The 72,089-nt window shown below is 37.5% G+C and overlaps 2 protein-coding genes across 2 annotated transcripts; one reads left to right on the forward strand and one right to left on the reverse strand.

Moving 5' to 3' along the window:
* Positions 1 to 5,242: 5,242 nt before the first annotated feature.
* LOC114528330 lies at positions 5,243 to 5,941 on the forward strand. Its single transcript, XM_028549958.1, has one exon. The coding sequence runs from the start codon at positions 5,243 to 5,245 to the stop codon at positions 5,939 to 5,941; it is 699 nt and encodes a 232-aa protein (XP_028405759.1).
* A 13,030-nt stretch (positions 5,942 to 18,971) lies between these two features.
* Positions 18,972 to 21,512, reverse strand: LOC114528332. Its single transcript, XM_028549959.1, has one exon. It carries the CDS (start codon positions 21,510 to 21,512, stop codon positions 18,972 to 18,974), a length of 2,541 nt encoding a protein of 846 aa, XP_028405760.1.
* Between the last annotated feature and the right edge of the window lie 50,577 nt (positions 21,513 to 72,089).

Genomic DNA, 72,089 nt, shown 5'->3' on the forward strand with positions numbered 1-72,089 from the left:
TTTGCATCAACTAAGTATTTTGAGATGTTAACTTAGCATTTTTAAAACTTAAGTCCATATTTTGAGATATTAACGAGGTAGGTATTTTTCGAGTTAAGCCCTTTGAGTTTAGCCCTTTTCGAGTTATGCCCCGACCACGCTCATACCACACCCTTTTTGCCAAGTACTGGGGGCTTAACTCGAAGTCACAACGATTTTAGTGTTCGAGTTAAACCCTGGCGTTTAAAAGATGCTAACAAATTATGCGCGTAAAATTTGTGAATATAGGGACGTAAAATGGATAAATTACTTAACCGATAAATTTGAGTAAAGAAAGTTTTCAAAAAATGTATAACCTCCGGTCAAAATAATTCCACTAACATTTCTATTCAGGAACTAGTGCGATAATTGTGGGGTTCTACATTTTTTGAAAACTTTCTTTACTCAAATTTATTATAGGTACTCTACTATTGTAGGTAACATCAATCAGGGTTTATTATATTTATTCAATTAGTCACAATTTTTTATTTACTGGGGATTTTACTGTATGTATAAATTAAATGTTCATTTGGTATTGCTGAGGTGTAATCAACTATTTTACATCAACGATGTGTGTGATTAAATATTTCGCTTGAGTCGAAATTCATCCATTTTACATCCCTTTATTCACGAATGTTTACGCACATAATTTCTTTGCATCTTTCAAAAGTCAGGGCTTAACTCGAACACTAAAATGGTTAAATGACTTCGAGTCAAGCCCCTGGCAAAAAAGAGCGTAGCAAGGGCGTGGTCGGGGCTTAAATTGAAAAGGGCTTATCGAGGGGCTTAAAAAATGGCAATATATATTTTTATTTCCTCATTTGAAAAAAGGTTGAAAACTATATATGATTCTCTTTTACCGTTTTTTAATATCTTGCTTACTTTTACAAATATTTTGATCAAAAGGAATGCAATATCCGCCATCTTGGAATTCTGTAGATATGCATGTCACAACACGTTAATTGGTTTATGCCAGTGATGGTTTATTCTATTGTTTCATTGTTCTATTGTATTGTCCCCCTATAATTTGTGAATATATGCATACGTTTTTCGTCGCTTTTCTTAGCAAACTAAAATCGCTGTAAAAGTACTATCAATGACAATGAGCATAGCTGAATGACTGTTGTGAAAGAAATACAATCCGCGAATTCTTTGCAGCCAGGAGGAAACTTGAAAGGGCTGAATAAAATAGTTGACAGGGCGTCTGGGGTTTTCGAAAATATAGCTCACGTATGAGGTTATAAGTTCTTTATTGACTTGTTATTATCTTCAGTGTGTTGCTTGAACCAGCTAAGGGTAAAGATCAACTGAAGGGTCGCGAAATTTAAATGGTTGGAACAGGAGTTGGTTAAATACTGGCATCATTAAGTTCATACACACTACTGCTCGAGCTAATCGGTTTTGTTCCTGTGTAATCTCTCATTTGATATTTTTCTGTTCATATGAGCATTTTGTGTTCATTGAAAAAATAGCACAACTTGTAGCTTGTTTGGTACACAAGCCGGTTTCAGTTGTCTGCTTTTAGTACTATAGCCCAGTTTACACTACATTCGATTTATTGGCACAGCACAGCTAAAATGGGTACCCGTCCCCATATCATCCGTGCCCGGCCTTTGTTTTGGTAGTCTGAGCACTAATAAAATTGGGCACGGGTACCCATTTTAGCCGTACCGTGCCAATAAATCGAGTGTAGTGTAAACGGGGCTTATATTAGCAAATTGCCGAAAACTCAAAGAGGTATACCGGCATGAATTAGCACACAACTCTGCCATGCAAAATTCTAGCTAATGTAAATACCAAAAAAAGGAAAAGCTTATATGACTTTGCTTATAAAAATCGGTTACTGAGAGACACAGTTACCTAAAAAGACAATATAGTCTAGATTATATTTGAAAACCGGAGTGAAATATAACAAAAAATTCTTAAAATAACCAAAAATGTTTAATCAACGTGAAAAATCCTTGAAAAGGATCCTAAACTTTTTCGTGGTCATACCCGTTGTAGAAATAGACTGAAAAATATTAAGTATTTAGTTAGGTGTGTCACGCTCGATCACTAATACAGAATGAAAAGTAAAAAGTATTGTGGGAAGGCTCGTAAATGGCAAAGCAAAGACAAATGATATTCTTTCAGACACTATGATATTCTCGTTGGTTAACAATGTAACTAATACTTTAGGACCGTTTACACGACAATCATTTTGGGCACGGCACACCTGATTTTTGTCGTGTAAATGGAGAACTAAAGGCTGACCAACACGCAGGTTTAGAATTTAGCTGTGCCATTTCCATTCAAAATTTTCATAAAAAAAAAATTAAATAAAAAACAAAATAAAATGAAAGAAATATAAATAAAATAAAACCCAGTTCATTTTAAAATTGAATACGATAGGCCCTCTAAAAATTAAAAATATTTAATTTTAGAATTTAAATAATCTTGCATTTGGCAACAATAGGCTCGCTAAAAGTCGTATTGAATTTTAAAATGAACTGGTTTTTATTTTATTTATATTTCTTTCATTTTATTTTGTTTTTTATTTAATTTTTGATTTTTTTAAAGGAAAATTTGAGTGGCAACGATAGGCCACCATAGTCGTGTAAACGCATCGACGGACCAAAAAGTGTTGTTCGCGTGCCAAACGTTAGGCGTGCCATGCCCAAAAATGACTGTTGTGTAAACGGGCCTTTATATTAACATGTATGACAATTGTGTTTAAATATTTCAGTTTTTATAATAATAAAAAAATATTTCAGTTTTAATAATAATAAGAATCGGTTCTCTCAACCCAATCCAATATATAGTAAAGTCATCTTCAGTCATAATTTGGCCAATTGTTCATGCAGTTTTTTAAGCAATTGTGTACTTCAGATACAACCCAGTATGTGTTACATATTTGAAGAATTCACATGAATTTCATTTTTTGACATTGTAAATTAATGGTGGGGTGTTACTCCCCTTCCACCTCCAGTCACCACTCACCACACAAAAAGAGGATTTACAATTTATACAAATGGAAGCACAGTACTGGAAATAACCCAATATGTGTTATAAATTTGAAGAATTCACTTGAATATTTTTTGGCAAAGCATTTTAACCATTTTTTGATATTGCAAATTATTAATGGGGTAGCAGTTATATCCCCCCGGTCACCACGTACGAAAAGAGGATATACCATTTATACAAATGGAAGCACAATCAACAATCACAATGGCAGCATCAGAGGAATATTTTGGTAAGTACTGTATATTATTGGCGTTTTATTTACGGTTAAAATTGTTATGCAAACTTTAAAAGTAGATATGGTTATGCAAATTATTGTATTTTCAGACCACAATAAAGTATTACGTGGAAAGTGTGGGAAATGCACTTGCATTCATTATGTCGTCAAACTTGGTAGCAATGTTTGTCGTGAATGTGGTCATCCTGCAGCAAGTCATGTAATATTGTGTCCATTATTTTTTTATTAAATTGTTTTATTTTCAATTTATCTAAACTGATTCACTATTTATCTAATATTGCCATGAAATCATTTTTTGCTTCAAGGAGGTTAAAAGTGGATGTAGCGGAGGTGGTAAATGCACATGTGCATGTAAAAAATATGTTCATGTGCATAATACTAATGACTGTTACACTTGTGGACATTTACCAAGTGAGCATGTTGGTCTTGGGTGCGTATCAATGTCAGAAGGTAGTCAAGGTACAACTAGAATTGACAGTACTGCATAGATAGGAGTACCATTCATTTTTATTTATCTGTTACTGCATGTATATTGCTTAAAGAAGTATAGTTTAATAGATGTGTATCTTTGTTTATATCTTATATTGCATTTTAGGTACTGATGACACAAAGAAAACAACAGTATACATGCCAAAAAGTGTGTACAGCAAAGTTTTATTTAACTGCTAACAAATTACCCTCATGCAGCAAGTATATCTAATGCTTTTGTAATCCTTTAGCCTATTCTGAAATGAAAGAATTCAATAAAAGGAAAAGAATGGAATTCATTGCAGGAACAGTTCCCAAAAAGAGCAGAAAACGTCCAAATACTGCAATGTTTAGAAGGGTCAGTATTGGAAAAATCCATCATTCCAACTTGCAATTAATATATTATGTATAGTTGAAAATTACTGTTGGGTTATTTTAGACAATTAAAGTACAGCTAAAACAGTTGCAGTTCACAAGCAATGGAAGCAAGAAGTATGTGTCTGTTGGAGACCAAAGACAGGTATAATGTTGAGTTAAAATTGTATATTAATAATGATAGAAGTAGTACTGAACATATATTATATGTATTGATACAGTAGTTGTAAGTATTTATATTTTTTAATTGCTTGTTTTTTGTAGATAACATTGAACAGTACCACCACTTGAAAACGTTTTAAAAGCTTGTGCAGAGGAGTTTTTGAATATCCCTAAAGACAAGTATGACGAGGAGGTGGAAGAAAAAAAATTGGACCTTTTTCTATTGGATGGAAAAGCTATTGTAAAAGATCATACTTATACATTCAACAGAACTAGTTTTCATTTTTTGTATGTTGAGGTAAATAATTAATTTTTTGAGAATTTATTAAGATCAGACAGTCCACAAAAACAAGCTGATCAGAAATATTCCTAAATATTTTTTCTTTCTTCTAGAAAAATGCATCTCTATCAGCAATGCAAAACAATAATTCAAGTAGCAGCAGTGAAACAAGCAATAGTCAGCAAATTTAATCTGTAGTGGGTACTCAACAAAAAGCATCTGGTAAAGTCAATGGTAAAATATTGTTTAAATAATGTTTTTTAAGAGATTCTAATAAACATGTGTATAAGTGAGGTCTTATATAATAACATTGTACTGTGCTGTTAAGAATAATACCTAGTACATCACCTTGCTGTTTCCTATCAATCTCATGTTGTTACAATGCCCAGTGTTGATGACCACTAAATTGACCACTGTTGTGAGATCATTATTGACATATATTGTAGTTATAGGCGAAACTAATATAAACTCATTATGCGAATTAAACAATTAAGTATTGTTATGTTAATCAAGCTAAAAAACCAAAAAGATTTGCTATATAAACTCGTGTAAATATTCTGTGTATGTAGTCGACGAATCTTCTTTAATATATATATCTCCTCACACCTGAGTTGTGTTCTGAGAAAGTGAGAGCATTACAAGAATGTGGAAAACCCAACTCAAAAGAAGGAGTAAGAAGTTTTCTGCAAATGGTGGGATATATGTCTCGTTTCATCTTTAACTTCGCCCAGATTGCTGCACCGTTGCGACAGTTGAAATCAACATCAACTTTTTCCTGGGGACCTAAAGAACAGGAAGCTTTCGAAAGTCTAAAGAACAGTTTGACGGAGCAAACAACCCTTGCCTATTTTGTTCCTGATAGACCAATGAGGATCTACGTCGATGCTGGAAAGAAGACAGAAAAATCTAGCAACGTTCCAGGGGGACTATGTGCCATTCTATGCCAACAAGACGATGAGGGACAATGGAAAATGTGTCATGTGGCCAACCGTGCTTTAACTGATGTTGAAACAAGATACGGACAAACCGAATTAGAAGCTGCTGCGATCAAATTTGTGTGTGCTGATGCCTTCTATAAGTATTTGGTTGGTGCGCCAAAGTTCAAGATTATCACGGATTGTAAACCACTTGTGCATCTCTTTAATAACCCAGCGTCGAAAGCACCGTTACGAATCGAGCGACAGATTCTTGCCATACAAGGTCTAGATTATGTGGTCAAGTACCAAAAGGGAGCTGAAAACATCGCTGATTATGGATCAAGACACCTGACGAAAAATCATAACGATGTTCCCACGGTGAAATCAGTGAACGAGATGGAGGAAGGATTACGAGCAGTAGTCTCTGAAGAAAACGTGTACCTTTCGAAAATCGCGAAAATGATAGCGACTACCAGTTCCTGAAAGAAGTGATTCAGAATAACCTTTGGAAAAGACATAGAAATGATGGAAGAATTGCAAGATTTCTCGGAGTAGCGTCCGACCTATCTGTTGTTGAAGAAATCATCCTGTATAAAGATAAAGTTATTCCCCCTCTCAGTTGTCAAAGAGAATTTGTCCAGAAAGCGCATAAGATTGGGCACTCAGGAGAAACCCGCACACTGAAGCTTCTTCAGGAGAAGATCTGGTTTCCTGGAATTGCCAAACTATGTAAAGAGATTGTACGAAATTGTCAAAGCTGTCAATTCACCCATCATCGCACCTACGACGAACCGCTCCAATCAACACCATTGCCGCCAGGTCCTTGGCATACGATTTCTGTGGATTTCAAGGGACCGTTTAAGGATGGAACTTATGCCCTGGTCGGGTATGATCTCTACAGCCATTATCCTGTTGTAAGTTACTGCAGATCCACATCGTTTTCATGTGTGAAACCAATCCTGGATTTGTGGTTTTCAACGTTTGGAACAGTGAAAGAATTGAAGTCAGATCGAGGACCTCCATTCAATTGACATGAATTCAGTGAATATGCTTGTGAGAAGGGATTCATACATAAACCTGTGAAACCTAGACATCCAAGAGGAAATGGTGAAGCAGAGAAATTTATGCAGAACCTGAAGAAGATGGAGCGGATTGCAAAAGTAGAGAAGAAGAAATACCGCAATCTAATTGAAGGAATGTTAAATGCATACCGTGCCACACCGCATCCTGCTACAGGGAGAAGTCCATTCGAGCTCATGTTTGGAAGAAAAATGAGACTTGGTGTATTGCCGGAAATATCAGATACATTCAAGCAGGAATATGATTGTGAAGTCAGAAAGAATGATGCTTCGTATAAACTCAAGTCCAAGAGATATCACGATAAGCGTAGAAATGTGAAAAAGTCCAGAATTGCTGTTGGAGACAGGGTTCTCATGAAGAACAGGCAAACAGATCCACTAAGTATTATTCCGGGTAGAGTAACCCAGATACATGGACACAGTGTAACAGCTCGATTTGATGGGAAATGCGAGACAAGTCACATTTCAAGATCGTACGTGAGACATCGCAGTTTGAGAAAGGAGAACTAGCAGAGACAAGAGACGATTGTGACAAAGTAGTAGATCAGTCGATCAATCCACAATGTGGCAGACAACCTGTTTATGTGACGCGCCGAGGACGTGAAGTTTTTGTGCCGGATCGATTCCAAAGTTGAGGGAAGAAAGGGATGTTGTGAGATCATTATTGACATATATTGTAGTTATAGGCGAAACTAATATAAACTCATTATGCGAATTAAACAATTAAGTATTGTTATGTTAATCAAGTAAAAAACCCAAAAAGATTTGCTATATAAACTCGTGTAAATATTCTGCTGTATGTAGTCGACGGAATCTTCTTTAATATATATATCTCCTCACACCTGAGTTGTGTTCTGAGTTTATAACAACCACTAAATTCAAAGTTAGAATAAGTTGGCTATTACAGTATTATGTATCTCACTGTGACATCATCTAATTTATCATTCAAGGCAAATGCCTCTTTGTTGAAGGAAGATGTACTTAGATGTGGTATATCTGTCCTCCCACACAAACTAGATGATATACTGAATACAGGTAACAAGATTGCAAGGACAGACATTCCAACCTTTAAACCCTCAAAACCGGGACAATCTGAATCCCCAATTTTCCTAAAGCCCGCCGCGCACGAGAGCTGTCAGCTGAGCTGACGACCTCGCGAGGCAGTTAACTCAGCCCGAAAAGCATCCGCACACGAGAAACTTGCCTCTGGAGCCAGTGGGCAAATTCCTCACCAAAACTATCCGCACACGACAGCTCTCGTGTGCGGCGGGCTTAAGGTAATAAAATACTTGTTGCAATGCACAAACGTAGCGTCATCCACAGGCATCTTTTATGTATTAAATTATAGCACAAACGTTAGACTTAGAAGTATAACAAAAAAGTTATATAACATCCCCTTATGTTCTTAACAAGTTGTTGGCGAAATAAACTGAAACTATTGTTCAATCAGTACCAATTAAGGTAACAGATTTGCAGTAAACTAATATATACTGCTAAATAAAAACGGTTATCACTGGTCGTTTGAACTGTGACTTTGGTTATAGACACGAGTTGCTGATTTGCACTTCTTTAACAATTCATGAGATGGTTCTTGGAACTGACATTTTTATACGCATTATGGCATTCAACGAGCCCCCTAACTGAAGACGCGATCGAAACTCTGTTTTGTTCTTCCGGATCATCGAAAAAACTCTCTCTTCACCTGCATTGCTGTGTGGTATCACGAGGAGAATGGATAATGCAATTTCGCTCAGTAGTGGGAGTTTCGATTTTAAGTACCCCCAAATGACATCCATGCGATATTGTTTATCATCAATATCTCCCATTTGTGCTGCATCCTAAACATTTCGAGGAATATCTGTTTCGCACATAGCTTGGTAGTCCAAAAACTGCTCTTCCACAGCATCTAACATCGTTGGATCTTCAAGTATTGCTTTGTGCACTCGCTTAAAACAACTGATGGTTTCCTCGACAAATGAGAAACTCATTTCGGCTCGCTTCTCAAAATCAACGAAAACACAGTTTTTCAAGAACCTATTGTCTAGTGGGAGCCACTGAATACAATACTCGTACGCTTGAACAAAGAAAGCTCTAACTGCATTGAAGAACTGATCAACTTTCACTTGGTCGACTTCCCCACCATCCAGCAGACGTTTAATGGTGTTTCTTGTAACGGGAACAATTCCTAAGCTCATATCATCTTTCTGGTTTTCAGTGGAGATATCTTCACACAATTTATGACATCATAAATGCGAACGGTTATGGGAAACATCTTTTCTAATCCATTATCGTTGCTAGAGTCTAACATTAGGCTATAAGGGAGGTTTTGCATATCTGTTACCAAATTTTCAAAGAAGTGGTCTCCAAGACAGTTGACAATGGCCGCTACCTTGGTTCTGCTACAACTAAATCTCTCTGCAATTTCGCTGCCCTTAAATTCGTTCCTGATGAGTGGACAAAGGTGATCTGCGATGTTAAAGAATGTGTTACGTTGGACAATCAACATTACTATTTTTGTCTCAGCGGCAATCGATGGTTCGATATCCTTATTCGTTGGCTATTTTCGGAAAAGCTGATCAACTCTCACGTTTCCTAAAAAAAATTGAAAATACTGCAATGATTAAATACAGTGCATTTTCAGTACATGTAAAAATTGCCAGTAAAATTAGTACTTCTTACTTTCACGTTGGCGATGGGCGGATATGTGTTTGTTCGTTGCGACGTGAATCTTTACATAATTTATTCCTCCATGAGCGCACGAGACATTAGCATTGCATGAGGTACAATGGAATTTGTACAGATGATCAGGCACGGACGAAGAGCACTTTTGAATAAAAGGGTACTCCTTTTGATATTCTGCAGAATATTTTGTTTGCCGTTTTGGTTTCTTTGCCGGCTGTGACATTATCTAATCTTCTGCTGCAAGAATACACTTGTATATGGAGATATAATTACATTTTAGTTAACGATGTAATTTACTTTTTAATTAATATTCACTAGTAAAGGAAGTATTTGTTGTGTGTAAGAAATTTGCAAATAATACGTCAAATTTGCACCAATTTCACTTAAAGAGCCCACAAATATTGTATTTGCTTTTTTCATGCCCTTTACTTCATGTAACACTAGTAAACTCGTTTTAATGTAAGAGAATGGAAACTAGCACAAAATACAGGCATTGCATGCCACGAAAACTAAATTGTTCGAAGATGATTGAATCGACAAATGATTTACTACAGACTAAAGCTTCCATTGGATTATTTGGATAAATTCGTTTTCAATACTACTGAAAACACAACAACCCTCAACATATTACGGAAAACGGGACAATTAGAGTAAAAGCGGGACAGCGGGACAACATAGTCTAAACCGGGACAGTCCCGGGTAAAACGGGACGGTTGGAATGTTTGCAAGGAACAAATATTTTCGGGCTCAATATGTATATATGTGTAGCTATATATTTGTAATTTTTATCACAAGGTGATATTTTTCAAATTTCGACGTTCTTTGTTGAATCAAAGTCATGGAAAATACTTGGTTCATGTGAATGGAAGTCAGTGAGGAAGAGTTTGGCAAAGGTGGCATGAGAATAGCCAGACAAGCAACTGCTTTAGAGGGTTTGCGTCACGACTTGTTAAATACTTTCACCAAAGGGACAAATGTTTTATTGAAAGAATATAATGACATTGTTGTAAATGCAGTGGAAGAAAAGAACAGATCTATTAAATCCATTGCAAAAAAGGCAAGTTAAGATTATTAAAAAAACCTGCTACATATCGGCAAAGTTTTACTCAAAACATAAATCCGCTTATTTCTAGTACATATCTGCAAAATATGGATTGTAAATGATGAAGCACAAGGTGTACCGTCATTGCCATTGGTTAGGAAGTGAACAATAAAATGAAGCATTGCTCATGAGCCCAATAGGTCCCAGGTGCATTGCACTATTTTTATAAAACACCATTTTCTACTTATTCTAAAATAATGCCCTCATAGATAAAATATAGACAGTTTTCAATGCGTATCATCGTGTACTTTTCGAATAGCCCAACAAATTATTAATATAGATGCATTTGGCAAATTTTGCATAAAACTTTGAAACTAGAAAAGATCAAAGTTACAGTACAGTGAAATGCATTATCTTAAAACCGATACAACATGTTGACTTTGTTTTAGGAAATTCAGACGCAAATGGTCTGCCGCTCATTGGTCGAGCAGTTTAGTCAAATGTACAAGGAACAATTGATCAATAGTCCAGAGTATGTGCATAAATTATCTGTGGTGCAATCCTGACTAACATTTGAGGACGAGCTAGGAGCCTGGTGTTTTGCAATCTTTATTTTTGTAGGGTTCTTCCTGCATTTTTAGCTATTGAAGAATCAAGTGGTGATGTCTATATGATGGAAGCTATTCTACCAGGCCGTTTTACAAAATATATGGGAAACGAGGGTAAAGAAAAAAACACATCTGAAGGGAGTGCTAGTGTTATCTGCATGGCATTAGTTCATTGGTCATTAATCTTCAGTAATGGGGACTTCATCATCACTGACTTACAAGGTATGTTACCAACTGTTAGAGATTAATGGCGGGTATTTTACCTGCATGCAAAAATTTTTAATAATAGTTTTAAATTCGCCTTTCAAAAGGTGTTAACTTAAAGCTGACAGACATTGAATTGGCAACCAAAGATAAAGGGTATTTACAAATGTTGATACATGCATGTACTGTACACGTTGCACCAAATACAAATATTTTATTAAAAATCCCCGTTAAAATTGGTAATTGTCAGTGTTGTGAAAATATGGAAAAGTTTACTTTTGTTTCACATGCGGAAAGCATACAAATTTTTTGCAAACTTGCAAGCACATATTTTCCAACATTTCGCAGCCAAATTCAATTTAACTAAAACATTGTTTTAGTTAACATTTAAATATACAGGTATATTTTCTGCAATTTACAACCTTCCGTAACGAAACATAACAATTTAACATAATTTAATTAAGATGCCATTTCTGGTTATGGTGAAAAGACGCGAATCGCGATGCTGTTAAAATCTTTACATTTGTAATTGGTACACATAAGGGGAGTTGTTCAGGTATTATGGAATTGGGAATGTTGGAAATGATGCTATTGAAACCTTCAAAAAAACACACAGTTGTGGATATACCTGCAAAGATTTAAACCTTCCTCCAATACTTCCAAATGGTATGTATACTATTGCTCTTACAAAAAAAATTGGCTTACTTGTTTATGACTCCGAATAACATACAATGCAAACTCGCATATAAAATAATTTATAACAATTGTTTGTTTTTTATTCCAACTATTGTACAGTATATCCTCTCACTTTAGTTTTTTTCCCTCAAAATATAGAAGAAAGTGATGAAGAAGCATTATCCAGAAGCTCGTTCAAGTTATAAATGGTTATCCAAATGGTATATATTATACATTATAAGTTACAGTGTTGCTTTAAGACATAATAGCTCACAATAAGCAAACGTCAGTTTTTGATATTTAAAATTGTACATTGGTTGATATTTATTCTGCAGTAAAGTCTAGGCCTAGGTCAAACGTCGCTCTTCTCATGCGCCAAACCTAATACAAATGAGCTGAAACAAAGACATTAATTCATTTTCATTAGGTTCGGCCCATGAAAAGAGCGAATTAAGTCCGACCTAGGCCTTAGTTTTATGTACGAGTCAATTCCAACTGCGACTTCCCCAGGCGAAACCCTGGCCCTGGGATTTTCACTTTTGCGGGGAAAATATGGTCAAATTCCTGACGGTGAGGACTAAGTCCATTGTCCGTAACTACCTTGTACGTTTACTGTCAGAAGCCTCATAACGGAAATACCAGCACACTTGCATGGCGGTAATTGTATGTATATAGACTTTATTACGTAGTAGATGCAGAACTACACAGAAATTAATATCAAGTATAGCCGAGTGTAAAATTAATACACAAACAATTTTTATGCTCGCAGGGTATACAGTAAACGAATTGCGCTGGTATTCACGTTTTGACTGTACTAACACGCGACTAGAACAAAGTCAGCCTCAACCAAAAAAACCACACATTTTCTGACCACCATGCCGGAAGTTGTATACTCATTTCATATCATGTTCATCTACACAAAGCATTTCCCCCGACTGCTGGTTAATTTTGCGCAAAATGATCTGTTAATTGAAAGGGTTAAATTCCCTACAGCGTAGAAATGTCGCTTCTAGTTCATGCCAATAAGGGAGAAACTTTGGTCAAGTCCAGGGGGTTCGCCTGGGAAGGCTCCCCGTCCTGATCGCTGTTGGAATTCTCATACTTTATGTTTATATTTCGTTTTATATAATGTTAGAGTTCTCATACTTTTTTATACATTATGTTTCTCATACTTCACCTATGTATTTGTTTCCATGAACTGAACAAGGCAGGTATAAACGTCTTTCGCATTAGTTATGGTGACAGGTTCATCCAAAAATTCATTTGATATTTCAACAAAATTTTCATCATCTATATAATGGCGGATTGGCAAATGAAGACCATTTTCTTCTTCAAGAAAAGATATATCTTCATTACTGGGTTGAAAACCAGCATTGCGAAAACCTAAAAGACAATACAGTCATCCTGTTATTTGCAATATATACATGTAAGATAACTAACAAATTTTAAGAAAATAACATTACCAAAATGGTTTGGAAAATTGTAAAGATCATCTGGTATGCCCTGTGGTGTTTTGCGATCTTTTTGTTTTCTTATTCGTTGACTATTATGCTCATCAACAAACCATTTCAATTCATTTTGGATAAGTGGCATGTAGACATAGCGGAGGCATAATCTATTGTATGAAAATACAATTGTATTTTGTTAAAAAACAAACAGGTTTTCTGTCATATTGCACTTCAGTTGGAATATAAGTTTGTTTCTCGATTTATATTGTGTTTACTAATTTTGTATTTAAGTGCTACATGCAAATATTGTCTCCCGTACAAAATGACCTAAATTTTGAAAAGTGTAAATCTTACAATCAGTTACAAGATAATCTCCTTACTTATGGAGCAAACAGTCTTGTAGAAACAGCCCATCTTGTTCCAAATCCTTAAAAATGGAAATCTGTTTAATTTATGTACAAGATAGATAATTAGTATTATTATTATTCAATTGTCACATAATACCAATTACCAAACAACCTTATAGTATTAATACCTCACCCCTTTTATTGTTATATATTTTATTTTACTATGTCTATGTGTAAGGCACCATCCCAGCATAGAACAAACAATGAAGTTGAGTGTAATCTTAATATCATAATTTCAAGCAATTAATAGTAATCTCATCTTCGTAAATGATTGAAACATTTTATCCAAAATACAGTTGGTGTAATAATCAGCATTGTGCAGTGCATGCTCTTACTACCAACCCTAAATTCTTTTTCCCAATATCCAGTGTGATATTCTCTCTGTTGTCTCCATAAGCGTTCAATTCTCTGGAATTATTAGCAATTCAATAAATTAATGAGTGGAAAATAGACGAAATTCAACAATACTCCTTTATACCTATTGATAATTGCACATGTACATTACATATGATTTATATTGAATCATTAATGCTTTTGATACAATGTGTATAGTTTCGTCAATGTAAAGAGTATGTATACAGTACATCCGTTACAGAATTGAGGAGTTAGATATTTATAGGGTAATATTGGATTTATTAAAATAAATTTTGAAAATGCTTCCATACAGGCACAGAGACCTTGTTTGAATGTCTAGTGACTTCACTCCTGGAACTACCTGATTTTGCATTGATGTGCCATACACATGACTTTTCTCTCCAGCTAAGTTATCAAAGCAATTTTGCCTTAGGTATGTTTGACAGGTTGCCAAAATTCCATTTTCTGTACCAGCATCAGATCTTGTCAAAGAAGGAACCACTATACAGGGTGTATAAAAAAAAAGTAGACAATTTTGAAATGTTTAGAAAACTATAAATTTATCAAAATATCTCATAGATTTGTGCTAGTATGGGTACTTTGGCATCTTCAGGTCATTCTAACACTAAAAACAAACAGAAAAATTAACTGCACGGCAACATTTCCCTATGTCAAATTGAGATGAATCGCATCCCTTCTTGATGGCTTTGACCAGCTGAATCAGTTCCAACTGATTTGCTGCCATACTTTTAAAGTCTCTTTTCAGTGAGACTACCTCATTTTTTAGTGATTTTATCTCTCTCAGTGCTTCTAACATTTGACAGAACAGTAAAATTATTCATACATGAGTGTCAGGGAAAATCCTTGTTAAGGGAAAACCCATGTTAAGGGAAAACCCATAACATAAATAAGAGGGAAAAACCCTGCAAAAAAGAGACAATGAAAAAGTATCCACATTCATGCAGATAAAATGAATTACCTTCACTACAGCTGCCAGAGGTGCTACTGATAGTACTGCTTGTCGGTTGGCTTACTATACGAAAAATCAAGTTTGAGCAATTATTTTTGTAAAAAATAAATAGCTTTGATATATGCTACAAAATAGTACTTGAATGTATTTGTTACCTTCAAACAGAGTATCTTCAGTAGGCAGTATAGCTCGAGGTACAGCTCTCCTGACACTGACAATCGACGGCCTAATGACCCCCCTATATATACATATATAAATATATACATATATATATACATATATATATACATATATACATATATACATATATACATATATACATATATACATATATACATATACACATATACACATATACACATATACACATATACACATATACACATATACACATATACACATATACACATATAAAACGGCAATCTGTTCTTAAACTTTGTTTTTCTTGAAAGGTCCAAATGCAGTCTCGTAACAGAAAAGCTTTCTTCTTTAACATTGATACTATTGTACTGAAATACGAGCAAAAGGCATTCGAAATTAGTAATGGTTCAGAGGTGTAGACAGAGTTGATGTTGAACATAGGGGAAGATAATGTAGTAGGATTGCTCGGATATAACTTTTTAATTGTGTTCCAGAAGCTGTCCAAATTGTTTGAAGTTTCGTTCAACAGATCTCTATAGTAAGCTTGTTTTGATTTATTCAGCAAAGAGTTAACTTGATTGCGTTTGGTCTTATAGGCAAGCATATCAGCCTCTGATTTAGTTTTCCTGAATTTGCGTAACAACATATCGCGGTTGTTCATTGCCTTTTTTATCTCATTTGTCAGCCATGGAGATGGTTTTCCACGGATGCGTTTCCTTATAACAGGAGCAACCTTATCAAAACATGTTAAAACAATATCTTTCATATAATCCCAGGCATAATTTACATCATCTGTTTCGTAAACAGGTGACCAATCATGCTTACGCAATTCGTCACACATCAGTTCCTTGTTATAATTTTTCGTGTTTCGACAGTTTATAACCTTTAACGCATATTTAGTATGATTTAGTTTCCTTACACAGCCAATTAAATCATGGTCACTGAATGCAATTGGAACAACATCCGTATGAGCAATAACTAAAGGGTTATTATTGATAATAACATCAATTAATGTGCTGGTATTTAGGGTTGTCCGGGTAGCTTTCTTCACGATTTGTTTAAATCCATTTACCGAGATAATTCGTTTTATTTCAGGATGATCTTCTCTTCTGAGATAATTGACATTCAAATCCCCTAGGACAATTACTTCTTTAGAGTCAACCACATGTAACATATTTGCAAATAAGGTATTAAAATTTGCATGGAGATAAGATGAACAGTCCGGAGGCCGATAAATAACACACATCAGAAAACTTTTCGACTTAATCGGAAATATCTCAAGCCATACAGACTCCAACTCAGTTTCCAGGTCATGTCTCCTTGTCCAGTTTATCCTATCCGAAATATAAATACCAACACCACCTCCCAAACCATTGCATCAAGATCGGCTAATAAATGAATAACCCCCAATAGAGTACAATTCTTCGGGTTCGTCTTGTATATGTGTTTCGGTAAGAGCGAGAAAATCAACCTCGTCGTAGGTCGTGAGAAGTTCCGTAACATGCAGTAAATTATTCCACAAACCTCGCACGTTTAAATGAAGACACTTCAAGCCACGCTGTCCGAGACGTATTCATTCTCTGGTCCAGGACAGAGTTCAATATCACCACCAAGCAATAACAACAATCGTAGATCAAGCTTCTTCCCAACATGATGGACATCACTGATCTGCTGATAGCACCATAACGATTGAGATACTAGCGATTGATTTGCATCAGTCATTTCTTCGCCATAAAAAGAGTAACAAATTGAGTTTGCCGTACTAAAACTAGGTTTCTTTAAGCAGAAAATTCAAAATAACTGCAGAGCAATTTTCAGCATGACCGGCATGACCGCCATGTTGAGTACCACTCGAGTTGTAATAAGATCACTCCTCTTGGTACTCCATCTGCTCCTTTTACGATACGAACAACCTTGCCTTTCATCCACTTTCCGCGATTTTTCTCTTCTCCAACGATTAGAACAATCTCCCCAATTTCTGGTGGCAGCGTCTTCTCTCGATTGATACGATGGCTTTCCATCAATCCATGTATATACTCCTTCCGTAATCGAGACCATACATGTTCTCTAGCCTTTACTAGTCGTCGTTGAAACTTTGTCAGTTCTTCATCTTCCAACTCGATCTCTTCTAAGGTATGCGATGATTGTCCCCACATGACCGAGTTTGGGGTCAGCGTCTTCTCATCACCTCCATTACTGTCAACATATGTTAGGGGGTCTATTGTTTAAATGTCTTTCGATATCCATTACGACCGCTTCTAGGTGTACAAACGAAAGATGCGACTTTCCTAAGGTTTTGTTCAACGTCTTCTTTATCTCTTTAATTATTCTTTCATACATGCCGCCCCACCACGGTGATTTGGCCAAGTTGAACTTCCAAACTAAGGGTGGCCAAATGATTCTGTAATTGTTCGCTTTTCCGGATCTTTCGAATCAAATTAGCGGTTGTTTTGAACACTGCGGCATTATCTGATATTATCAGTTTGGGTCTTGTTTTCCGCGTTATGAATGAATTCAACTTTCTTTGGAATTCCTCGGCAGATTGGAATTTGGTCACTTCTGAGTGGACTGCTCTGGTCACTGCACAAGTGAATATTATGATGTACGCCTTTGACTCTGTTTTGTCCTTCTTTCGGTATGTCAATGGACCAGCAAAGTCCACACCTGTTTGCTGGAAAGGCCGGATAGCTTCGAGACGGAAATGTGGTAATGACGCCGTAGTAGTTGGTTGTAATGGTTTCGCCGGAAACACGTTACAAACGTTACAATCTTTTATAAATCTCTTTACTAGCGAGCGAAGACGGGGAATCCACCACTTACTTCTTATGTCAGCCATAGTACTCGCAATCCCCAAGTGCATAATTTTCTCATGAGTATGTTTAATCAATTTTCTTGTGAAAAGCCCGTCCTCTAGGTAAATCGGTGAGTAATTTGGTATTCGTCCTTGACACTTCAATATCTTCGTTTCTGGATCTTCTACTAGAGACCAACCTGGAAGCTCGAGTTTCTGTGGAAGGTATGTCTGCTCTCGCTGTATCCAGCAGTTCTGTGCTTTTGAAATCTCAACTGTCGTTAGGGGACCGCTGCTTTTCTTTAACCGACACTTCTTAGCCCGAAGGTTGTCACAAATCTGATGATCCATGCCGTTATACGAATCGTGCTCCAATAAGTCTTACGAAGTAGAAGTTTATCTAACTCATCTTGTTGGCGTTCAGCTACATAGGATACAACCTCACTGATGGGTTTCTGTTCCAGTTTGCTTTCTGGCGATAATTTCAGGATTGGTTGTTCTGGTCAATGTTCCTCATCCAACAGCCACTGAGGTCAAGTATACCAGCCAGCCTTTTCCATTTTGTTAAGAGAAACCCCTCTACTTCCAAGATCTGCCAAATTACTTCCGGATGGACAATATTTCCACTGAATTCCGACTTCTTCTGTGATTTCCGCCAACTTCTTCACCCTGTTCGAAACGAATGTTTTCCACGATTTCCACGGATTAAGAATCCAATAGAGGGACACAAGACTGTCCATCCATATCACTACTAATCGGAGGGGCAACCTCTTTAATGCTTGGGTCAGGTTCCACGCTAAGTTCGCTCCCATGTGACCACTGACCAATTCCAGCCTGGGTATGGAGGTGTTGCGTTTCGAAAGTCGAGATTTAGACACTAAAAGTCCTTTCGACTTTGAAGATTCTTGCTCGATCACCGCGATTGCTACCGTTGAGCACGCCATTGCACTAGCGTCAGCAAATAAGTGGAGGTCGATAGCTTTGGTTGCTCCAACTGGGACCAGACTCCTTGGAATCTCAACATCATGCAATTGCTTTGTCCAATTGTTCCACTGTTTCGTAAGTTCAGAGGACACTTCCGTGTTCCAACTTTTACCTTTCTCGCACGCGTCTCAATATAAACGTTTCCCCTCGACCATTGTAGGTGAAATTATTCCTAACGGGTCATAAACTCTCCCCAAGTTACTAAGAATAGTTTTTTTCATTAATCTTGCATCCTCGTCTCGTTGCACCTGGATCTTGAGCGTGTCCTTAGTCTTATCCCAAACATGTTTTAATATCCTTCCCGGATTCGGCATGTTTTCACTCTCAAGGCTTGATATGTTGCTCTCCCATTTGTGCACTGGGAATTTCCCACTCTCTAACATTTCTGTGGCCTCTCTTTTGAATTTCTGAAGGTCTTGAATTTCCGCCCCAATCATCATCAGATTATCGACATATGTGTTTTCTCGGAGTCTGCTCACAGTATCACGAAATGTCTCAGGTTGCTGGTCGTAATGATGTTCTAAAGTCGCACCCAACATAAAGGGGCTTGTTTCGACTCCGAACGGTACTCGTGCGGACCGAAACAACTCATCCTTCCCATTGATGTTGAAGATAAAGCGAAAAGCATCCCGATCTTCCTCACTGAGACCAATTTGTAGGAATGCCTTCTCAACGTCTCCTATCAATAAATATGGTGACATCCGCGCTCGCACCAGTATGTCCCAAAGCAGGGGTTGTAAAGGGGGGCCTGGGTACATGCATTCGTTGATACTGTTTGATGTTGGCTGTGGTTTGGCGCTCGCGTCAAAAACCATCCGAGTTTTCGTCGTAGTGGCGTTTTGCTTAATGACGGGCTTGTGAGGCATATAATATACCCGTTCCCTGGTAGGTGTTGTCGGAGCCTTTTCTATAATACCAGCCATCACTTGGTCAACAATGATCTTCTCGTAATCCTTACGTAGGCCTGCATCACTTTCCAACTTCTTCTCTACTCGCCTTAACCGAGCTTTACTCTGGGCTTCGTTCGTCTCGTTTAAATGACTTCCAGGGATCCAAGGGACCTTCACTACGTATCTTCCATTCTCATTTTGCACAATGTTTTCCTTAAACTCCTTGTGTAAATCAAGTTGACTGTTCTCCCCCCGATCTTCTACCTCTAGTACATCTAAACTGTAGAGTTGGTGGCAGTCCTGAAACTCCCTAGAAAACCAACACCTGTCACTAGGAAACTCCCCACCATGGATTATCCAGCCGAACGTAGTACCCTCGACTATGGGGTCAGCTGGTTCGCCCTTGAAAACTTCTTCTGTTTTAATTCTACAGTACGTGGTATCTCCAATAATGACATGCATTTGATACTCATCTCCATGCTTCATATAAAATTTCTTATCGGTAATATGTTTGTATTTCGACTTTAGATCTACCAGGTTTGGCCGCTTAACTGTTGTAAAGTCAGGCATATTACTGCCAGTCAACTCGATTTTTTCATTTGCCTTCCCATCAAGTGATGTGATGGTTACTTCAAAAATTGGAAAGGCCTGTTTTGTAGTCCCGCTTAAGGTGACTATCTGACGTGTCTCATGCCGGACTGGGGTTAACTTTAACTTTCTAACTGTTTCACTCGAAATAAAATTGCGACTTGATCCAGAATCCAAATAGGCCCAAAGGGTCCCACCCTTTATATTAACAGGTATCATTGGTGGAAGTGTTTGACCTTCAACTGGTGATGTATATCCTGTGAATACTGAGTTACCAGCATCATCTTCTTTGTCACAGAGACTGGTATGATGCCTGGCTTTACATTTCACACAACCTCGACTGTGGCATTTATTGGCTCTATGCCCACGCCTGCCACAGTTGAAACACAGTTGATTGTCAACAAAAAACTTCTTTCTTGCTTCTAATGTTACAACCGTCTTACAATCACTTCCCCAGTGATCCTTCTTACAAAAGGTACATACAGGAGTAGTTGACTTACCTCCCTTTGATTCAAACCACATACCCTCTTTTCGGGTTTCTCCTGGATCCACCTTGTGTCTGCTCAACCATTTACGAATTTCATCAATAAGACCTCCCATGTCCCAGTTTTTCCACTCTTCATCCGTACGTACAAGATCTGGCTTCACTTGAGGTAACTTATTGATAGTCGTCATCACAAATCCTTTTAACATGTCACCTTCACCCAATGTCAACAACGCCTCATAGTTCCTACTCAGCGCTTCGTAAAACTCACGAATCTTTGTGTAATTGTATCCTTTTACCACAGGCAGACTAACAATTTCGTTTACGTGAGAGTTAACTACCAATTTCGTTTGTCCGTACTCCTTTTTAAGTCTGTCCCAAGCCATTTTGTAGCCCACTCCGCTGGGTTTTAAATTAGCAATCTTATCCCTGACTTTTTGACACACCATTTCTAATAGATACCCAAATTTCTCCTCGTCTGTTATCGGTTTTTCGTGCACTTGTGTCAAAAATATGTTCTCAAAACGTACCCAGTCCGTTGGTGTACCTTTAAACGGCGTTATCTTTAATTTCGGCAGTTTCGCAGTCGTTGCTCGGGCTGATTTCTCCATTTCCATTTTCTGTTGTGTCATACGTAGCTCAGCCTCGAGTTTCTCCTCCCATAGCTTTCTTTCGTGCTCGTCTTGCCTCTCGAGAAGTTCCACCATTCATCTTTTGTGTTGTTCTTGTCGTCTCTCTTCTACTTTGATTTGACAACGCTCGGATTCACGCTCTAAATTGTCGTTTCTCCCCTTAATCGCACGTGTTAATTTATCTTTTTCTTGAACTAAAGTTAAACACGAAGATCGAACCTCCTTTTTCCATTGTCTCACTGTACGAGGCGTTATTCCGTGATCGAGTTTCATCTCCTCTGTCTGGGCTATTACGTTTATCAATTTATTGATTATTTTCCCCGCTCTCTTTTCCAAAATTTCCATTTCGCCGTAGTCCTTACTTTCGATTAACTCATCTGCTTCTTTCAAAAAGTATTTTAATTTCAAGATTTCCTTTTTAATATCGTCTTCGAGCTTCTTTTCATCTTCGTTTACTTGCATCCCTTCGTCGGATTCGTCGCCCATGTTTTGTCGTTAGTTGTTTCGATATCTCACAAATTTCACAACGTATCGCATATTTTCTCAATATTCAATCGCATATCCTGGTCACGGCACCACAAATGTACCGAATTTTTCTATACATTCAATATATTTTTGTACTTCAACACTCACACTTTACAAATTCTCTTCAATTCTGAATTACTCTCTCTTTGCTCTCTCGTTAAACCCGAATTAATTAACAGAAAAGAAATTACTATTTATATATTTCTATAAATAGAGGTACTGTCCGAGCCGTCCGTACAGTCCTTCGGGAATTGACTACAAGACCGTGGTGACGTATGTTTTCCCTATGACAATAAAATCAATTAGATATATGTGAAAGCAGTGAAACTGAAACATTCTGACCTATAACATGTAAATTAACCTTTCGCTAGTTAGATTTCCAGATATGCAAAAGGAGAGTCTGCTGACAATATTCTAAGAAGTGAAATACAAACAACCCCCCCCTGATATGTTGAAAGATTTGTGAAAGAGTTTATAGACAATAAATAGCTCAGCCCGGGATTAGGAACATTATAGTGAGAAAGTATTTAAACAATAAATCGCTCAGCCTGTTATAAGTTCAAAGATATCATATTTATCATATTATTCATACACAAAGCCGAAGTATTATTGACCTCATTGGTTGAATTTCTTCAAACTTCTGTTCAGAAAGGCATTCAAGGGCGTTTAAGGACTATCAAAAGTATATACCATATTTTATTGATCTAGAGTATTCACCACCAAGAGTTTTCATGAGTGTTTAGGTTTTAGCTAAGTCTACTTCACTTGAATTAGAATGCTCCCCAAAGGAAAAATGAGTCTACAAGCTTTTCACAAAATAGTGCTGAGTTCTGCACTTTGAAAAAACATGTTGAGCAAGTGGATGAAAAGTTGAACACAATAGTGGATATCCTCAAGTCAAGCAGTTCATCGCCAGGCAGCTCTTCATCGCTTGCAAGTTGTTAATTTGAAAGCACTCCAGAGAGAAAGGTGATCAAACTACTTTTTTCATTAATGCGACTTAAGTGAATTAAAATAAGACAAAATGCAAGTTAGTCCACAGTATACTATAAGTTATGGACCCCAGGGTACTGTTATGGGAAACAAGTTATTAACCTTTCAGCCTCAGACTGCCGCAGTGAGCCTAACCTGAAATTCAGGCCCTATAAATAAATAGGGCCTGACACGTACAAAACATGTATAGACCATGGGATGCCCACATCTAATTTTAGACAAAATAAAACAAAACGAGTGACAATAACAATATGATTGAGAAGGTTGTATATTTCATTGTACATAGTAATAATATTTATTGCTGTTTTTTCAACATCATATGTTGAGATTCTGATTGTATGCTTTAATTCTAGTTGATGACGTGTGTGACTGAGAGAAAATATATTTTTCCAGCTGAAAAGTTCACAAGAAAAATTCTGTGAAGTTACTCATTTTCATTACGTGGAAGCAATTAACATGAAATAAGAAATAGTTGAAAATCACAACGTGATAATTTAATTTTGCAAAACAAAGTATACCAAGATGCTATGCGTTATAATCATTAGATGAGTGTGTGACACAAATAATGACGTGTGTGACACAAATAATGATGTGTGTGACTAGTGTGAAATCTAACATTGTTTTTCTTAATATTTAACAGAAAATGCGCTGCAAAGGCCACAGTTTTAAAACATTCGTAAAGTTTTAACAAATAAAACTGAAATTCAGTTTTTAACCAAGTGCTTCGAATGTTTTAGCATTCTGTAAATTTTACTCAATATTTTCAAGTATTAATTCCGGAAAGGAAAACTGTCCACGGTTTCCAGCGACTATAGGGGGGAAAGTCTCTGAACAACATTTTCGTAGCTGTAGAAAATGTTATCTTGAACAAGAAGCCACTTGTAATGTTTTCCAGATTTCTGCATCACATTCACTTGCAGATGTTTCTCGTCAGCATACTTCACTTCACCAGGATATGACTGGCCATCTCCGTCATAGGTCACCAAAACCCAATCACCAACAGAGATTCCCTGGACTTCTGCTTCATCTTCCTCATCACTTTGTGCTTTCGTCGCAGTTTCAAAACACACATCGATGGTCTCATCACTTAAGGCATTTTTTCGCAGCTTGATTTTAAATTCTTCAAGAAAATGGGTTGCCACATGACATTTAGTAATACCTGGTATTGCTGGGAGATTTTCCTTCCACAAATTTCTGGTTTCTTGTTCGCGCCGTATTTCTCTTTCTGGAATATAGAACACCATTGTATTTGGTATCAAGATTCTAGCTGTATCAGCAAAATCTTTCGGAGATTGGACTATTGTGGGCTCTGAAGATTTGCTCATCACTTTCTGTTGAACCAACGATTTTGCCCTGCCACCAATGCCATCGACAATGCCTTTTCCATGAGATGTGGCAGAGAACTTCCATGTGAACCTTTTCTTGAACGTGACAGACAATTGGTAAAGCAGCTTCATTGTGAATTTATTCTTAAATTCTGAGGTAGGACCATCACTCCATATAATCTCTTCATCAACTTCATCACTTGGAAAAAGATGACTTTCATACAAGGCAAAGAGAAATGCAGAGACAGTATCTTTATCTTTTTCTCTCATGTCTGAACATATCAGATAACTTTGGCATGAATCTTTGGTTATTGCGGCAGCAGCGAATAATGTGACGCTTGCTCTGCTCCATAAAGCGGATTTGTATTTCGTTCTGGTATTCACACGAATAGTTCATGGCAAAGTCAATTTGAAGGACTCTTTTGTTTTCACCCTCCTTGTCTTTCTCAAACTCTTCTGCTTGGATTCGCTTGGTGTTAACATGGGTTAAGATAGCATTCCAGTCATCAGTAAGTTGTTGTAGCACTTCTCCTGCGCATTCTTCTTTTAACCGGCACTCTAATTTCTTGTAAGACCTTAATTCTTGTTGCATTAACATCTGAATCTTGATTATCTTCGCTTCTTTTCTCACTTTCTTTGATGCATGTTTCCCATTGCCGCCACTGAATCGTTGCTCCTGGATCCAAGGATAGCTTGATAAACTTGCCATTTTCACAATCTTGGCATTCCCCCCACCAACAGAGAGAGTTTATGGTCGTATCACACAAGACATCTTCCCAAAAGGTCGCATATGGTAATTTTAGAGACTTCAGCTTAAGAAATAGATTTTCATGTGTTTTGCACTTGCACTGATCAGCAGGAGCCTGCTTCATTAGGAGGACATTCTTCGGTCTTAATTCACAGAACTTGCTGAATTTAACACGCTCGAATTCCCCAGCAGATGAGACGTAAAGTTGATAAGGTTCTCTAAGAAACATTACCAAGTAGAATTTCCTCAATTTCACTTTCTTTCCTTTCTCCCAAACAGTGATTTCATCCTTCATGCCAGGCATTGTGTAAGATATATCTGGACGATAAAAGAAGTTAACGAACGAGTCCACGACTTCATCTGCTAATGGTGGTCTTCCGCCTGGTCCTATAGCCGAATCCATCTCTTCACCCAGGTTTAAACCGACGCGCTTTGCTAACCCTGCTACAACACATTGTCTTTTGTTTGGAGATGATGGAAGAGCTCTAAATGACTTGTTGATTGCCTTTCCAAAGCTCTGCGGCCACTTGAATGAATTTGGGGGGCTTGATGTTGGTGAGATGCCTTCGGAGGGGGAACTACTAACTGGTGTTGAACTGCTCTCCAAATTGTCAGGTTTCAATGCTCGGGACTTCCTTTTTCTTTCACATGCATTTCTCTTATACTCGAGTTTTTGTTGGGCAGACATATTGGCCACTCTCTTTTTTCTACAGGCTTCAACCCATTTACTTTCTTTTTGCTTAAAATCTGCATCCGCACTCATTTTGGTTCTGTACTTTTGAACTGCTTTTCTATTTGATAGCTTCCTCTTTTCATTTTTCAGCTGCGTGGCGTTCCTGGTAGGAGTTGATTCATTATCCTGTAGAAATATTTTGAACTTTGCGCGTTAATTTGATTGTTTATGCTAATTAATTGTCAATCTTGTATTGCTCTTTTCTATAGTTTGTTTAACAACCTTTAAGATGATTTTCAAAAAACTTACAAAACCTTAATTAAGGCGGAAGCTCATATCTTTAATATACGGTGTATCATATTAATTCTGACAATACTTAGACTTGGCGTGCCATTTTTTAAAAATTATTACACTTATTGGAAGACAAATATTTGGGCCTAAAACGAAAGTTTTCACATCTTAAAAAGTTCGAAACACAAAACCGGAAAACGATTTAATTTAATTAAATTTGTTTCTTGTGCAAATGACACACCTCCCTCATGCACCTCATGGGTAGCATAGCAACAACTTGCACGAATGCACAATTTTTAAATTCATAAAAGTCACTAGAAAGATTATGTTTTAAAGAAAATATTTCCAAGGTTATTGATTGAAAATTAAAAGAAAAACGTAAGTTCAAACATACTATAATTTTTGAATCAAGCTTTTGCCGCATTTCAACGGCAACAATTCAAATTCAACTTATGTAGCTGTGTCTTGACACAAAAAGTATGACGTGTGTGACATCATGTTGGGCCTAGTTTTGTTGTCAGCGACAAAGAGTAAGAAATTGATGATATGAATATTTCAACTTTTCTGACATATTGTGTAGGTAATAAATATTTGTTTTATTAATATCTACTTTTTCAGCTGCATTTAATATTTATTTTATATTGGGCTGTATTTCTTAATTTTAATTCACAAAATTAACAACTTCTAGTATTCCATTGAGATTAATGCTGTATATTCCTTAAGAAATTTTATTTCTGAGAATTTAAACATTATAAGTGGAAACTGGGATATATGTTCTATCATAAAAGCAAACAATCTGCTTTTTCAAATTAGTTTTAATATTTTCCACATTGAAGCTGAGTTTATGGAATGGCCCATATACGGTATGTCTGTTGGCTGTTGCAGAAAAATGTAGTTTCTTACAGTATTTATTTTGCCAGCACCACATTGACAAATATATTATTACCGATGCCTGTGTCTACATGCCCGGCCGCCGGTCCAAGCATTATCAAAATACTAGATGCAATACTAGATGCCTGTCAGTCTAGTATTTAATAGTTAAAGTCACAAAGAACAAACAGATGCCAATAATAACCCCCATCTCTAACCTGGGCTGCCGAGAGCTCAACAGGGGCTTGGGGCAAAATTTCTTCTACAGGGCCTATTTGCCCATCCCCTTCCGTCAACAACTTTTTAGGTTCCCCTAGAAATTTTTTTTGGACCATTACATTGTAATGAGGGACCTCTGAAAAATTTGGAACAACTAACAACTTTACCTCATACCTTCAGAGCAAATTTCGGTACTCCCCAAAAAAACAAGAACAAAATTTCTAGGGGGCCCCAGGGAAATCCCTCCCCCCCATCAATGGCCCTGCCTAACCCTCATTGAGAAAAGCTAAAATTGCCCAGAGAAAAAGAGATCTCAAAGAAAAATTCTAAGAACAATGCAGAATCGATTCTACTGCTCATTAATTAAAAACTGAGCAGCTCGCTGAAATTAATCGCAAAATAACCTTTTTATATTGCTAAAATGATATATGAACTATTTTTATTATGAATAGGGCATCTAGACACTATGATATATGTATATATTACATTGTGGTTAAGTAATGTGATAAAAAATACTTGACACCAATTCAAATTTTGCTGTAGAAAAAAACTTTCTTCAAGAAACCAAAAACTAAACATACCGATCTGCATAACTTTGGACATAAATCCTTTAACCGTTACAATTTCACCAATTGCAGCCTCTGGAGACTTAGTTTTGGTTTTTATTTGTACGGGTTACCAAGCGCGAACTAACCACGTCATATGTAAAATCTTCAAGAAATAGGACAGCAATATTTCTCATCAAAGTCTGCAATACAAGAAAGCAAGCAGTTTATACAGTATTGATGGTTAGATAGATAGATAGAAACTTTATTTGAATTCGGATTTAAGTTAGCAAAAAGTATGCTAGTATCTCCGAATTATTGAAAAGTTATATACAAATAAAAATTAAAAAAGAATACATATCTATAGTAATGACAATCTAAAACCATATATATCTATAGTAATTTTTTCCTAATCAATGATTTGAAAGAGTTTAGGTTTATAGCTGTTCTTTCAGTGTCAGATAACTCATTCCAATACTTTGGTGCACAGTATCTAAAAGAATTTAAACCGTACTTAGTAGTTCTAACTTTAGGTATTTTTAATTTAAGTTCACCACGAAGAGATGTGTATGTTCTCTTCTGCAACAGTTCTTGTACATAAGCAGGAGCTTCTTCATTTAAGGACTTGTAGACCAAGATAAGCATATCTTGAATGCGACGGTGTTTAAGTGAAACAGTGTTACTTTCGTTTAACAGTGAATCGTAATCGCTAGTCTTATCGTTAAGGACATAACGTAAAGCACGCTTGTTAATTCTCTCTAGTTTTAGTTGATTCCGGGCACCACAATGATTCCATACAATGCTGCAATAGTTGAGATGCGAGAGTATGAAGGCATTGTAGATCTTCATTTTAGCATCACTTGATATTAAGTTCTTGAATCGATTTAGAACAGCAAGTTGAGAGCTAACCTTACGACAAAGATTAGATATATGTTTATCAAATTTTAGCTTATTATCTAAGTTAATACCAAGCAGATCGATGTTTTTCTCTACAGGGATAATGTAATTGTCTACTTCAAAATTATTATAATTAGATGAATTACCGAGTATCATTGCATGATATTTATCTGGGTTAGCTTTCATACCATTATTTGAAAACCAAGTATGTGCTTTGGTGAGCTCTTCATTAAGTGTATGTACCACTATATGAGGATCCTTACTTGAATGATACAGTTGGGTATCGTCTGCGTAAGAATGTGGACTGGCTCTTTTAATGGTATAAAAGAAGTCGTTTATAAAGATGTTAAAGAGAATTGGTCCCAGTATTGATCCTTGTGGAACCCCGTTTATGATCTGTTCCCAATTTGAGTAACAATCATCAATCTTAACTCTTTGGTAACGATCAGACAAATATGATTTCATAAGTTGCAGACTTGCTTCATCAAAGCCATATGGTTGCCAATTACATGTAAATATTAGATATCTTTGCACTAATACATGTATTTGTGGATAATATTTTAAAAAAGGCACCAATTTCACAATTTGTACTGTCTGGTCAAGGTGCAAACTAGCAATGATATGAATTTTACTGTACTATACTGTAACAAAGCGAATTAGCTTACTATGAGGACTTAGTTCACTTAGTTGTTTTGCTTGTAAACAAGTGCTTTTTGTATTGGTAGCCATTTCCTTGGTAATAAATTTCAATTTTGAGCTAAAATCTGCAAAAATTAATAGACAACACGAGAGAAATTTGATCCAACGAAACTGCGTGCGCCGAATCATGGAATAGGTTACTTGCTTCCACTTTGAAAAATACTTTCCATTTTCCATTGGAAAAAATTGGGAGGAAAGGATAATAAATGTTTTGTCGGCAAAACTGTTTGACCGAGAAATTTCTGCATATAGCCCAGGCCAGGATACTTATTTTTTAAGTACGTAAATTTTATATCAATTCTAAAGGTAAAGGAGCTGGAAATTCTGAAATTGATAACAACATACTCTTCCTATTTCTCCCTAAAAAGTGGTCCAGGGTGGATTGACTCTGAAATTGGGGCTACTCAGTGAACTCCATACATAGTTCACTAGGGTTACTACAAAAAATTGCCACAAGGTGAATGCGTGATGAGCTTGATCTAATTAATTGAGGTTCGTGTGCGAGGACACCAACATAGCAAAAAATAGTAGTGAAAAAAGTGAATAGTATTTTCCCCGAGCAGGCGCGGAGCGCCTGTGAGGGTCCAAATCCGCTCGGAGATTAGGAATTACACCCGTAACCCGGTAGAACATATGCGAATCCAAAGTTGTCCAAATTCTTTGTCATGGACGGTTACAGAATAAAATAACATTTAAAGTTTTTTCTTTGTGAAGATTTTGTACTGTTTTAATTGTTTGAAACTTCGATTTTAAACCGTTACTTAATTGCTGGCATGGTATAATGCAGCAAAATTGAACGGGCAATGTTTACACTAGCTTTATGATTATTTTTGTATTGAATGATGAAAACATTAGCTATAATATACTCGGTAAAATATAATAAGACTGATTTCAGTTTTGTGTCATTTCATAATATAAGTTTAGGTCAGATTAACTCAGTAAATTGTGTACTTGGTTTAAAATAGCGAGGGGTTGCTGCATGCATGTATTTCTAGTTAGCTTATGGTTCTGCAATGTTGAATTGAACCTTATCTTAACTCTTATGATCAACAGCTGTCTATGCTATGATGGTATCTACACTCAGTGTTTGCCATTTGTGATATTTACTGTGTGGATTACATATGTGGGAAAACCTCAGTACGTTGACCAAATTCTAACTTCTACATCACATGCAGTGCAATCTTTAAAATTTCTTATAAGTTCCTCCTTTTTTTGGTTTCCTCCCCTGTTATAAAGGTATTACTCTGAATTTGAATTTGTCTGGTATTGATTGGATGTATCCTAAAATTAAGAAAGCGCAGATATTACCTTGATTTGCTTTTTATTATAGTCCATCTGTTAGCCAATGCACTGAGCAAATCATCTAATTCTAAAATTGCAAGAGGTGCTTATATATACTGTATATACAGGGTGTATCAAAAAAAATGTCCCAAAATTTCCGTTTTGCAGGATATTTTGCAGAATTTGGCAAATTTTTGTGTTCCTAGAGATAGATAAGACTTATCTGGTATACCTTGGCCAAGTTTGGTTTTTCATTAACAAAATTATGTTACCGGGGGGGTGGTTCCTTTCCACTGATATTGAGAGGGCTTGCGCGCGAAAATGTGAAGCTGAAATTGAGATATTAGCGAGAAAGCTTTTTAATAAACTGTCAAAGTTTCAGGAAAAATAATGCAAACTGGGAGCAACGCGCGACCCCTAAAAGTGACAAATATTTCATTGCGCGCAGTGGATTAAATGCATCGTTGATTTTAGCGTGACCGATCTCATGCAAGGCTGGGCAAATGAATAAATTAAAGCAAGAAACTGAACAAAAACACGAAGCAATTTAATAAGATTGTTATTCTTGATGTTAATCCTCAACATTTCCACCATTTCTTTCTAAGCAAACTGCGGCTCGTCTGAGCATGGTAAACACTGAACGGCGAACCACATTTGTCTGTCCTGCCTCAAATTATCCATTTCGTTCGAAATTCTTTCTTGCAAATCGCCTACGCTACCACCGGCAAATCTAGGCTAATGGAGGCAGACAAATGCTTCGCTGTTCAGTGTTTAGTATGCTCAGACAAGCAGCAGTTTGCTTAGAATGAAATGGTGGACATGCTGAGGATTAACATAACGAATAAATCGCTTTGTTTTTGTGTTCAGTTTCTCGCTTTAATTTATTCATTTGCCCAACCTTACATGAGATCGGTCACGCTAAAATGAACCATGCATTTAATCCACTGCGCGCAATGAAATATTTGTCACCTTTAGGGGTCGCGCGTTGCTCCCAGTATGCATTATTTTTCCTGAAACTTTGACAGTTTATTAAAAAGCTTTCCTACTTTTTGACAGCTAAATAATATCTCAATTTTAGCTTCACATTTTCGCGCGCAAGCCCTCTCAATATCAGTGGAAAGGAACCACCCCCCCGGTAACATAATTTTGTTAATGAAAAACCAAACTTGGCCTAGGTATACCAGATAAGTCTTATCTATCTCTAGAAACACAAAAATTTGCCAAATTCTGCAAAATATCCCGAAAAACGGAAATTTTACATTTGGGACATTTTTTTTGATACACCCTGTATAAGACCAAAATTTTAATTTTCTATTTAATTAATTAACTAGCAGATGGTGACATTGATATAGGGATTGGTCATGCTGGAAAGATGCATTTCGTAATGTGGTTAATTAACATATTCCATTAAAATGTTTCGGAAACTGTCATCATGTTCCATTAATCAACGGAGATATACTATACAAAATTAAAAAAAAACAATAGTCAGAAACATCCTAAAAGATCACCAACAGAACATTTGCTAGCCAGATACAAGTTCGTGCGCACCTTGTAGAAGCAGATGATAAAGGAAAGTAGATTAGCTTACATCAACTCTCTTTTATCAACGAAAATTAAAAATATAATTTTGACCCAAATAGTGACGGTTATGTATCCCTACCATTTTGGACGAAATTTACAATTTTTGAAAATTTTCTGAAATGTCTTAACATTTGTGATCATTTGTTTCAGGATCCTGGCAAGATCCTAAAAGGATCTTAACAAGATCCTAATCCTACAGGATCTTATAAGATCCTGTAAAGATCCTATAGGATCCCATAGGAATTTTTACCAGGGGACGACTTGAGTGTATCTACAGATGTTGGTGTTGGTGTTACGTATTTGGACATCGGTTGTATTTTACCTCAAGCATGTAGAGCTGCAGCACGAATCAGGTGGATATTATAATCGCCTAGAACACTTAGCCTTGCATCAGCATCAGATATCTTAGAACTGTGCACGAACTGTGCTACATCATTTCCTTTTCGATGATCATACAATGATACACAAATATCCCCTCCAAACTTTTCCTTTACCTTTTTCATCAATGCTTGCGTGTAGCTTTCAATGTCTTCTGCTGTTCCGCCTGCGTTAATAAATTCGGACTTGTACAATTCCAGAAGCAAGGAAGACAACATTGCTCTGTTGTTACCGATAATGTCCACGTCGATCAGAAGGGATATTGTGTCAAATGTGGAAGAGTGCAATTGTCTATTAGAAACTTCTCTTCTTTGAATTGTGGCCGCTTCAATCTGTTTAAAAAACTGATGCCAGCATGATTTATGATATTGGGCTTCTTTAGCAATCAGATCTACTCTACTGTTGGCCAAAGCTTTGATTCTCTCGTTGCAGCAGGGTGCGTCCGGTATCATCAAAATAAGATGAGAAAGGAAGAGAGTTCTACAGGTGGTGGGGGTGATGGGCCAAATGAGCTAGAAAGTTTATTGCAAGATTTAATAGAGATAGAGGAGGATGCAGAACAACAAGTGACAGATGAGAATGCAGAAAAGCAAAATACTATCGAAGCTGATAGAGCAAAGGCCATGGAGATAAGACAAAGGGCGATGGAGAGCTTTGGCGAAACAAGAGAAAGGCTTCAGGAGAATGACATACATGTACCAAAAAAGAAACGAAGATCAAACTGAGAAGCATGCATGCTTTGGAGAAAGCCATTGAGCAAAAACAAAAAAATGATGAGGAGGAACGCAAAGCAAAGGCTGAAGAACGACAGCAGCAATTGGTTATGCAAGAGGCATTTATGCGACAGCTGGAGGCAACCCAACAACAACAAACCGTTCAGTTTAAATTAACTGAACAGCAGCTGCTCAGTACAATACATCAGCAACAGCAACAACAACAAGTACAGCAATTTGCTGCAATGCAGGAAAACATGGTACGGATGATGGAACAGCAGCAAAGACAGACTGAGCTAATTCTTGAGCTTTTCAGACAGTCAAACAACAATTAAAATAATTTTTGAATATATCTTTGCAAAGTTCAGTTTTATTATTATAAGGTGTAAATTGTTTTTTAAATTGTTAAATAATTCAATCATAACAACATATTCTAGCTAGAGATTTGCCAGGCGGAAAACGGATTCTTATTATAAATATGAGAGCCCAACATATAACATTTAAGAAAGCCATCAAAACAATTTGAAGTTTAAAAGTAAATATATTTGTAACGTTTCGTCTTTAACCTAAGACATCTTCAGACAAGTGATATAAAATTACATGAGATTTGAGTATATATAATCTATTTACATATGTAAATTAATGACGGATAGGAAGGTATAAGATAGTACATGACAAAACCGCACAGACGAAGGGACATAAACACAATACAAAAACTATGAAAACACGTTACAGAAGATTAAGTGGGATTGAACTGCCCTGGATGTTAAGCGAGGGTTTGAGTTTGGAGATGAGGAGGCTTTCGTGAATCATGAGTTCATGTTTGTCAGAACATGAAGAAAGAATTTTAAAATCATCAAAGTCAGCACAGTGCCCTGCAGTGGTTATGTGGGAGAAGATGCTGGACAAAACTGGACTAGATTACGGTTTTCCAGTTATAGGGGAAATTCCCAAGTGTTCCGATACTCTGGTGTGTAGATGGCGTGTGGTTTGACCCACGTACGATGCGGAACAGCATCGACACTTGAAAAGGTATACAACACCAGATCTCAGAAACTTGGGAACTTTATCCTTAAATGGAAAAAAGGAAGAAATACGTGTGGTGGAACGAAAAACAAAGCGAATATTAAGATGCGGATAAGCAGCATTACAAAGTCGAGTAATTTGATTGCGAATCTGAAGCGAGTGGGAACCAGTGAAGGGAAGGCAAAAATAGACCATTTTCTTTGAAACTGTGTGAATAAGTGGTTTTGGCTCAAAGGTGTTGTTAAGGAAGCGACGAACTAATTCGTCAAACATATGAGCGGGATAACTATTCAAGTTGAACAAATTCCTAACAACCTCAAGTTGGATATGAAAATTTTCATAACTAGAACAGAGGTTGAAGATTCGGTGAAGTAAACAGGAGATTAAAGAGCGTTTATATTCAACAGGAATGAAACTGTGGAAGTTGGTAAAAAGACTGGTAAATGTGGGTTTACGATAAACAGAGGTGGAGAATTTACCTCTTGAGCGAGTTATTTCAATATCTAGGAAAGGCAGCTTTCCGTCTCTTTCCAATTCAGATGTAAAGGAGATATTAGGGTGCTGGCAGTTTAGGTAATTAAGAAAAGTAGGAACATGTCCAAGGATCTGAAAAGAAGAAAACAATCATCAACATAACGTCGATATAGAATAGGTCTGAAAGAAGGAGGACAGTTGGAGAGCCATGATTTCTCATGGAAAGACATGAAAATATTGGCGAAGAGTGGTCCTAGAGGGCTACCCATAGCCACACCATCAATCTGCTGATAAATCTGGCCATTAAAGGAAAAATGACAGTTTTTAACAGAAAGAGATAGGAGTTTGGTGAATTGTGAACGATCAAGGCCTTCAAAACACATACAGTTTGAAAAAAATGAGATCTGAGATGATCTCAATCGTTTCATCCACAGGAATATTAGTGAACAATGATGCGACATCAAAACTGGCCATAACTACATGGTCTGAATCAATGTCACTGCTCAACAGTTCCTGAACAAAGGAAAACGAGTCCTTTATGACAAAAGAACTGATAGAGATTGGAGTAAGGAAAGGAATGAAAAACTTAGCTATTGCGTACGAATAGTGATTGATACATGATAGAATGGGCCTTAAAGGAATAGAGGATTTATGAATCTTTGGAAGTCCGTATAGTATGCCAATGCGTGTACCAGTGGGATACAGTTCATTGTAAGTTCTTTCGTTGATGCAGTTGCCAGCCTTCAGTTTCTTTAGCAACGCTTTAACTTGATTCTCACATTTCAGGGTGAGTTTAACTGCGTCATCTTTCAGAGGTTCAAATTTTGAAGTATCCGATAGGATTTCGTCCATCTTCATATTATAGTCATCTTTGTTGAGAATTACAACACTGTTACCTTTGTCGGGTTTCATAATAACAACGTTGCTATCGCTCCTAAGGTCTTTGAGAATGTCCAGTTCTTCCTGGGTGTAGAAGGTGTTAGGTCGATTGTAGCTGCGAAAACCGGAGTATGCTATATCTTTTAACTTAACTTTGATTGAATCAGGGAAAAAACCGGAATGGGTATTGATTGGTTCTTGCTTCATTTGGTTATAAAACTTTTCAAACGGCATGAGAAAAGTACAGAGATTCAATTTGGTCGGTGGAATAGCAAAGTTAAGGCCTTTCGAAAGGATTTCCTTCTCTTTGTCCGAGATGAGACGATTTGAGAAATTAAAAACCACGTCGTCGGGGTTGACTGAGTTTGAATTTTTTCGTAACTCGCTTACCTTATGATCAGCTTCCTCAATTCCGGACTCTATATCTTCAGCCTACTTTCGTTTATTTTCCTCAGATTTGTTGTTTGTAAATTTAATCTCCTCGATTTTGTCTTTCAAAGCGTGGATGGCTTGAATTTGGTTTGTTACTGATGTTATTTGTCATGTTATAACCTCATTATAATTTGTCATGTTATAACTTTGTCTGACTTTTTAATCGCAAAGTTCAACACCTTGATTTTCCCTGTTAATTCTTGCAGCTTTTTGTCAGCTGTTTCAGGCATGTTCGATATAATGTTTCACATCACACGCGTCACAAAGTATAAATGACCACAGATTCTCGCTAAAAATGTCTTGGATTGTACCAAAACACAATTAAAATCCTGTTCAAAGGTGCCTCTGTGTGGGGAATTTGCCTCCCTTGCGTTTCCCCAACAATTCACAAAAGGTTTAGAATATATAAAGCTCGTTTATTAACAGATTTTCTCACTCTCTCGTTCACAGTTCGCAATCACACATTCCTTCTAAATTGTTTACACAAAATCACACCACCTTACTGTTTTTCTTTTGGCTAAAATATTAATCTCGATCTTGTAGTCTCCGACAGCCCAGATCGTAATGAAATTTCGTTGTTTTGTCACTAGTGACGAACCTTCTCGCAATTTTCCAAAGAAAAAAAACATTGATGGACACAAAATTATGTTAAAAATCCGCCGATTCTTTTCTCGCACGAAATTCACCGCATATAGGCAGCCATTTTGTTCGAAAGCAATTTTGCATACTCCTACTGTCAGGCTTAGCGTTCCTAGTGCTAAAAGGGGAAAGGTCTATTACAAAGAACATATTCATATGCTTGCAAAAATTGTGGAACATTCGAGTTGTTTTTTCTATACAGTAAAAGAAAAGAACGTGATTGTTGTTGTTCAGTATGAACTTGCACATGTTGATCAATAAATTTAACAAAACTGGTTTTTGTTTCTGATGTAAGCTTTGGGCAGTCAGATGTCCATATTAATGCATGTAAATCTGGTGATCCTCTCCTTTGAAACTCAATGCGAAGAGCGCAAGTTATTTTCCCTATTAGGTTATTTTCACTTAGAAGTACCTCACAAAAGAAAGTTCCAACTCTGTTGTTGTTTTGCTGTAACAACTGGATTTACATTTAGCCATTCACATCTTTCAGCATAAGATAAGGCTTCAATTTTGTCTTCACTTATATTTCTTCCTTGCGTTCTAGCAACTATTTGAAACAACATAAATTTCTGCCAGTATGGTGGTGTACCAGTAATTTGTCTTAAGAAAAGGTATGCTTCATCTTGACATACCAAACTCTTTAGTTTATTTAAATCTGATTTCATTTGTGATGCACAGGGTTCGTACGGGTCCTTAAAAACCATGAAAATCCTTAAATTTGCATCTTACAAAATTGAGTACTCAAAAGTCCTTAAATTTCTTATAAAATCCATGATGGTCCATGAAAAGTCCTTAAATTTCATTTTCAGCAGCTCTGTCAATACAAAATATTTACAGTAAGACTTAAAGCACAAGAAATAAATTGTATTATGACATTATTCATTATATCGTACGTTTAGCGTGTGATTTCGTACTTGGCAACCATTGATATGTGGCAACCAACGTCAAGGAAATTGCATCTTATTTCAAGGAAGTTTAAGGATTTTTAAGGAAAAATCAAGGAAATTTGAAAATATATTGTGGAGACACCATGCTCACACTCATGTGTTTCTTCACGAGATATGATAGTTTTGACAAATATTGTTATGCAAATTCAGATATTGTATTTAAAAATACTTTTGGTAAATGCCAGGAAAGTGCTCTTTTCAAGCCTGTTGGCTCGATAAGCCTGAATTCAAGGAATGGCTGGCTAGAGTACCGGGTGACATATGTAGAGCTGCATGCAAAATTTGCAAAAAAAAATTTTCCGTTGCAAGCCTTGGAGTTACTGCAGTTACAAGCCATGCAAATGGCAAGAAACACAAACAAGGTGAGAATTTTGTTTTTTAAAGTTGGTTTTCAAGAAGGATTTTTATATTAAATTATGTTATTTCATGTCGAAGTTCGATGGAGATATTTAGGGTAGTAATATTGAAAAATTAACTAAGGAATCTGTGAAAAATTTTAAACTATGGAGTATGGGGAGCAAAATAGTTGCTCTTCACGGAGCATGTGATGCAGCTGGAGCTGAAGGTCTGAGGCTATATGCAGTAAGATAAGGGCTAGGGGGGGGGAGTTCTTTCTTTGTATATGAATAATATTATTGAACAACAATGTAAAGGGTTTGTAAGTCTTGTGTGGTTGGTTTTGTAATGCTTCTGATGGAGTAAATATTTTGATGCTTTTAGCAACAGCAAGAAGAGGTACCCAAATTTCTGTATTGGGATACTTTACAGAGGTATCTCATGTGCAATCTGTTGCTGACACACCCACAACATCTCCTCCAACACCTATAAGTTCATCCCCGAACTGTGCATCCAACAGCTCATCACAAAGCTTGACGACCACTATGGATCAGTTTGTAACAAAGAATGATGTTTTAAAGGCAGAGGTACTTTGGGTATTAAAAGTGGTGACCTCCCATTTCTCATACAAGTCCTGTGAGGGATTGAATAGTTTGTTGTTAAAAATGTTCCCAGATAGTAAGATTGCTGAAAAGGTTGCATGTGGGGAGTCTAAGTGTGCATGTATTGCTCGTTTTGGACTTGCTCCTCATTTCAAAAGTCTTCTAGTTGAAAGCATTAATCATGCAGGTAACTTTGTGTTACTGTTTGATGAAAGCCTAAATTTTGAAAATCAGAAAACTCAATTAGATGTTCATATACGAAGCTGGCAAGCTGATAAAGTGTCATCACGTTACTTTGGATCTGAATTCCTTGGGCATGGAGATGCCAAAAATCTGGTTGAGCATGTCTCTAAATGCCTTGAACAATTACATTTTCTGAAGTGTTTGCAAATATCAATGGATGGGCCTAATGTTAACTGGAAGTTCTATAAGGACATAACCCTCCAGATCAAGACAGACTTTAATAATGAATTGATTGACATTGGTTCATGTGGATTACATATTTTACATGGTGCTTTTAAAACTGCTATTGAAAAAAACAAACTCTTTGGAGAATTAGAAAGCTTGTTTAGCAGTATCTACTGGCTTTTTAAAGATTCTCCAGCAAGGAGAGATGATTTTGAGAAAGTAACTGGCAGCAGTTGCTATCCAATAAAATTCTGCAAGCATCGATAGCTTGCAAACCTTCCTGTAGCCCAGCGTTTCTTGTTGGTCTGGGAGAACATAAAGAAATTTGTTCAAGCAATTGACAAAAAGCAAGTGTCTACGCAAAAGAATCTCTTAAACAGCTTCTTTCTAATAAGAAAATATCTCATCTGAAAGTCCTTGAAATCAAGAAGGAAAGCCAAAGTGTGCTAATTGCCTTGGTAAGCAAGCTGCTAGAGAAGTTACCAATAAAATACAGTTTAGTACGTCATGCAGACGACACCGCGGAAATTGGTATAGGCTTAGCCGCAATTCTCGATACTTAGACTTCAAACTTGGTGAGGAAAAAGATTTATAAATATTCAAGAAAATATGTCTTGCACAAAAGATTTGAAGCTTGCTCACGGTAAAAACGAATCGTCTGAATTAATAACCTTGTGTATACTTTAAGCCTCAAAATGGCCATTTCACAGCAGTCAGATGTGTATGATGAGCTGTCAAAAGATTGCAGAATGCGTATTCAGAAGAAAAATTGAACTTTTTTAAGATATTCAAAAGGTTTCTCTTTGATAGGGCTATACAGAAATGCACAATTGTGAACCAGCGATTAGATTTTCGGGTTGAAACGTCTTAAACACCAATTTCTGCGGTGTCCATGCAGACTGCCTTGATCCCCGACAGATGAGCTCAAGTGAAAAACGAGATCATTGTATTAGTCATATGAGACAATTACTGCAGGTATGTACTACATAAGGTGGGTGGCAAAGGGGTAATCCGTGACACGTGATCCACACTAAAATAGACCCGTGAAACGTGAAGCGAATTTAATTATGACCGTGAATCGTGAATGTAATGTATAGCGTGATGCGTGATTTAAACGTAATTTTGTGTGTGATTCGTGACTACCTGATTATATATCGTGAAAAATTAATCTCATCCACAAGGCAATAATGTTTGCCACTTCGTGTCTTTGTGTTCGGACTTCGGAAAGAATAACTCTATGTGTGAATATGAGAGATTTTCGTAGGGAAATTTCGTAAACGAAGGATTTCGGTGCCAAGCCCAGTGGCCAAGCCCCGCAGGTCGCGTCGCGCGCTTATCCAAAATGGCGGATTCCTATGGAATAAGACCACTGAAAGATGACGATTATCTCTTGTGATGGAAGGCGAAACCGAAATTTTATCTTCGCCGCCAAGGAAAATTGATGTCAGAGTTCTTGTGTCATTCTTTGTTTCTGAACATGGTGGAAAAACAAGTTCGCAGGCTATCCACAAGGAAAAATTCAACATACCCATGGACGATAGTCACACAGAATTGTCCTCATTCATAAAGCATATAACTGCATTTACGGACTTAAAACAAATCGCACTAAGTAAAGGTCTTGGCCAAAATCCGGAGGTAACTCTTGCCCGTGTAAATAAAAATGCCAAAGGTGGAGTTGATGTGTACTCAATTCGCACACAGGATGCTTGGAAACATGAATATCCTAGCCTCATTAATGACATATATGGCAATGGCATGCTTCAAAGTACGGCCCTCTATACAATTAGTTTGTAGTGTTCCATTGTGTATTTGATATGTAAAATTATTTAAAGACTAAATACTCTTTTGTTGTAGAAACTAAGTAGGTAAAGTTGTCATTTGTCCTCAATTATTTGTATAAATAATGACTGAATTGTATTGTTTGGATACCATTGGTTAACATTAATTTTGGTCAAAATTTTACGACTTTTTTCTAATGATTACATACTCTACACCAGTGTCTGTGGTTCAACGATTAACTGCTTGGGTACCTGGTATTCCAGTCCTAAAATTGGTTGAGGTACAGGACACAGCTGACACAAACTCCAACGAGTCATCAAATTTGAAATCTTCGTCTGGTCCGGCTAACGGTACCTTGTCGAAAGCCCGTAAGAGGCACCAGACATCTTTAGAGGATGAGAAAATGTATGCTAAGCTGAAGGATGGTAAACCCTTCAAAAGAAATTCACGCCAAGAAGAAGAGCTTAGTCAATTGAAAGAAGGTTAGAATATCTTTGTTCACAAGTATGGCACTTGTTGTTTTCTTTGTTTGGTATATAACAATTTAAGACCACATACTATAATAATAAATTCTGAATCAAGACAAAATCCAGATTTTCAACTAATTGTCCAATAATATAAATGCTTATCAGTAGAATCATTATGCTTACTGTAGAACTGTTAAAAATGGGAAACAGTACAACCATTGATGGTTTACATGTAAAATGTGGAATGTGTGGCAAGCAATTCAACTTGCCAATTGATAGAAAACAGAAGGGAAAAGTAGCCTACTTCAATGCCAGTAAGTGTTGTTAGTGTATGTAGTACAGCTGAACTGCAGTTGAAATTTACTGTTGATGCACATTTTAATCACTATTCTCAATTTTTAATAGAACATTCTCAGAAGTGCAACAATAAAAAAACATTTGCTGCCACTGTCATCAAAATGAACTTAAAACAACAGGAAAGGTCCAGCAATTTATTGTCAAGTTGGGTTAATACTGCTCAAAAACATAGAACATTAGAAGCAGACAAAGTACACAGCTCTGGAAGTCATGAAATGCCGCAAGATTTACTGGAAATGGAAGATGCAGATCTAAGCATGGAGTAAATATATATTATATTTATACATATGATAGTATATTGTTATACACTTGTAGTTTTTGCATTCATGTTAATATATTATAATACTATATGCATCAAGGAACATAAAGCAACCTTATAAGCATTATTATTTTTAAAGGTTTCTATGTATCATGATAACAAACCATAAGGACAACATTATTTACGTTTTTTAAAAAATGCATGTTGAGTTGATTGTATGAGTTACAGAATTACAAGTATTCTATCATTCCATGTCTTCATATGATGCGCGCAGCTATCCTAATAAGCCATAGTGGTATAGTGTTACACCTCTTTACCACAAGACAGTAACACACACCCTTCACGGAAAAGGGCAAGCCCTCTTCTCGGCGGAAAACTCGAGAGTAAAGACCAACATAATGGATAAGTCGGATAAGGATGCCACTAGTCAGATATAATATTAATATACGGTAAAATAACAGACACGTGTAAGTTTAATGCATTCGTCACTATTTTACTATTGTAGTGTAGAATGTGACGAAAATTTTCATCTGTATGACGTCGATTTAATATCAGATGTGGCAGTACACGAGTCGCATGACGACGATCTAAGAGATGGAAAAGTTGCACAAGATGAAATAGAATATGGTCTTGATGCTATAGCAGGTACAGAAGAGGAGTTTGGAAGGGATGATGATTTGTCCTTTAATGAAACATACCTTCCCGAAAATAGCGATTTTTGTTCGGGAGATGAAGTGGACGAGTTTGCGAATGTTGACAGAGATTGGAAAGTATTTCCCCTTGTTCTTACGGCTGCTGACGATGTTTGCTTCAAACTTAATGGGCTTATTCAAAGTGGAAAGATACCTCAAGACAGAATATTTTACAAGTATTTGAAGGATATGGTACACATTCTGATCGATTACAACCACGAGTATGATCAGGAAGTTGTACAATTTTTCAACACGAAGAATATTTAGGGGGTGGAAGTACAGTGAACTTCATTCGAGGACCAATGTACCATGGACAAGGTAGAGGTGGTGAAAGAATCCCGGAAAATGCAAAATTTGATTTGGGAGGACCATCTAAAACAACTCGAGACAAATTAAAAGGTGGATATACTACTAAGAGTGGTGTCTTAAAAAACCTCCATTTAGCGTTTTTGAAGCTAGCCAGCGAAGGTGGCGCTGCGCCTTTACTTCACACAGAGATAGTAAAAGTGATTGGCATTGCTTGGAAAATGATGGAACTGCCATTAAGCCAGGAATTCAGTTTGACGAGAGACTAAAGAGGAATGTAGGCCTAAAGCAATCAGTCGATTTAAGGTATGTCCGTGAAAATCCAACCCCATCACCAGAGTTTCTGTGAGAACGTGATCACGGAAGTTAATGTCTCATTCATTACATCACTTTGCAATACCATAAGTATGCCTGTAGCCGTAAGCTATCATACAAGAGGAGGTAAAACGGGGGAGGATATGAAAGAGCTTTTTCTTGAGCAAATACAAACTTTACAGGGATGTAAAGCTTGCCTGGAGCATACACCTTCTGACGAACTGACTGTTAATCTACCCAAAGGGGTATGTTGCAGTACATGCGAAGACTGTTTGATCAACAGAGAACTTTGTAACTCGTGTGCAGACAAAAACCAACCAAGCTACTCCCCTGGTCTTCGGGCCTGCGATCGGTGCCTTAGTGATGGTAAACAGTGTGTACGGTGTCTCATTCTTGTTCTTACAACGGATTGCGAGGAAGGCAACAAAAAAGCAATGGATTTGATTGGCGAAATGCAGGTGAATAAGACTATTGACCCAGCTTTAGAATATCTAACATTTTTCCCTGACAGCGTGCATGTAGGCAAAAGCTTAAAATGTAGTTTCTGTAATTGGTTTATCCTCCTGCATGGAGAGAGAGGGTGTCCATCAGTAATACAAACTTTAAGAGATGACAGCAATTCTGATGTAAGGAGAAAACTACAAAAGCTCCTTAAATCGGAAGATGTACAGAATAAAGACCGCATGGCTGTAGATCCAATCATACGGCTTAGTAGTCCAGAGGTATTGACCGTCCTTGACGATATAGACAACATAGTTCACCAGTTAATACCTGAGAAATATCGTTTTTCAGAAAGCAACAAACCTGGCATGTTTCCCCATCCAGTAGCCATATGTTGTGGTAGACATGGGAAATTACTATTTCTTGACCTGAATCCAGTGAAGAAAACCACACGAATCGTGGAAGCCGATTTGCACAATCCTGTTCGTTTAAAAGTTATTAAATCAGAAACGCCCGAATCTCTATCTCTTTGTTATCTGGATGGTACGGGTACCGCTGTAATATGCTCCCACAAAGATGGTATCCTACATGTTGTTGACATGGAAGACAGAGTTAAGTTGAAAGTATCACACTTGAAAGATCGAACATCTGTAGTTAAAGAACTGGAAAAGCGTGACCAATCATGTACAGGAACAATGAACAAGCTCAAGGAAAGATTGCAAGCATGTTTAGTGAAGGAGGGGAGCAATTACGAAAAACAAGGGGAAATGTTTGACATTATTCACTTGGATAGGGCTATCCACCCCTCTTCCATCTGCGTGCTTAGTGAAAACCTAATCGGGTGTTCTTGTGACAGAAGTCGAGAAGTATATACAGTTGATGTTCAGTCTAATGGTCACTTCCTATGCGGCAAAGTGAACAAGCTTGCCAATTATTCGTCAACATGCAAGCAAGTTCAAGGCATGTGTTTAACCACCTGTGGATATCTCGTGTTAACACATAAGAATGGAATATCGAAGCTTTGCATGTCTAATAACGTGATCGAAGACTTTGCTGTATCTAGAGAAGGCGAAGCAAGCCCAGAAATTAGCCCCATCCAATCTGTTGCTCCGCTCCCAGATGGAACAGTCGCTTTTACCGATCAAGTAAGCAGACAGGTAAAGCAGCTAAAAAGAAACGACACGATTGAGATAGTCGCTGGGACTGGAGAAGAAAGTAACAAAAATGGAACTGCTAGTTTTGCAGCCTTTGGTCAACCCCTAGGCTTGTGCACAGCGGGTCCTAACATATTCGTTACAGATGCCCAGATAGGTGCAGTTAAACTGATAACGACAATATCTGGAACAGTGGAATTTTTAAGGAATCTTGGCAAGTTGTATGGTGCATTTGCTGTCCATCTCAAAAACAAGCCGACCCAAAAGCGCACACTAACTGAGGCTCAAGAAATGGTGAAGAATGTCAGCACTTATTTGAATTCAACTGTTGCTGAGGTCCAAGAAGTCCGCAAATCTAGTTCAATTACTAATGGCCCTGAAGGCACGGTAGCCTCAAAGACGGTAAAGTCAGTACAACTTGTGGCGAAAGGTCTACGCAATCTCAACAAAAATATATCAGAAATAAATCCAAGCTTTAAGGTTGAGCCTCAAGTCTGCCTAACGATGCAAATCGAGTTGCACCACGCTGTCAGTCATTTCAAGCACCCTACATGTACACCCCTTGAATACGCAAGAGATTTTGGAAATGCTATGCATGAGTCTTTGAAGCGTTCATCAAAATGGGCGGCCTATTACTTTACTCATCGGAAGTCTTACTATCCCATCCCCGAAAACAACATCTCCCTGAAAGATTTTCAAAAAATGGCACAGGTACCTGCTAGAAAAATGCCGGAATGTGATCAACTCCTCATGCGGGAATGGGCACATGAGCATGGCCAGGCCGTGCGACAACGAACAGTGCGGCAGAACAACACTAAATATTCCTCTGGTACTCTTCCTCTGAACATGTACCAAAATAATTTACCCGTTGGGGAACGAGTAATTTTCGACGATCAACCGTCAGAATATGATTCCGATTCAGACGAAGAAGAGGCAGAAACAACGAATGAAGACGAACATGACGACACTAACGATACTCTGAAAAATGTTGCAGTAAATTTCTTATCCCGATCTATTCATACTCAGTCCGGCAGGGCTATAACATTGTCCAACAGAGCTCTGTCTTCATATCAATAGAGACAGTAGACTATGAACAATTACAACAAATTTTTTCAGGTTAGAGTTGAGATATAAGTATAAAGCCTGGCGCACACTAGAGCTATGTGCTTAGCCAAATGTCAGGCGAACGAAAGCTATCTGCTGACAGATTGCCCTACCAACGCATGCGCAAATAGGACAGCAGATAGCCTTCGTTCGCAGCACAGGGAAAGATTTTGGCACACGAAGCAGAAATGATCAAACATGCATATTTGTTGTAAGTGGAATGAATGACTAACGTCATTTGTAATTATAAAGGCATCCGCACATCTCCTTATGCAACTGGGCACACCTGACATTATTCTAGTGGGCACGAAGCCTAATGTGCACATCCTTGTACGTCTTAGGTTCTCATAGGATTCAAATTTCGTGATGCGTGATATTATTTTATCGTGTGCGTGACGCGTGAAATTTGGAAAACTCCGTGCGTGACACAAGATCACGACCCCCCCTTTGCCACCCACACATAAGATATATATTGTAAGCTGTTAGATTGTGACATGGCTTATTGTAAGCTGTTAGATAATTATGGCTTATGTGACATAGCTTATTGTAAGCTGTTAGATTATGGCTAAGGCTTATGTACTGGACTTGGTAATGGTATGGTTTTTGGTTGATGTAATTATATTGTAATGTAAAGAATTGATAATGATACACCCACTATGTTGCAGGTCCTTGCCCAGAAAGGGAAACTAACATTTGAAGAGTGTGACATTGTGGAAAACCAGTACACCAATTTTCTTGACATGAAGGTCGCTTCTGAACGTTTAGCATTTGCAGAGTATAACCCATACGTTGAGGAGGATAGAATTGACAAATTTTTCTATCAAAGACTTGCAAATGTTGGAGAGTATAAAAACCTGTGGGCCGTGGTAAAAGTAGTACTACTGTTGTCACATGGTCAGGCAACAGTTGAAAGAGGTTTTTCTGTGAACAAACAGGTACAGGTTATTGTTCAACCTTGCACTTCCATCCTTTTCTTTTAAATATTACTCCTTACAATTAAAGTATTTTGTTTGGAACAGGTTGCTGCTGATAACCTGCTTGAAGGGGCATTTGAAGCCCGAAGACTTATCTGTGATTATGTACATGATAAGGGTGGTGTGTGCAATGTGGAAATAACTCCCAAACTGCTTGTTGCAGCAGCTGGAGCCAGACAGAAATATTTGCACTATTTAGAAGAACAGGAACGCACACGGAAGAAACAAGAAACTACAAGCAGAAAGCGCAAGCTTGAAGACGACCTTGAGGGTGAAAAGCAAAAGAAGAAATGTCTTCTGCAGGATATTTCCAGCATGGAGAAGTCGGCCAATCATCTTGCTCAGCAAGCTGAAGATACAAGAAAAATTACTCTAATTGCTCAATCCAACAGTATGCGACGTGGTGCAGATAAGAAAAAGGAAGAGCTAGCAACTACTGAGAAAAGAATTGACGAGATTTTACAACAGATGAAAAAGTGTTGACTTCTATTATATAAGATAGCTCCGTATTATGTTTCACTACAGCACATGTTGTAGTTTGATATTGTTTTAAAAATAAAGTGTGAAGTGCTTTGCATTGTTTACATATGTTGCTTTTTCATATTCGTTTTTGGCAATTCTGGCATGAGTATCAGCAAAATTGGTCCTTAAAAACGCTAATTATTACCATGAAAAGTCCTTAAAAAGTCCTTAAAATTTATGCTGAAATAAGGGTACGAACCCTGGATGCAGTAACAGGTTGCCCTTGGATCTTTTTTAAAGCTATATTAATACTATGAGCAACTTTCTTTTGTTCCATGACAAATTGTGCAAAAAATAGATATTCTGGATTTGTATCAAATCTTCCACTGTAATGCAACAGCCGAGCATTATAGTATTTTACTGGAGATAACGATATTTTTCTTTCATGTTTGTAACCAAAGTGTCCTTTTGGTAATAATACTGGGAAAGCAAGCGGTTCACATCCATGATCAGTCATTATTGATGCAGGATGTCTATTTTCTCCTGGTGCAATATTGTAAATCTCATTACACAATAACACATTTACTTGTTGCGAAGTTACAGGATAGTCTGGTAGACTTGATTGTAGGCATGTTTCATGTGTTGTAGCCTGGTGATATTTATTTAATGGATCGTCGTTTTCTTCATTGTCACTATCATCATTATCTGGTAATTTATTTGAAGATGTTTCTGCAGGTGTATTATGCTCCTGTTCCCTTAATTCTTTAAGATTGTCACTTCTATTATTTATGTCAATTGCTACACTGGAGTACAAATAATTATTCTGTTTAAGCCAATTCAAGGCATCTTAAATTACTTGTGGACGCACTGCTTCAAAATAAACATGACCTCTGAATTCAAGTGTACGTTTAAGTTTTAGCATTATTATATCAGAACTTTCGGAGGGAGTGGCAATACATTACATATTTGATCACAATCAACTGGTACATTACAAATTGCACCAGCAACTTTTTTCTGTTGTCCTTTTGGCAATCAATTATTTTTTCAAAAACAATTCTTTGTGCAATAAGAATTTGTTAAAGTTTTTCTAGAGCTGCAAGTTCCGCTGGTATTTCATCAACAGACATGTCCTTGTACACCGATTGACAAGGAATTTTACCTTTTGAAACCTTTAAAGGACATATTACACAAATATATTCTTTGTTGTCAAATGATGTTATGTTCGTAAATACAGAGTTTGGAGTGGAATCATAATTTTCTCTCTTAAGATATCTCACAGACTTTCTATACAAGAGACGATTGCAGACCGAACATATGAAATAAGGACCTTCTCTTATTTTTCTGTTAAAGATTGCTATAAAATGATCCAATGTTAAGTTTGACTTGTTTTCTTGACGCTTATGTTTTTTGCTCATTCTACTTTTTTCTCGGTAGTTTTTTCTCGGTAGGAGTCCATTGTTCGGTATTTACTTTTGTTACTTTCACGGAGTGCATTTTTTTTTCGCATAGTCCATTTCCTTGTATTTATGCACATTTTTATCAAGAAGACTCTTTTTATGCATATAATTTCAGGGGCGCCGAAGCCACAGGGGCAGCTGCCCCCGCTGCCCATGTAGTGCGGGGGCAACTGGTTGCCCTTTTCACACTTCGAACAAATAGACGTATGTCCTAATTCCTAATTTGTAAGTCTCGCATGCACATACAAACACCCTATACGAGATTAAACTTCTAAAACATCATACATTTCCGTGCACAATTGAATTATTTCTGCTTTGTAACTTGATATGTTGTCACCTCACCTCGAATTGTCATATTAGTTGGTGTGTATTGTCAGTACTAAAAAGGTCTGTAGTTCAGAGTGTATTTTGTGAAGCATTTCGCTGCCTTTTATTTCGAAGCTAGCCTAGAAAGAAGCAGTCGCCAGTCGCCTCAAACACTGGGAATGTAATGTGTAAGTACTATTTACTTAGTATGATTTGCGTGTTAATAGGCTAATAGCATCTGTTATGAAGGAGTTTAAGCTTCACATTTGCGGGAGCACCCGCGGCATATTCGGATTTTGTTGGCAGAATTTTTGATTAACTTTACCATTGGCGTTCGCCATTTGACGTTTGAACACGAAGATTAAAATCCCTATTGTTACCTGCGCACAAACTGCAAATCACTCCAAATAAAAAGAGTATGAAAGTTGACCAAAAAAAACATGTCACGTTGGCACGTGCAGCTGTCATCTAAATTAAGGGTCACTTTGGTAAAAATATATATATATATATATATATATATATATATATATATATATATATATATATATATATTTAGTGCATACTGCATACATCTTTACAGTATGTATTTAAAATTAATATTCAGTCAAAGGACTTGATTAAAGGGCTTGACTTGATATTATTTTCATGGATAGAAATTTGCAGTAATGCCACGTACTGAACGAGCAAAGAGAGATGCGGATAAAAAGAATAAGAAAACCGCTAATGTGACTGGTCAAACCAAAATCGCATCATTTTTTAAGTCTCAAGAAATTAGCGGTCAAACATCAACGCACGATGATGAAACAGCCGAGAGAGAAGTTTCCCTTCCAACGGTTAGCGGTGATGCTTGTGACTCGGGTCCCGAAAGATCAACGGTGATTGCTGATCCATGGATCAAAATTATGAGCGAGTTCAACAATGGCGAAAAGCTTCGAAGCAAAACGAAAGGAAGATTTTTCCAGTCCGAATGGCTCAGAAATACGAATGGCTTTCATATCACCGTGAGAAGCAAGCAGCATTCTGTGAAACGTGCACAGAATACAGGCAGGCGCACAATAATTCACCATTCATCTTCACTGAATCTGCCGTTGGTTTCTGTAATTGGAAGAAAGGTGTAGAACGACTAACGGATCATGAACAAAGCAAGAATCACAAGAATGCCACGAAACAGAAAAGAAGTAGCCAACCTACAGTTCATATTCAGATAGATAGCCAGATAAAGGAGCAACAACGTCTGAGGCGACAAGGCCTTGTAGCCCACTTGAACACATTGAAAACGCTTCTTAGACAAGGTGTAGCAATTCGAGGTCATACAGACGAAGACTCGAACATCATTCAATTTAACAAAGACAAAGCCATCGACCATGAAGGATTAAATCTTCTTTTAAAGGAAAATCAGTACATGTCTCACGATATTTTAGTTGAACAGGAAGAAACTTTGGTGCTGAGGGCGAGAAGAAGTCTAATAGATGACATTAATGCTAGTAAATTTTATGCGATCATTTGCGATGAATCAAGTGACGCCCAAGATTTCTGCGAAAACATGTATGCCCTTGTTGGTGTTAGCCCGAAGAGAGTTTTACTTTTTCAAAATATCCAGAAGGAATTGTCGGAGAAGAATACGGATGATGGATGAGGCAACTTGAAGCTGAAAAATCTTTCAAGAACTAGATGGACTACAAGAGGAGCTGCAGCGGATGTCATCCTTAAGAAGAACCATGAGCTCCAAGAAACCTTGGAGATCTTGTCTGCAGATTCGAGTGTTACTCCAGAATGTCGAGAAAAATCGAAAGGGTTGCTGCAAAAGCTCAAGTCTCTTCCCAATACTTTTAATCTGCTTGCGATGAACGAGCTTGCATTCCTTCTCGAGAATAACTCTAAACAGCTTCAAAGGGCAGACCTGACGGCAGAACAAGCCAGAACAAGTATCGACAAGCATTACATCCGCCTAGAAGAACTCCGATCATCCGAAGAGTTCGAACGTCTGTTTGCGAAAGCAGAGAAAATGACTGGATTGGAAGAAGATGATAGCGACGAACAACAGCAAGCGCCAAAAGCGAAGAGAAAGAGAACCATACCAACACACATGACCGATTACGTAGTGCATTCCAGCACTCCAGTTGCACCAGTAACATTAAATGAGAAAGATGAGTTACAACGCCAGTTTTATGAAACATTAGACTCTATCAAAGAAGCCATCAAGACTCGCTTCGACCAGAATGACTTGCAAGTTTTGAAAGAAATTGAAAGTTGCCTGTTAGCTGCAGCAAATAAGGAGTATTCCAGTTTCGATGAACTTGTAAAGAAACTGGGGGAAAGTCTGTCAGAGATTATCGACTTGGATGGGCTAAAAAGCGAGCTTGAGGAACTTCCAGTATATATTAAGTTATATAACAAAGAATCTGAAATTCCTCTTAAGAAAGTCACCAAAGTTTCCACTATTTGTGATGTACTGTCCAAGAAGCAAAGCTTCAAAGAAAGTCTACCCCAAATTGACAAGTTATTGTCTTTTTACAATGTCGTGCCTTTAGTGTCAGCAAACGCGGAGAGGAGTTTTAGCGTTATGTGTCGGATCAAATCGTGGATACGTTCAACTATGTCTCATAACAGCCTAAACAACCGAATGTTCAGCACAATCCATAAAAACAGAATTGACAATGTCTGTACCACCACGATTGCTAAAGATTTTGTGCAGGCCAATGAGCAGCGGCGAAAATATTTCGGGTCGTTTGAATAAACATATAAATTTAGGGGTTAATTGTGGACATCAATAGAAGCGTAGTAATCGGTCGTCTCTTATATCAAACAAATCTATATGACTATATAAATAATAAGTATATATACTAAAACAGTTATTCTTTTTTTTACTTTCTTATCTTCTCAGGAATATTCTTGAACGGTGAATTATAAAGCTACATATTATTTCTAATAAGATTAAAAAACAATTCTAAAATTAGAAAACACGTCACACTGGACGTTGCAAATAATAGATGCCCTTTCGAAATGGCTGCCCCCGCCGCCAAAAGTTGCTTCCGGCGCCCCTGTATAATTTATATCTTGGTATTTAAGTTTATTGCTTTCAACAAGAATTTTCTTACTTGCAGAATTCATAGAGCTATACAGGTTTTTTCTATTCTTATTTTGTGCCTCTATCTGAGTAGTAGTCTTGTGCTTCCTTAAGATTTTTTGTTTTTCAGACTTCATCATTGTGCCAGGAATTGATAAAAACTAGATGATATATAGTACTTTAAGGCTAGGATATTTGCACTTTATTATATCACATATTATTGTATTAACAAAATTACGCGAGTCAGTAAATTCTTCATAGATACATACACCACCCTCTGAGTTGAGACCTAAGAAAAAGTACGTAGTTGTCTGTTTTTTACGATAGCCTTTATTCTGCATTATGCAACCCTATGACTCTTCTAAAAACCGAAACAAAAATCTATTATTGTTCGAATTTGCCAACAGTAAGTTCTGGAAATCAATGTTACTGGATTCAGCTGTTAACCAAAGTGTCCCTTGATACTGTGACATATATTCTATGTTGATTTCAGAACCACATATTTCTATGCTTCCAGGTAAACGTTTAAAAACAGAAGAGCCATGCTCACCATTTTTAAACCATTCTTTCATCATCCCTGTGGCTTTTTCAGCAATAGCATTTAAAGTATTATTAGTCCAATATTAACACATTGTGATTGTTGAAAAACAAATAGAATAGATTAACAGGAAAAAAATTAGAAACTGGATTAGCCTCGATGTCTTGACAAAGAGAGAGTGCACAATAATTCATCCTGTGGTTTAAATTTTGGAATTTAACACTAGTATTTTCATTGCTTTGGCATGATTGTTTTCTGTGAAAATGCCTCTGTAATATTCATTTGATATCAATTTCTTTGATTTATTGATAAATTTTACAATGTTATTTTGAAACTTTACTGTTTTTTTAGTGAATAGAGGAAAGCAATGTTTATTAACATGCCAATAAACTTCATGCCTGCATACTTTAGTGTACTGACATATGCATGATGAGAGAATGTTTCTCTTGATCACTTTCTGAACATCTTCATTCTAATCACCTAACATTCTGAGTTTCTTACATTGAATACTGCAAAGGGCTCAGCCATCATGTTGACAGAAACTACTATTGCATTGTATCTTTTCCATGACTGCTGATTTTTCTTGTTTGGACATAAATTCTACTTCCTTGTAGCTACGTCACAAGGAAATCACATGAGATTGCGTAGCAAGCACCCAGCATTCAGTGCGTGCTTATCCTAGCCTTTTGTTTGGTCACAGAAAATTCTGTGGCCTTAAAAAACTATAAATATTCATTGAAATTGGAATTGAAAAGCCTGCCAACAATTTGGCCGCTTTTCCAAACAGGTAGGGTTGATAATTTGACCGCTTGTTGAGTAATATGCTGCGAATACATAAAATATCGCGAACTCTGACCTGGACATGAACGCCTCAGACAAGGTAGATGAGCAGCGATTGCTGGAAGGAGCTGATTTCGACGAATGTCTCGCTCCAAAACTATTCTGAAAAATAGATCCGACCTGCTGCCTTAGTTAAAACGATAGAATCCAGCATTGAGGGACAATTCTCAAAGCTGATAGAATGCCTCCAAGAAGGTTTTGTGAACCTCGGTAAAATGTTGAAAGCTGGACAAAAGGCTTTCCGCCAAAACTTAAGTTCGTGCAGTAGCTCTTCCGGTTCTGAGTCAGATTCGGGAAACAAACAACATTCGGCCTCAAAACGCTCCAAAAAACAGGCGTTGTCTGAGGATGAAGTCACTAAGGATGTTAATGAACTAATCAGTGCTTCAAATCAACAAATATCGAAAGACTTGCCTGCCAACAATTCATCACAATCAACAGTTTTAGCAATGATAGCGAATGAATTGAGCAAGGAAAAGTGTGGGCCCGAAGTTACCGAAAATCTGGCTAAAGTTGTAGATAAACTCCTGCGTACGAGGCTGACTGAAGAAAAAATAAAGGAGAAACAAAATTTGTATTTCAGGCCGAAAAACTGTGAGGCTATGGTGCCTACCCGAGTAAATTCGGAGATTTGGCAACAACTGCTCCCTCATACTCGCTCTCAAGATATTCGAATGCAAAAAGTCCAAGGATTATTACTGAAAGGGCTAATGCCGTTAACTCAGTTGACAAATACACTCCTCCAACTGCCAGAAAAGGTAACAAATGAGAACAGAGAATAAATTGTGAAACAGGTACTTGATGCTCTAACCTTGATTGCGCAAGCTAATGGAGAGCTAAACCAGCGACGAAGGGAAGTGATCAAACCTGATCTCAACCAGCAGTATCGGCAAATTTGCAATAATCAGGTACCTATAACAAGCTGGCTGTTTGGAGATGAATTAGCCAAGACATGCCAAGATATAACTAATAGTCAAGGACCTGTATATGAGTTTGTATGCATTTCCTTTAGGATAGGTAAACTCAACTGTTTTAGGGTAAGTTGACCATGGCGGTCAACATGGTAACGCTGCCCGAAACATAACACAGGGCGAAACATCCTAAACTGACCACACCCAAAAACAGCACATTCGCTATAGTGCTATCTGCCAAACCAAAAAAGCTTTTGCTATGCTGAGGTGTTTACATGGTTCAGAGATGGTGCTTTTAGGGGTGGTCCTTGGTAAAGGTGAATGGCCTAATACTGATATTTTAAGAGATAATGACTATGCACCACTCATGGCCAAATGCCAATTTGTGGCTTACAACTTCAAATAAATAGCAGTCGGCCTGTGACATGTTATCTCCCAAATCTTTTTACTAGAATCAAAATTGGCACTTTTCTAAATATATTATCACTGTTTTAGTGTAAAATAGATGATATTTTGTGACCAAAATAATAATATGAAATTTACCTCTTCCTGCAAATTGACGGAGTTCGCCAAAATCGTGAGTTTACCCCGCCTTTTTTCCGCAAAATCCGTTAAAATCTTTGCAAATAACCAAGTCAGTTCAGACTTAATAATAACAAGCACAGTTCAAGCTCGTTTTGAGTAGTTTTCAAGCGGATTGTAGCAGTTTAACCAACGACAGGATAAAACCCCAACTTTGTCCAAAATCGACGCCATTTTGTCATCTCGTACCGGTTGTTTACAATTCAGCTTCAATTTTCTCTCATCCAAGCCATTTTATTGCACTAATAACAAATGTAACCCTCTATTAAGGGTATGCACATAAAAATATGAATAAAAGATGAGAATTGCTGCATTTTACCACCCTGTTAAATATTGCTTTCATGTCTTTCAACAAATGCCGTGCAATTCACGCGTGGACAAGATGGCTGGACCATTACAGGGGGGGGGGATTGCGTGACAACAGAGTTGCCCAAGTTATTGAAGTTACTGTGACTGTTGTTTAACTTTAGGTGGCCTCAGGGAAAACGGCCTAAATAAACTGTTCGGACAAAACACCCACTAATTTTATTCTTGTTATTTTGCATGGCTAATAACGACATGTATTGTATATTGTTCATAAACTCTTGGCTTCAGCAGACTGAATATTTTCACAAAAATTAATTATCTGTGACATCATCTTGATACAGCAGCATCGCAGGAAAAGGAAAGTGTTCGTAATGATTAATGGAGACCATCTTGATATAGCAGCATCGCAGGAAAAGGAAAATGTTCGTAATTGTTAACGTAGATCTTGAGCTCGCATATAATGTGCGATTTATTGATCCCGATTTTACTCCGTAATTGGATTCTTGCAATTTTCACCAGCCTTACATTTACAATATTTGCAACAGGTAACCCCAGCCACTCTGCATGGACATACATTTTTGCAAGCACATTTACCACACTTGCATGGTTCCAAAAGACCCTCTGGTTTTGTGATGACGATTTCTGGAATAATTAGATTGTCTTGTCTTTTAAAGCCATAATCTTCGGCGTTCAGAAGCGTTGTAGCATCTCTAAATGGGGTTTGAATCCACAGCTGCATTTGGTTATAACTTCTTTTGATATGCATTCTTATATTCATACTCGTGCAAGCAATTTTTTCGAAGTCTAATTTCAGAGCATTGTTGTGAAATGCATCGATGCGTAATTCATCAAAACTTTCGAAATGTGATTTAGGGTTTAAGGCACTTGACCAAAAAATTTTCTGCTAGTTCTATTACATTGTCTGTCAGTTGCGGACAATTAAAGCTGGCAAGGAGTGGGAGATTGGTTGGAATTCGAATTGCATTGAGAGCTGCTAGTTTCGTTGATATCTTGCTGGTCGTGTCGCATCCAGTCAGTGCATGAAGTGCCGGAAGACATTTTACCAATTCGTCTCCAAGCGCCAGGCATATTTCCTTCAGAGGCAATATCGAATGTTTCAGACCAGGATTGCGTATTAGCCATAATTCATCAAGACCAAGATGTTTCCAGTTGACAACAAAGTGGTACAACAGGCACACTAAGACATCTGTGTCACCAGAGGAGAGGCTAATTGATGTGCAACCAGATCGATGGGATACAATATCTTGAACATGAAACATCATCCTGTCATCAGCTTCTTCGTGTGTGCAGTCAAGACGAGGGAATGGAGATGAACGCCCTGCTGATATAAGCCATGCTTTCGGAGAAACACCGAGGTATAGCGGTTTATTTTCATCATAGTTTACTTTTGGAGCATTCTACGTAGAATCTTTGGAATGCCGTTTTGCTAATTGAAGAAGACCAAAAGTTCTCTAGTTTAACAGGAACTCGGTGGTTGGGGGAAATAGAATCTAAAACAATCATTTCATTCGATTTTCCTCTTCTCATTCTTTCAACATTCTTGATGCTATCATCCTTATAGAGGTCGAAAACTATGTGGATTTCGTTACTAAAACACCCAGCGTTCACGATGATTTTAGTTAGAGCAACTGCCAGATCGTCAAATGTCTTAATCGGTGGTTCCAGCTTGCTAAAAGGTATCTTTCTAACCATCGCCATGAAGTCGATGATATACGCCGTTGTGGGTGGAGATGTTGTTGGTCCTTTTGTGTCTATTTCAGGACATAACTTCAGCAACTCTGTCCCCAACTGAGATTTTATGCTCTTTTTTCAAATATCCATTCTGGTCAACCAAGAAGAAAGCGGACCTAGTGATTTCATGGACAAGTATCTTTTCTGCGGAAAAACCACGCTGATGGACATGTTCGATATACATCAGGGCTTTGATAGTCTCTTCTTTGACGTCTACCTTCGAAGCGGAATTATTCGAAACTTTAGGTGATGAATATTTAATCTTACTTATAGTGGAGTATATTGAAACTTTTTTTTCCCGCAAACGATATCAAAAAATTCTGTAAAAGCGCAATAGCCCATCTCTGTGCAGCACAACAGCTTGTTCACGTCAATTTTAGACACTGTCTCCCCAGTAAGGACATTCTTTAATGACTCCTGACCAAAAAAGGGACTACAAATCTTTTTAAGGTAATCTTCTATTTCTTGCACCAATACTCTCATCTTTTTTGCGCTATTGTAGTTAAAATCATGATGAACAGACAGTTCTCCATCCTCATCATCAGATGAACGTATCCATCTTTTTTGTGTTTAATGATACCCCACAATGCCACAGCATCTTTTTTCCTGGTAACGCCAATTATACCACCGCTAACTTTAGCAGGTCGATTGTAGCTTTGCTCGAGAGCTTGGTCAAATGGAACACCGCTGCCCTTTTTGTCGGTATTAACCACAAATCCGCCTTTGATATATGAACTGTAGAGAAAGGGAAACTTATCTTCTAACTGATAACAATCTTGCAGGAATAGAGGTGTCCATCTACTGTAGTTAGTCCGCCCAAAAAAGAAAAAAAGCGATGTTGCTCTTTCAACAGCACTAAGATACAGTAACCAATCACCAGAACGCATTGAATTCGTGAGATCTCTAGCCATTTAGAAAAGTTCAAACACATATGTATACCAATAACCAAATGACTGGGATTGCCGTGACTTTTCTTTAAGAAAATCAAGAAAGTCTTCTTCTAGAGATTTCGACTCTTCCTTCTTGGCATACCAACAATCAGCTGTTATCGCCTCATTTTGACAGTCCACTAAAAGGTGTTCAAATAGTTCTCTCTTCTCTGGATATTCTGCTTGGAATGCTTCCAGCATCAAGGACATGATAACTTCGTGGATCAAAGAGTGGGCTGTTCGTGTTCTGGAATAATGGGAACCAGAAATCACACCATTGATGGTATCCACACCATAGCACTCGGTTTCGACCAAAACGGAAAATATTCCAGACGGTTCCAAATATGAGCCAAGACACGCGAACACAATTTTCTCCATATGAAATCCTCCAAGTCCAAGAAATATATGGCTAAATTGATCTGGCTTCAACAGTTGAATCTCTTTCGCAATACAATAGACACCCTTGTCTGCCCACAAACCGCCATATGCATCTCCTTTCTGCTTCATTGTGTCTTGAAAATCTATCATTGTGGTGAATATTGCATCATGTGTTGTGGCTGGATAGGGTAGGATTGGTGTAAGAATCTTTGTAGTCTTGTGGAAGTTCAGACTAGAGAACGAGCTTCTAACGGCTGTAAATCCTGGAACAAAAGAGTTTTCATCGTCCGTTCTTTTCAATAATCGATTAACCAACCACAGAAAATAGTCCAAACTGTTTGACTGCATGGATGGAATGCCGCTTGTATCTGTTATCGGGCTTGTTGTTGAACGCGCATCAGACTGTGATGTGTTAATTTCCATCTCAGCAGAGGTTGAAACAAAACAATCATCTGAATTAGAAGATTGAGGGTTGAAATTTGATGTTACTGAAGAAACTTGTATTGCTATCTCGCCTCTTTGTTTCATTGGCCCCATTCGGATAAGTTCCTGACATTTGACCTTTGATCGTAGCTTGACTGAAGTTCTATTTTGGGAGCTTGGAAGTCTTGTCAAGATTTCATTGCCCTCGGATGGCTTTTCTTCATCGATGGAAACATTTTGAAAAAGTACAAGTATAGTGTCATGCGTAGAGCCCGTGCCAGCTAGTGTGCTTTCGTTCCGATCAAAGTTATCCATCGCTTCATTCAGCGGACTTTTTGCTTCTAAAACATTGGGAAGTGGCACTTCATTGTTGCCTGCAGTAGCAATAATCTGTTCAGTGAGGTCAATGTCGATTCTCCTGATGGTGTTGTAGCTGGCACAAATACCATGGCGATTCAATGCAGTTACTAGCTCTTTGGATCTTGTTAAACTATGGATCCCTTCAGCAACCATTATATGGAGAGGCATAGGTTCTCTGCCTCCACTAAAAATGTAATGCAGAATTTGAAAAATGACATTGATTTTAACTCGTGGAACCTGTTTTCCATGGAACAAATACGAACAGAATTTTTCCCATGTTGGTGGCGGATCTTTTGGCAACCTGCTCGCGGATAGCTGCAGATCTTGTGGTTCACAAAAACTCTCTTCCAATCCAAAGCTGTAATCCTTCAACTCTTGCGCTAACGTGGTTGCAACCTGTTGGACGGGTGACAGTCGCATTGCTTCCACTAAACTCATTGGATCGCGTCCTGTCGAAAACACCATCTGAGATATTCGTTTGTTGCTTGGATAGGTAAAACACACATAACCACCAAATAACTCGATAATTAGCTGTTTGACAGTTCTGTTGGTAACTGCAAGACCAAAAGTTGAATTTTCATTGAGCTTCTCTCGGATAAAAGAAAGACTGTATGCTGTATTCCTGAAATCAAGTTTTAAAGCCAGAAATCTTTCCTTCAGAAGTTCGTTTCCAGCTACCACAGATTCCTCAGCCTTGAGGCTTTTCATGATTTCCATAATTTTCAAATTGTACTTGTTAAAGTATTCTTTACAACAATAGCTATGATAGATGTCTGCTGCGAAAACATCCTCTGGGCCACACATTGCTGCTGTTTCGGTATATACATGATCTTGGAACAAGTTAGCTGCATTTAATAGCTTTTGAGCGATTTGTTTTTCACATATTCTTAATAGCTTGTGTATTTTATCCTGCTTTACTGTCTTGCGATCTGAACCGCAAATAATACATACCCGTTTCATATCTTTCGTCTTAAGCCTTTTTCTGCGATGATCGGTATCCTTTTCCTCATTTTTGACAGATACAGATGGTTCTGCGTCGGTGTTTCGTTGTTTCCTTTTCTTTTCCATATCCCTCTGAAATTTCTTATAGCACGTTGATGAATGGTATTTTATCATTTCTATGTCTTGCAGCGGTAAATCCAAGACCCGTTTACCTCGGCTGTCATCACCGCTATCTTCTTTCGAAAGGGATAAAATGCGTGCTCTGCCCGTTTCACCGCTCGAAAGGTAATCCGAACGCATTTTTGTTTGGCATAAAATGCATTTGTCCAGCCTCGTTGGCGTCAATGGTTTACTAGAAGCGGCTAAAAGAGATACTTTGTCCTGAAAGTAATCGTTTGGTCATCATGATGAAGCTTATTGAATGATGAATCTAGCATGTAACAGTCAGTTATTGGCATTGCTATCATTGATCAGAGATACTGGAACGTGGGAAAGGCAGAGGATACTAAATTGTTAAAAATATATATTTATATATATGAAAAAGAAATTTTCCTAAAACGAGCATTGAATTTTTTTTATTTTCAAAAACCTTTTAAACATGTTTTAACACGTGCAGATGTGACTTTTTACTGTTTGTTTTGCCAACGAAACTAGCGTGGAGTTTGGCCAGTACAACTTTGAAGTTGCTGTTGCAGGCCAAAAACAGGAAACCAATCGTCAATCGTATGAATATTTGCTAGTCTCTTGTGGCGACAAATAAACCATACTTTAATATATGTCATAATAAATGTATTGTTGGTCTTACCATATTGCGTGCTTTCATTGGTTTGTGTTCGAAGCCTTCAACCGGTTATTTTCTCTTAATTCTTTAAGTAACTTGCAAATTTAAGTCGCAAAAGTTTTGCAATATGCGATACGAACTCAGTTGAGAATAAACTCCATTCAGCAAAGCACGAGCTAGGTCTGATCATGACAAATTGAGTTCGGAATAATAAAAATAATCGGGCAAAACCATGGGCAATTATAGTTTTTAATTGAAAGTTCAACTTGGCGTCGATTTGGGCTCCCTGTTATCCATCTGCATGGAAAAGATTCCCCCCCCCTGTAATGGTCCAGCCATCTTGTCCACACGTGAATTGCACAGCATTTGTTGAAAGACATAAAAGCAATATTTAACAGGGTGGTAAAATGCTGCAATTCTCATCTTTTATTCATATTTTTATGTGCATACCCATAATAGAGGGTTAAATTTGTTATTAGTGCAATAAAATGGCTTGGATGAGAGAAAATTGAAGCTGAATTGTAAACAACCGGTACAAGATGACAAAATGGCGTCGATTTTGGACAAAGTTGGGGTTTATCCTGTCGTTGGTTAAACTGCTACAATCCGCTTAAAAACTACTCAAAACGAGCTTGAACTGTCCTTATTATTAAGTCTGAACTGACTTGGTTATTTGCAAAGATTTTAACGGATTTTGGGGAAAAAAGGCGGCGTAAAGTCGCGATTTTTGCAGGAAGAGGTAAATTTCATATTATTATTTTGGTCACAAAATATCATCTATTTTACACTAAAACAGTGATAATATATTTAGAAAAGTGCCAATTTTGATTCTAGTAAAAAGATTTAGGAGATAACATGTCGCAGGCCGACTGCTATTTATTTGAAGTTGTAAGCCACAAATTGGCATTTGGCCATGAGTGGTGCGTAGTCATTATCTCTTAAAATATCAGTATTAGGCCATTCACCTTTACCAAGGACCACCTCTAATAGCACCATCTCTGAACCATATGTAAACACCTCAGCATAGCAAAAGCTTTTTTGGTTTGGCAGATAGCACTATAGCGAATGTGCTGTTTTTGGGTGTGGTCAGTTTAGGATGTTTCGCCCTGTGTTATGTTTCGGGCAGCGTTACCATGTTGACCGCCATGGTCAACTTACCCTAAAACAGTTGAGTTTACCTGTCCTAAAGGAAATGGATACAAACTCATATACAGGTCCTTGACTATAACACCAATTGAGTGAGCCAAAAGGTATCTGGCTCTGGGTCACACCAACCACATCGCAATCAAAAATACCGCCGATACTATCGGTTTCCAAAAAACGAGCAGGGGAAGTCTCGGCCCCAGAGCAACTTCCCACGAAAACAAGGGGGCAATCGGAAGCCACAACAGTAACAGAGAAGCTTCCAAAACAGGTTAGTGCCTCTAATATACCTCCACGCTTTAAGGCTGGTCAAATAAAATTTTTTAAGACGGCCTGGGAAAAACTAATCTCAGACCCATGGATACTTGATACTATCCAAGGTGTAAATATTGAATTCACCCAATTACCCTACCAAAGCTATTCCCCAAAGCAGCCAGGAAATTAAAAAATTGTTGTTAAAAGGGGTAATTATAGCTTCCCATCACGAGGAGGGCAGTTTGTCTCAAACATTTTCCTACGACCCAAACCAAATAGGTCTTATCGACTCATCCTCAATTTAAAGCAGCGCAACACATTTGTTGCATATCATCAATTTAAGATGGAATCTATACACACAGTAGTACAACTTATGACAAAGGGCTGTTTTATGGCATCTGTAGACCTGCATGATGCATATTACTCTGTACCAGTTGCCCAAAATTATCAAAAGTTTTTAAAGTTTTCTTGGAAGGGAAAACTATACCAATTTACATGCCTGCCCAATGGTTTAGCATCAGCCCCACGAATTTTCACAAAGCTTTTGAAACCAGTGTATGCCACACTTCGCAATTTAGGGCACATTGTGTTTGGTTACATTGATACATTTGGTTACATTGTGTTTGGTTACAAAAGCTGTCAAGAAAATGTCACAGCTACCCTTTCCACCTTTAAAAACCTGGGTTTCTTACCCCACGTGGAAAAGTCAGTAGTTGAACCAACCCATGAATTAATCTTGCTGGGGTTTCTGTTGAACTCAGTAGCAATGACCATCTCTTTGACTCCCCTGAGGGCACAAAAACTTGTGAATGCATGTTCTATGCTATTAAAGATGAATAAACCATCTATCTGTACAGTGGCCCAAGTTATTGGGCTCATGGTTGCTAGTTTTCCAGCTATCCCACATGCTCAGCTGTTTTATATGGCATTAGAGAGGGAAAAAACAAGAGCTCTTAAGCAACAAAAGGGAAACTTTCAGCCAACAATGTCATACTCATTAGAAGCCAAAAATGACTTAAAATGGTGGGTTGCTAATGCTCCCTCAGCAAAAAAGTCTATTTTGCCCCACCCACCTGACATGATAATTCATGTTAGGCTAGAGCTAGACAACACAACCGCTGTCACTTATATTAATAACATGGGTGGCATAACTCTAGCAAATGTAACCGGGCAGCAAGACAGCTGTGGCTGTGGTGTATGGAGCATAATATCTGGGTATCAGCAATACATATATCTGGCATTAAAAATACAGAGGCAGACAGGCACTCAAGGGTTTTTGATGAAAATACAGAATGGTCCCTAAACGATACATTATTTGATAAACTATGTGAAAAATTTTTTACACCAAAAATAGACCTGTTTGCCTTGCGCTTAAATCACAAAGTAGGTACTTATCTGTCATGGCACCCAGACCCAGGGGTCTTTGCTGTGGATGCATTCACCCAAAATTCGGCTAATAAACTGTTTTATGCTTTTCCTCCTTTCAGCTTAATAATGCGGGTGTTGTAGAAGGTCAGGGAGGATTGTGTGGAGGGCATTGTAGTTGTGTTACTATGGCCAACCCAGGCCTGGTACCCGGTAATAATGACAATGCTAGTGCGAGCGAGCACCCTGTCTGTTGCCGAAAAGCCCTCATCTACTTTATCTGAAACACGAGCCAGTGAAACATCATCCTCTACACAAGAAATTACAACTCCTGGTCTGTCACTTGTCTGGAAATCCCTTAAACGCAAGGAATTTAAGACAAAGCTGCCCACATTATCACCAACTCCTGGCGTGTGGGAACAAAACAACAGTATCAAACAAGCCTTAAGAAATGGGAGGAGTTCTGTGATAAACAAAAAATTGATCCAGTTCGACCACATTTGAATATGATATTGGATTTTTTATCTGAACTTTATGAGGATGGACAACAGTATAGTTCATTGAACACCGCTCGATCTGCCTTATTAAAGGTAATTGTGATGTCTGGTGAACATCCAGTTGGAAGACACCCGCTAGTATGTCGATTTCTTAAAGGCGTGTTTCAAGAACGACCCGCTTTACCTCGCTATGTCGATACTTGGGACGTTAGTCTGGTGCTGAATTATCTTAAAACACAATATCCTGTGGAAGGACTAAAGTGGAAGGACTAAAGTTGAAGGAACTGACGCTTAAGTTGGTCATGCTGATTTCTATTTTATCGGGTTAGAGAACGCAAACATTGCAGCAGTTAAACATTAATGATATTAAAATAACTGACTCTGACTGCATTATTCGTGTCAGTACCCTCCTTAAACATACACGGCCAGGAGTCCATCAGGCACCTATCAGGTTGCCAAGATACAACGTTGATAACAGCCTGTGCGTGGTTCATACACTACGTTGCTATTTGCAAAGAACATCAGTTATACGGGGTTTGGAAACGCAACTATTTGTTAGCTTCTGCAAACCTCATAAGGCGGTATCCTCGGATACAGTCAGTCGCCGGATCAAGTTAACCATGACACCTGCAGGTATTGATACCACACGCTACAAGTCACATAGTACACAGGCTGCCTCTACGTCCGCCGCTGCTAAAGCTGGAGTGCCCATTGACAACATTTTATCATGTGTGGGATGGTCAAATTGTGAAACATTTGCTCGTTTTTACAATAAACAATGTTCAGTGGACAATATTTTTGCCACATCTATTCTTGCTTTAGCAAATTAGTTAAATTCTGTTTTCAATAAATTTTTACAGTTGGTTCTGTTATATATTGCTTAAACTCTGGACTTTGAAGTCTCCTGTGATTTCCTTGTGACGTAGCTACAAGGAAGTAGAATTTTAAAATTAAACGAGACATACCTGTACGTTGAAGTTTGATATGAATTCTACAGACTTGTTGTGCAGGAACAAGGGGATCACACCCACCACAATGCTAATAGACTTTGGTACCCACCCTTAGTCATTGGCCATCGTTTGCACAATATTATTTTAAAACTGAATGCTGGGTGCTTGCTACACAATCTCATGTGATCCCCTTGTTCCTGCACTACAAGTCTGTACAATTCATATAAAACTTTAACATACAGGAATGTCTCGTTTAATTTTAGAATTTTAAGTAATGTGACTTGATGCTTGTCAGTAGCAGTTCAGCTGGTTGGGTATTCAAAGTTTTTGCACAAATAATTTCACAATTTCTAGCACCAGCATCCAAATGTTGGCATTTAGAAATGTAGAAAATAAGTTTGTTCAAATACATAATTCTAGAATCCAAGTGGACAAATTTAGAAATGTTCATTTTTGTGTTAATCCAACTTTTCACTGTTAATCCAACTTTTCACTGTACTACTATATTCATAGGTGTAAGTTTCGCATACATATATGTAACTTGGCATTCATAATTTGTGACTTTGCATAGATGTAATTTACAAAGATAGCATTAGTGAGAATTCCTTCAATGAGATATAATGAGTGATGTAACCTCGAAAACAGTTAAAAAATTCTACTGAAATATATACTTTAGTGTAGCATATTAAAATAGACTACTCATAATATATATCAGTAAATAGTCTATTGTATTAATAAGGCATATCTTGGGTAAAATACATTCAAGCGATATCTAGCGAGTTATTTTAACAACCCGTCACTCGTGCATTGGTATTGTCCTCAAAAGGGATCTATGCGTATAGCGGAAACTGAAGGTGTTATTTACGATTGGTAAATGCACGTTTTCCATTCGTACTGTTGGTACGAATCGACAGTCGTTTCGTGTATAGGGATATCGTACTCCACAGGGGGTTAGACATATAGCGGAAACGGTGCTGTGATGAATTTTTCACAATTGGTATATGAAAGTTTTTCATTCGTACTGTTGGTACAGAATGAACGAATCGACAGTCGTTTCGTGCGTGTATGCGGATATTGGAGCTCCAAAGGAGCGCAATTGTTAATAAATTTACAAATGGTAACTGGGTTTTTTCCATTCGTACGGTTCGTACGTTGTCCCGTTTTACCATCAGTATCGATCTGTGAAAAGAGTCACGAAACGAAAATGTAGTTTACGAATGGTGAAAAAGGTTGTCGATCCGTATGCATGCAACAGTATTGGACATGTATGCTTATTAACACCTATTGCTGTCCTTCTCGCCTTATCATCATGGGCGGTGGTAAAATCCTTAGCCAAGAAGAAACTACCCAAGGGGAGAACTTGGCTATGGCCTTTTACTCCATAATAACAACCCTGATGATAAATACCTTGTGACCACAAGCAGAAATGGTCAAACAAGTTTGACTTGCTGATGATGCTGCGGATGCTGGGGAATTGCAAAGTCTTCTGGATTCGCTCAATATCCTTATAAATGAAGGTTGGAAATATGGGTACTATGAACCTCTACTACGACCGTTGACAGGTGAACACTACTGACATAGAACGGCAAACACTGATGATAAAGCAAGGGTGGATGTGAAGGCAAGAGGATTCTGGAGAAGGGGCAAAACTGCATTTTTTTATGTTTGCGTCACACGCATGTTAATGCCCAATCTTACAGAAACCTCACGACACACCAAGTGCTAAAGAACGCCGAACAAGAGAAGAAAGGCATATAATGCCCGTATCATCGAAGTGGAGGATGGATCATTTACGCCACTGGTATTTGGGACAAATGGAGCGATGGGTGATGAATGCAAGAAATTCCACAAAGAATTATTCCTTAACTCTCAAATAAGAAATCTGAGAATTACTCTGCTACAATAAACTGGATACGGACACAATTAAGCTTTAGTATAATACGCTCAGCCTTACTATGTCTTAGAGGTACAAGAGTAAATTTTTATGCTCCTATAACACAACATTTTGAATTTGCCTGTGCAGAAGCGAACATGTTAGGTATAAACTTTTAAATTTTATGAACTTTTTAAATTTAACTTTATATATGTAAACATTCCTACTTTTATCTGTATCTAGCTAATCTGTGCTTCAATTTTATCCATAGACTTTGCTTAGATATTTAAGACCTATCATATATTTTATACTGTTCCTATATAGCTATCTTGATTGTACGTCTCTGACTGAATATTTTATAAGTTAATAATGAACAGTATTTCATTCCCTGACATGGTGTCATATCTCGTACTGCAATCTAGTGTATACACAATGGACACGATTCAGGCCATATAAAAGCTTGGAGGCATATAATTAGTTTGTCTGTGGTTGGGTTAGAGAAATAAAAGTGAAGAATATTGATGGAAAAACATTAAAGGTTGTTAGCTGCAGAGTAAGTGTCCCACGCACTGTACATATGTTTCATTATATTTTGTTTGTACACTTTTTGTACATTTCTATCAACTTTATAGTACAAGCGCTGCTGGCTCAATTGTAAAATACATCTGTTTATTTTCCACGATACTGTTCTACATCTACATTTTATTAAGTTGGTAAAAATCATCAGATTATCACACCAACTACAAATTAAAATTATCCAAACTATAGTTATGTATTTAAGTTATTTCTTAATTAGTATACTTCTTGAGTTCATTCAGAAAAATATCAAAAGATTCTGATAAAACTATTTCTTTAGGGAGGCTTTTCCACTCAGTTAGTGTTCTTGGATAAAAAGAATATTTAAAAATGTCCTTTGTAGCTCTAGGCACTCTGTATTTAAAGTTGTGACTGTTTTGTGTTCTCGTTTCTTGACTTGGAATAGGCTGCGACTTAACTTGTACATCATACTTAGACATGTGTGTTTTCTTTCTTGTGTCTAATGTATCCCAATCCAGTTCTTTTATCATGTCTTATACACTGGCTGTTCGTTCGTAATTTCCTAAGCAAAAACGGGCCGCTGATCTCTGAATTCTTTTGATCCCATGATGTGGATGCATATTCAAGCTTTGGTCTTACTAAGCTTTTGTAAGCAACTTCCTTAATTTCTCTTGGACAATTCCATAGGTTTCTCTTGATGATATGTAATACTACATTTGCTTTTGAGAGGTGTTAGATATGTGGGATAACCACTTCATTTTATTATCAAATATTACATCGAGATATGGATGGTTTTCGACTTCTTCCAAAATTTGGCCATAGATCATGTACTGCTTCTTTATGATATTCTTCTTGGTTGTGATGTACATCACTTTACACTTGAGCGGGTTGAACTCCATGTGCCAGCGATTTTGCCACTCCTCAAGTTTACTCAAATTATCCTGGAGAGAGTCTGAATCTCTATTGCCTTCAATCACAGTTATTAGAATATACATGGTTTGGAGACTAGATGGAAGTACAATACAACTCATTATCTATGTTATTGTCTAGGTTTATGCAAAAAATGGTTCCTTATCTGTCACATGCCTATTGTATTTTTGCCCAACTAACCGATAGCAATGGCTTGGCTTAGCTCCTAAACCGTGACTTGAACAAAATGTTAATTCAGACCTTACTATTGGTTTATTTGTTCAAAATACAATAGACACGTGACAAATAAGGAACAATTTTTTGCATAAATGTCCCCCGACATAGTTAATGAGTTCTATTGTACTTCTATGTAGTCTCCAAACCATGTATATTCTTTTAACTGTGCTTCTATAAAGCAATACAGTAGTGCATCGTCAGCAAACAGCCTTACAGTGGATTTCAATTCATCAGCTACGTCATTTACATACAGCAAGAACAAAACAGGACCAAGGACTCTTCCTTGCAGCATGTCGGATGTAACTGGGACAGGGGTTGATCTTGCACCGTCACATACCACAGTTTGGCTTCGATCTTTTAAAATGACTTAAACCATTCTACGAGTGTTTCACGGATCCCATTATACTCCAACTTTGACATTAGTCTCTGATGCGGGTCTTTATCAAAGGCTTTTGAAAAGTCTAGAATAGCCAAGTTTACTTGTTTGTTTCGTTGAATAGCATAGGTAATATCATGAGTAGTGCATATCAGTTGGGTTTCTGTAGATCGTTTAGCACGAAAGCCATGTTGATTATCAACGAGTATGCCATGCATTTCAAGATGCTTCATTAAGTAGGTTATGCCCAATATGCTCCAAAATCTTACCTGCAATGCAGATTAAAGATATTGGCCTATAGTTTCGCCGATCACACTTCTTGTCTTTTTTAAAAACAGCACACACATTAGCTTCTTTCCATTTTCTTGGCAACATTATGTTACAATTGAGTCCTGGTATATATCTGTCAGAACCGGTGCTATTTGACTTGCATTCTCTTTTAAAAACCATGGTCGAATTCCATCCAGTCCACTTGCTTTGTTTGGATCTAAGGATGCTAGTTGTTTCTCGACTCCTTTCATCATAATCACAATGTTACCAATGGTAGGGGCGGAGTTGCTTCCTGGAGTTGGTATATTCTCAGTATGCTCTGTTGTGAAAACACTAGCAAACTGGTCACTAAGTATCTCAGACTTTAAACCGGCATCACTAATAATGTTATTATCCATTCTAAAGTCGTCAACGCCTTGTCTTGTCGCAATTTCTAATTGTAGTGTGGCCTCTACCTCAGCAACTTTACAGTTTACTAGTAAACAAATTTATTTGCATTTATCCGCTCAAGGGTTTTTAAAATTACTTTGGAACTTTGTTTTACTGTGTGTGAATGGGAGATATCTGGGATGTCTTACAGTTCCATTGGAAGCTCCTCAAGTTCGGCATTGGCAGAGGCTAATGATTCAATTGATTAATTTAAAAATGATTTTGAAAAGTTTGAAAAGCCACAACCAGGGCATAACCATGTGAGGGATAAGCCAGAGAGTATATCATGCGTATCATTATCAAGCTCACAGCAGTTCAAATGAAACCAAACATCACATTCTCGCACTGCATTCCCAACTGGTCTATAATTACAAACTATGAACATATTCCACACTGTTGTGTATAATCTTCACCATGATTCTATTCGATATCCCCCCCAAGGAGTAACAGCAAGTTGAGGAATTGATGTTTATTCTTTCCAATTATAGTCATTTGATAAAACTTGTTCAGCGCTTTGTGACCAGATAGCTTTCTTTCCTGGGCAAAGCGAAAGCTAAATTGAAACCCAGGGATGTCTTTAGTATAAGAGAGATTAGTTGCTTTGTTGTTGCTAAGTTTTTGTTGCAATAAACAGCCCAATAAGAAAATTACTGTTGGAGCAACAAATTGCATCGCCGCCATCGCTGCTCCATCACAGTTAACACAGTTACCTCTTGCAATGGGAAGGAATGTTATAGATCACATATTAATAACTTTGAGTAAAATAAATAGTTTTTACGTAAATAGAGAAAAATAAATATATTCTACCGGAAAATTATCAAATATATAAAAAAGTCTTACCAGGCATTCCACTGTGACTTAGATGTTTGTTTCTGACACTTATCTCTGATCTAGCAAAACCTAAACTCTTTTCAGTCAACATACGTTCTCAGGAGAGATTGAAGATGATTTGTTTAATTTTTGGCAATTATACTCAGTGCCTCAGATATAGCTATAAACCTTTTGTGACTCACGTGACATCTAGAAAAGAAAAAATTCTACTAAATGATAATCTAAACTGTTTTCCTGGCAACTTAATTATCATATATTTTTCTAACTTTATTTAAAAATATCCCAAGACATGATGACAGTATAAATCTCAACTTCTTTCTTTTGAAAATTATTTTTTGTTCAACATATAATCGTACAAATGCAGCGTGACTCACATGACACAAAAACGTGACTCATGTGACCAGTGAGACAAATAATTCAAAATAACTCGCATGAGAACATGTAAAATGAAATTATATTGTTATTTTAGCATCATATTCAACAGAATAATGAAAGTTTAATCATATTTACTCCACACTATGTATCGTGTGGCAAAAACAGTGATGTATCTGACCAATAACAAAATATACATCACACATGTTAAGTACGTCAACCCAAGTTAATACCCGAAGGTATGAAACACTTTCACAAGCCAAAACATTCAGTCATCCTTTGCTTCTGAAAGCTTCCTAAACTCGTTGGTAGTCATAGTCGCTTAATTTGACTGTAGAGCATCTGGAAGAAGAAAAAGGTGTTGGTGATTCTATATTAATCAGAATGTCTCCTGCAGGAACTGTGTCTATCCCATTAGTAGCCTTAAAAGAATTTACATCTCATACTGTTTGATGCACAAATTCCATTGTGACACGCCCATCTAACTCAATTTTTAAGGCTTTGCCAATGAACCAATAGTAATTTGGTCTCCAATACACAGCATACCGCTGACCGATCTCTGTTGGAATTGGTTCGATATTGAGTTGACTCACTATCACAGTCACTACCATCAAGGTCTGAAGATTCATCTGCGACACTGTTTGATGCAACTTGGCGCTGTACCTTTTGGTAATTAACTCTCCCTTTTGATTCATTTCAACCCAGTGATACTGGGTTATCCCTTGTATTTGGGCTGCTTTTGCAAACACATCTGGCAAGTCAAGGCTCCTTTCTCTTTGTTGCACTTCTGCTGTAATGAGGGTAACTTCAATCTGAGAACTTTTATTGACAGCTTTGAAAAAATCTGCAGCATTATTAATGACACATTGCCTCATCTTAACTTGGTCAGTTGCTATTCTCTTTAAGCACCCACCAATGCCATTGGCAAGGCCTTTACCATCACTATTTGCACTGAAATTCCATACAACTTTAACTCCATATTTTATTGAAAGCATCTTCATTCCTTCCATCACAAATTTATTTTTGAATTGGCTAGATGGATCAGTCCAGATTCTCACTTCTTCAACCTTTGGGGACAGGTTTCCTAAAATTTTATCAAGAAAGACCATCACTGAGGACTTTGTATGTTGCATGCAGTCACTTACAATAACCTTCGAAATGACTTCACCTTTGATCCAGGTAACAGTGGTAAATAGGGTAACTTGATTTTGATTCCAGTGAGCTGATTGGATCTCATCTTGTGCT

Source organism: Dendronephthya gigantea, unplaced genomic scaffold (assembly GCF_004324835.1).
Source record: "Dendronephthya gigantea isolate DGI-Jeju-01 unplaced genomic scaffold, DenGig_1.0 000049F, whole genome shotgun sequence".
NCBI lineage: Eukaryota > Metazoa > Cnidaria > Anthozoa > Malacalcyonacea > Nephtheidae > Dendronephthya > Dendronephthya gigantea.

Excerpts from the sequence above, each read along its gene's own strand:
- LOC114528330 (XM_028549958.1), top strand. The coding sequence starts at position 5,243 with ATGTCTCGTTTCATCTTTAACTTCGCCCAGATTGCTGCACCGTTGCGA.
- LOC114528332 (XM_028549959.1), bottom strand. The coding sequence starts at position 21,512 with ATGGTGGAACTTCTCGAGAGGCAAGACGAGCACGAAAGAAAGCTATGG.